At 38.1% G+C, this 72,089-nt stretch overlaps 1 long non-coding RNA gene across 1 annotated transcript; it reads right to left on the minus strand.

Moving 5' to 3' along the window:
- Positions 1-9,594: 9,594 nt before the first annotated feature.
- On the minus strand, positions 9,595-46,880 carry LOC112581545. The gene is made up of 5 exons (XR_006546811.2): positions 46,219-46,880; positions 45,489-45,551; positions 14,945-15,056; positions 12,043-12,191; positions 9,595-10,237 (listed from the first exon to the last, which is right to left on the minus strand). It is a non-coding gene; the product is annotated as an uncharacterized LOC112581545 (long non-coding RNA).
- Between the last annotated feature and the right edge of the window lie 25,209 nt (positions 46,881-72,089).

Below are 72,089 nucleotides of genomic sequence, written 5' to 3' on the forward strand. Positions count from 1 at the left end.
GGTGATAGGTGTGTTAATTAACTAAGTAGGAGGAATCTTTTTCATAACGTGCACATATATCAAATCCTCATGATATATTGTTTAAATATCTTACAATTTTGTCACTTATACCCCCAATAAAACTGGGGAAAGAGGATTGGATGCCATGTTTTTCAACAGAGTAACTGAAATTAAATAGTATTTGTAAAGAATGTAACACATTTGTAAAGAAAGTACCTGGGGCTGGTGCACTGGGAGGACCCAGAGGGATGGAATGGGGAGGGAGGAGGGAGGAGGGTTCAGGATGGGGAACACATGTATACCTGTGGCGGATTCATTTTGATATTTGGCAAAACTAATACAGTTAAGTAAAGTTTAAAAATAAAATAAAATTAAAAGAAAAAAAAAAGAACGTACCTGACAGATTGTAAGGACTTAATGAATGTTAGCAGTCAACATTTTTAGCTTGCCTAAGTTAAAGATTGTGAGCAAAGAAAGTCAAGTATGAATAATACCACAGAATTATCTACAAATAGTGTTAGAGAAGCTTAGCTTTATCTCTAGATATTAGCAGAGTTTTTGCTTTCTTTTTAACAAAGCTTTGTAGAAGAAAATGTCTATTATTAACTAACTCCTCCAAAAGATATTCACTGAGTGCCAGACCACATGCTACACATTGGGATATAATCTAATGGTAAATAAGATATCATTTCAACTCTCAATAATGAACTTGTGAGACTCACAAGTAAATATACAATAACAATAGAAGAGTCACCTACTCTAATAAACCTTCCACCAAAGACTTAAGAACAGAAGTCAAGAAAAAGTTTATTATGGAAAGTCTAAGTAAACCGAGGACCTGGTAGGAAATTATGAATATAGTTGGAAAGGCAGGGTGGGAAGATGGGAGGGAAGAACATTTTGTGCAAAAGGCAGCATTTGCTTGAGAACCCAGACACGAATGATGCCACAGTGCATCCCCAGCATTACTGCAGTGGAGGAAGGAAGAGGCCTGGAGCACCCAGAAAGACAGGTGAGGCCAGAGAGGCAAATAGGTTCCGGGTTAGACTGGGCTTGGGAAAGCAACCTAAGGATTTTAAACTTTATCCTTAAGATCATGAAAGTGAATGTGAAGGTCACTCAGCTGTGTCCGACTCTTTGTGACCCCATGGGCTATACAGTCAATGGAATTCTCCAGGCCAGAACACTGGAGTGGGTAGCCCTTCCCTTCTCTAGGGGATCTTCCCAACCTAGGGACTGAATCTAGGTCTCCTGCATTGCAGGTGGATTCTTTACCAGATGAGGCACAAGGGAAGCCTGACAGAGCGGTAATAATTAAGAATGATGCCCACATTTCTAACTTAGGTAATGATGCCAATTATTAGAGCTAGGAAATACTGGAGAGGGAGCATGATGGAAGGGAAGATGATGAACATATATATTTAGTCATAATATAAAAATGTTAAGTCATATAATATATTTGTTATATCTTGAACTATAATTCTTATAAAGTTAAAAACCTTTGCATTTTTCACTTTATGGATTATTTTCTATTGGCACATTTTTATTATCATAAATAGATATATAAAGAACAATGGAAACTAAAACTGCTTTTTGCAAAAATGATTAGTTAGTGACTCATTATTTTCCTTTTTGTGCTCAGGAAAGAAATCAAGCACATTTCTGAGCTTTAGGAGAAATTAAGTTTTACCTTCTTGTAAATTGCCCTTTTTCTTTCTTACCCAACTTTACCCAGGACTTTGTTTCCTTTCTGCATAGCTGTGTACTTACCTGTTTATATTATCTAATACTATGTCCTTCTATCTTGAGGACAGAGACTATGCTTAGTTATTTCAAAGTACCCAAGTATCTTGGAAAATTTTGGGAATTATTTGAGTACTTAATTGATGAATTTGCTGAATGACTAGAGAGTACGAATCCATTAGTCTGAGTGACTAAAGAATCCTAACTCGCTTATCTAATAATCTGACTTCAGAAGTCATTTCCTTTTCTCTATACTTTTTGTTAAATCCTTTAGCACCAATTTCTATTATTAGAACAGATGCTGAAGTCTTATTATAAAAATCAACCTTTATTTAATCTGTTTCACCTTATTCCTTTAATTTTCTTTCTAATTGCTTAACCTTAGTCCTTTTAAAACTTTATGAGAAAAGATAATTTATCCTTCAAACTGCTTACTCACTCAGCCGTTGAAACACTTAGGCTAGAGTTCGTCCAGGGTGTAAATAAATGGGTATCTTTTTTGAGTGATGAGACCACAATATATTTTAGCACTTGTAAAAGCCCCACCAAACACATAAACCATAAAAACCAAAGCATTTGACCTTCCTCAACCGTCACATATCCATCATAAACAGTTAATATGCTCGATGTAGCCACAGTCTGGTGTTACCAGAACAGTACAAGAATGTTGTAATCGGAACTTGAACTCTGTGTTGGCATTGGCAATGAAGTTGACTTGTGGTATAGTTCAAACTGGTTAATTTTAGACTCACTGCACCTGTATACTTTTCTGGTCCCTAAAAGATTCTTGTTTCTTTTCTTTTTTTTTTTAATAAAATTTTGCTATCTGATTAAGAAAGTTGTGCTTTGTAGTTTGGGTTCTAGTAAAGGATTTATTCTCTTAATATACATGCTATCTGAGAAAAATCCATATCCACTCTCTTTAAGGAAAGGTATAAAAAGCAAAAGGAAGGACACTGAAATGGAGTGTTCACCTTGAGTGACATGTGACACAGCACAGAAAAAGGTTGCAGAAGCAGCAAGAACATCAATGTTATCTGATCGGGTCTTACCTGGCAGCATGGCAGAGCTCTCTACTCATGGAGGATTTCATTATGTGCTTGGGGAGAAAAAAGGAAATACATTCTTGAACTTCTACCTATCAGTATTTGTTTTAGAAGGATAAGGTAGTCTAGGAATTAAGAACCTATGGGTAAAATTTGTTATAAAATGCCAATGAACATCTTCTTGTCTGGAAGCATCTCTTTTCAATATCACATAATTTTCTCTTATAACTTATTTGCCTCTGAATAGAAAGACATCAAGCATCACTTGACACTATAATAGCAGTTATGAATATGGTCAATTGGTATATGTGCTTTCTTCTCTAAAGTATGTACATGCATAAAGAGGAACCCTGAGAAAAGTCTAATTCATGCCTTGAATCTCAAATAATTAAAAATTTGGTCCTATATCAAGCCCTTTTCTTTTGTAAAAATTGAATGTCCTCCAAACATTTCGCATACTGGACTTCTTATACAATGAGATGTATCAACTAATAAATGTTTTCATATTTTATAAATTATATATTTTAAATATGTGATTTAAAAGCACTGGTCTCCATCTGCAGATAAATGGATAAGAAAGTTGTGGTACATATACACAATGGAATGTTACTCAGCTATTAAAAAGAATGCATTTGAGTCAGTTCTAATGAGGTGGATGAAACTGGAGCTTATTATACAGAGTGAAGTAAGTCAGAAAGAAAAACACCAATGTAGTATATTAATGCACATATATGGAATTTAGAAAGATGGTAACTACGACTATCTGCGAGACAGCAAAAGACACAAATGTAAGGAATAGACTTTCAGACTCTGGGGGAAAAAACAAGGGTAGGATGATTTGAGAGAATAGCATTGAAACATGTATGTTACCATAGGTGAAATAGATGACCAGTCCAAGTTCGATGCATGAAACAGGGCACTCAAAGCTGTGCACTGGGACAACCCAGAGGGATGGGATGGGGTGGGGGAGGGGGGTTTGGGATGGGGGACACATGCACACCCATGGCTGATTCATATTAACGTATGGCAAAAACCACCACAATATCGTAAAGTAATTGGCCTCCAATTAAAATAAACCAGTAATTTTAAAAAGCGCTGGTCAACAATTGACTCAGGAATAAATTCCTTCAGATTTAACAGATGGAGGAAGCCTCTGAAGTAGGCCAAGGAGAGACAAAGATCTGGGTGGGAACTGTGTTCTCCTCAATGGCAACACTCCCAACAAGAATAAGAAGGGCACAGGAGACATGCTCCTTTGTGAAATAAATTAGGTGTTTACCTACCTCTCACTTGGCTCTCTATGAAACAGAACGTATGTCTATTATTTTCCTGTATCATTAATTATCCTCTGATAAAAAATTCAGGTTTCTGAAAATATGAAGTTTTGAAATGGCTCTGTGCCTGGGAAAATGAAATCTTTAGCATTAAAGTGAGCATGGAATAGACAGAAATACTTTCCTGATGATTATATGGAATGTGGGGTAATTGACAGGGTACTTTGTAGAGTAAAAGAATTATTTGATCGTGATATCTAAATATGCTGGACAGGTAATGCAAAAAGCATGAACTTCTGGACTAGTTGGTATAAGTGTAAACAAGATGAGAAAGAGTAAAAACAAGGAGAAAATAAAAACCACAAATTATAGCAGTTGTGCAGTCTGAGGGACTCTGCCACTATTTGCATCAATACCAAGTCAGCAGCTCTTTAAGGTACAAAGAATCTCCACTGTGAGCGTGACTATGTGCTGACACAGAAGCCTATCCCATAGCCTACATATATATATAAGTGATAGCAAAGACAAAACAATTAAGACAAATGTTTCAGCACATCAAGGGTAATAAAGCATGGGGTCTCATAAAGGTCAGCCACTTATCCTAAAGAGCTCTCAAGATAGTCTATATTTAACTGTATTTTTACTTCACTTGGGCTTCCCTAGTAGCTCAATTGGTAAAGAATCTGCCTGCAGTGCAGGAGACCCCATTTCAATTCCTGGGTCAGGAAAATTCCCTGGAGAATGGATAGGCTACCCACTCTAGTCTTTTTGGGTTTCCCTGGTGGGTAAGCTGGTAAAGATTCCACCTGCAATGTGGGAGACATGGGTTCAATCCCTGAGTTGGGAAGATCCCCTGGAGAAGGGAATAACTACCCATTCCAGTATTCTGGCCTGGAGAACTCCATGGACTATCCATGGGGTCACAGAGTCGGACATGACTGAGCTCACGTCACTTTAACTGGATTCAAACATTGTATATATTTGAAATTCTGTTCAATTAAAATCATATGCAAAATATAACAACTAAAACTAGTAATAAAAGTGAGAGGTACGATTGGTGGCCCAAGGTCCCACCCACTAACATCCTGCCTTCCTTGGATGCTAGGTACCCAGGAAAGTTCTGTGGAATCTCTATGGTTCTGAGGAGTCATGTGACTGAAACACTTAAAAAGGCATTTCAATCATAAAGACTGGAAATATTTTCTGTGAAAATTAGACCTACTGTTTGTTGACTCCCAGATCCCTGACAAAAAGACAAGACTTGACAAATGTCAACACCTAGTTAGCATGGCAGCCTCAACAAATCTGTTATCCCGGCTCTACTCCTTCACGCTGCTAAAGGGATGGTCAATCACCAACATCATCACTATCCAAAAAGACCAAAAGAATAAAAATCCATGGCGTAACACTAATGTCAACACATTTTAAAGAAGAAAGTTGAAATCTGTAGGCTCCAGGAAAATGAATTGATTTGTGCCACAAAACCCCAGAAAGGCTAGGGAACTGGAGACACCAGGTTGGGAAGATACGAGTCAGAAGAGGGGCTATAAACAAGAAGATTTGAGTTAAGCAACTATTAACTTTCAATTATCTTTTTTTAAATTAACTTTCAATTACCCCTCAATTATCTTTCCAGGAAATAGAAGGTTTAATCTCTAGTAAGGCCTCTGATTCAAAGACAAATTTTGTAAGGAAAAGTAACAGAAAGTCGTATTTGGGGGCTGGGAGATAAAGTGGGAGATTAGGATTGACAGACATACACTACGGATACTAGAGGTGGGAGGGGGGTTCAGGATGGGGAGCACGTGTACACCCGTGGCGGACTCATGATGATGTATGCCAAAACCAATACAATATTGTAAAGTAATTAGCCTCCAATTAGAATAAATAAATTTATATTAAAAAATAAAAAATAAATAGATAACTAATGAGAACCAATTGTAGAGCACAGGGAACACCACTCAATGCTCTGCGGTGACCTAAATGAGAAGGAAATCCAAAAAAGAGGCGATATGTGTATACACATAGCTGATTCACTTTGCTGTACAGTAGAAGCCAACACAACACTGTAAAGAAGCTATATTCCAATGAAAGTTAATTTAATAAAAAAGAAAGCTGTACTTTCTTTTAGCCCTCTGTCTCTATTTAGTTTTCAGAACCCTGGAAGTGGGTGACTCCTCAGAGGCCAGAGGCAACAGGAAATGCTAAGGTGACAGTTCAGCACCACTCCTGGAGGGTAGGCACTCCTGGAGGGTAGGCACTCTAGAACGCGAGGCAGAGCAGAGGGCTACCGGAAAGGTTTCTCCAGGAAGCACGCTTCTCCTTATTAGCTTTACAGTACTTAAAACACTTGTGTATTGGTGTTAGCATGACAATAATAAATGAATAAAGAATAAATAAAGAATACTCAGTGCTTGATTACAATTCAAGTGGAGAGCAACAAACATAACTTGAAAAATAGATTTCTAAAAATAATTTCTTCTCAAATAGTTAATAGAAAAAATAGTTACCTTCTCAATTTGTATCCTGTTTAATATAAAAAAATCATTCTCTGTTTTTTAATGATTACTTTGGGAAGAGAGAAGTGATATGAAATCTTACAAGGAAAGTCAGGACTAGCAATAGACATTGCCTCTGTTACATATACTTTGTGCATACATATTCGGTCACTTAGTTGTCTCCCACTCTGCGAATGAAGGGACTGTAGCCTGCTAGACTCCTCTGTCCATGGGATTCTCCAGGCAAGAATACTGGAGTGGGTTGCCATGTCCTCCTCCAGGGGATCTTCCTGACCCAGGGACTGAACCCATGTCTCCTCCATCGCAGGTGGATTCTTTACTACTGTTCCACCAGGGAAGCCCTCAGAAATAATCCAGATCATCTTCACTATTCAAATATAATTCCTTTGATCATATATTGCCCAAATTGAATTTCTGGACCACATTACACCCTTTTAGAGTATACTGTTTTAAAAAAAGGAAAAAAGAAAGTCAAATTATTTTTCTTCATAAACAAAATCTGCCCTCTGTAAAGTCTAGAGGCATTACGAACTTTCTGGCATAACCTTCTGTAAAAATTTCCAACTGGAAATGTATTTTGCGTGATAACAGGTTGAAGTCATGAATCACTTGGTAACTCATTAGAGTGACGAGCATCAAAGCATCCCTCAGGAATTCAGGGGAAAGGTAGTTAAGCAATTAATGAAGTTATTTAAAATCCTGATATGGTTGAGGCTGCTTTGAAGACTGCTAGGGATTAATATTTATTTAATAGATTGTCAGTTTCCATGCCAAAGAAAGAAATGTGACAGAAGTCACCCTAGTCTAAATGCAAAAAAGGTACCCCATTTGAAGCATATTTTATGGCTGTGGTTGACACCATTATATCACCATACAAAAATCATCATTCTCAAGCTGAAATTAACATTGCTATTGTTTTCAATTAGAAGAATTGGCTCTAAATCCAGCAATTCTCTGCAGTGATTTATATTTTAGAAGCTGCTATTTTGCACCAGGAGGGAACATGTCAGAGTATAACTGCTCTCTGATGAGATATAAGGTATTAAAATTGATATGAGATGACAAAATGGGAGAATACCAATGTAGGGTAAAGTTTTCACTTGAGAACGGTCTCTGTTATGGCTTCATTCGTGAGACTCTCTGCTAATCTTTATGGTCGATTCAGAACCTAGTTTTTCCCATGAAAATGTATAGGATGTGAGCCTGATGTTATGTAATTAGCTCTTATCTCTTGCATAAAGTACTGAAAATACAATTGGTGCTAGAAAGATGTCGCATTTATAAATATATGATGACTGAGTTTATTGACAGAATAAAAAGCTCCCAAAGACATTTTAGGATTTTCTTAATTGTATCAAGACTTATTTTCATATGTGATAACCTCACTTACTTTTATCACTAACTTGTTTTAAAGAGTAGTTACAGATTTCAGCCTGAAGTCCAGAACTATGGCTTCATAAAAAATCATTATTTTTACCATATTATTTAATTTTTTAAACTACCTTTATCCCTGAAAACAGAGGCCTCTAAAATCTCTATTTTGGATTTCTTTTGCTCACCCATGAAGCACTTTGAAATAGGGCCACTATTAGGAGATAAAATTATATAAGTTTAAATTTTGGAGGGCAAGAACTGCTTGCTCTTCATTTTCATACCCTTTATACAATACTAGACACCTGAATTCATGAATAAAGTCCTATAAGTGTTTAAACTTAAGGTAACATTATTATTATTATTGGGGCTTTCCTAGCAGCTCAGACTGCAAAGAACCTGCCTGCAAGGCAGGAAACCTGAGTTCAATCCTTGGGACAGGAAGGTCCCCTGGAGAAGGGCATGGCAACCCACTCCAGTATTCTTGCCTGGAGAATCCCCATGGACAGAGGAGCCTGGTGGGCTACAGTCCATGGGGTTGCAAAGAGTTGGACATGACTGAACAACTAACACTATTAGAGCTCTTAGATTTGATTTCTATATCTAGGTCTTAAAACGTCTTGTAGGGCTGGGATGCTCTGTATACCCTACTTCCAGGATGCCTTTTTACTCAAAGTGTTCATGCTTGCTCTCAAGGACTGGTTTCCTCTTCTCTAGTCTCTGACAGAATGAAGTTGCAACCAAAGGATCATTAACTGTGTCATCCTACCTCCAGCTTGAACATCCCTTTTTTTCCAAGCAAAACAGGTTAAAAAATAAAAATGAAACCATCACCTTCTAACTTTGGAACAGTGGCATGGTGGCAGCCATGGTGAAGTAGAATGGTAAGGTTGGAGATAGGAGAATAGAATGCTTTTTTCATCAAAGACATTAGTCAAGTGATTGAGAAGGGGGTGAGACACAGAAACAAACCCTCTGGAAACAGAAGCTAAGCGTCAGTAAACCAGCTTGAATGCCTACATAAGGTCAGGATCTTGAAGTACATGGTTAACGCCCTGTGAAATGTCATATATAATAACTTAAGTTAGACAAATACAGCATGTGAGCAAGGGGTCTTAGTTAAAACTTAATCAAAAGAAAGCATTTCAGTCCATAGCATCAATTTATAGCTTGGCGTCTAGGAATAATCCAATGCCCAAATGCCAAAAGAATGCCACTGGTTAATAAGTTAACAACCTATTAGGTTCATCGCACAGCAATCACTTTTCTCACATGGAACATTAAAAACCACGAAGACGTGGGTAAGCCTGTGTATTCCATTCCCTTTCCCCTACTTCTCACCTCCTCCTTCCCAATCTGCTATTTAACAACAGATGAACCAAGAGCCTCATGCTATTGGGCTTGGAAGGTTGTTTTGTGCTAGAGTAAAAGTCACTATGTAAAAAAATTATAGTATTACTGTATTCAAGAGAGAAGTTCTGAGTAGGATCTTCACCACACAACAATTCAGAGACCCTCTTCACATGCCTAAAAGCTTGAAACTTCTCATCAGTGACTCTACAGGAAACATTTGAACCTTTCTCCCAAACATTTGAATGTCCAGGTCTTCTGGAGGTATATTTTCCTCTTGTTTATGGTTATTCCTCCCCTGATCATATCAGCAGTGATCTGCTATATAACTTAGTCTGCTTTGAAGACCACCTGATATGCTTTTCCCACTCTCATTAGCCATACCTAGTCTCTTTATACAAAGCCAGTGTTTCTACTCAACTTCTGTGTCAGCTTGGAATTTTATGTCTGTGACTTCTTTCCGACGTTAGACATAATGACTCTGACATTAGAAACGTCGGACATTTTTAATCATGGTTTCCAAACTATTCTTACATGATCTCTTTCCTTCTGTGATTCTAATACTCTTCTGAAGAGCATCTTGGATTCTAGTCTTTCTTCTGCTCCCAACCATCTCTATGAACTCTCAGTAGAATCTTTTCAAATTAATCTCTCATTTATTTTACTCTTTGCACACCATAGCAGATACAATACGTGATGCTGTTTGTCACACCAGTCATGGGGAAGGACCACAAGTCTCCAGTCACTAGATTGGAACCACATGGCTGTATTCCAGCACATGGGAATATGAGCTGATGCAACCATCATGTCTGGTGAAGGTACACGACAGCCACTATGCCTCAGCCATCTCTCTTTTCCCTTCCGTGGTGATTTGGGAAGCTGTGGTATCAGAGGGCAACACCATTGGATTAAGGGAGTCTGGATACCCAGCTGACTGCAAAGAAGAAAGACATAACTACTTCACAGCAGGTTTTTATGAGGAAGAAATAAATGCTCTTATACCTAGTCATTGACTTTTCAGGATCTGCCTGTTGCAGAACTTGTGTGATATTCTTAATATTCTCTGGAACCTTTTTTAATTTAATTTCCAGAAAACAACCTTTTACTTAGACAATTAAGGTTCTTCCTGATCTGCTTCTAACCAAGGCAAGCGTGGATCAGATGCCAGACCTTGAGTTTAGCATTATATTTTACATGCAACCTCATTCACCTTTATAACAACCTAATGAGGGAAACCTAATGAAAAAGTTGGCTTAAAGCTCAACATTCAGAAAACGAAGATCATGGCATCCGATCCCATCAGTTCATGGAAATAGATGAGGAAACAGTGTCAGACTTTATTTTGGGGGGCTCCAAAATCACTGCAGATGGTGACTGCAGCCATGAAATTAAAAGACACTTACTCCTTGGAAGGAAAGTTATGACCAACCTAGATAGCATATTCAAAAGCAGAGACATTACTTTGCCAACAAAGGTCTGTCTAGTCAAGGCTATGGTTTTTTCCAGTGGTCATGTATGGATGTGAGAGTTGGACTGTGAAGAAAGCTGAGTGTGGAAGAATTGATGCTTTTGAAGTGTGGTGTTGGAGAAGACTCTTGAGAGTCCCTTGGACTGCAAGGAGATCCAACCAGTCCATTCTGAAGGAGATCAGCCCTGGGATTTCTTTGGAGGGAATGATGCTGAAGCTGGAACTCCAGTACTTTGGCCACCTCATGCGAAGAGTTGACTCACTGGAAAAGACTCTGATGCTGGGAGGGATTGGGGGCAGGAGGAGAAGGGGACGACAGAGGATGAGATGGCTGGATGTCATCACTGACTCGAAGGACGTGAGTCTGAGTGAACTCCAGGAGTTGGTGATGGACAGGGAGGCCTGGCGTGCTGCGATTCATGGGGTCGCAAAGAGTCGGACATGACTGAGTGACTGAACTGAACTGAACTGAATGAGGGAAACTGAGCTTCTGAGAGGTTAAATAATGTACACCAACTCACAGAACTAACCCCAAAGCCTACACTCTTTGAACTACATCTAATGTTTCTATCTCTTTGCAAGTTTCTCTCCTGGAGATGTTTGAAAAACATGCCACCCAATACACTTGAGACTGCTGCACCACCATACATGCTGTCTTTAGCTGTGGGTCTAGTTAGGAATGAGGCCTGGGTTGCCTGGGAGTGATTGCAAGCACTGAAGAAGTTCTTTCCCATTGTAAGGGTAGCTATTTTGCCACACTAATTAAAGAACTGTAGTGCCTCATGGAAAGGGAGACAGGAGAATGCACCCATACTAGTCTGGACAGGAGGTTTTCTGCGACAGTTCCTGGGGCTATAGCACATCTGTAAGCAGCAAATTCTACTGCTCTGTGAAAGGCCATTGACAGTCAATGCGCGTGAAGGAGCCTTGACAAGTTAGGTAGCCCTATGGCTCCCCAGGTATCTCAGCAGTAAAGAATCCACCTGCAGCGCAAGAGCCGCAGAAGATGTGGGTTCAATCTCTGGGTCAGGATATCCCCTACTAGGAGGAAATGGCAACCCACTCCAGTACTCTTGCCTGGGAAACTCAATGGACAGAGGAGCCTGGCGGGATACAGTCCACGGGGTCACAGAGAGTCAGACACGACTGAGCACGCATGCAAACATGCGATCAAGCTGCATGTTTATGTTCTCCCTAAGTCTGCGAGTGACATCAACTGGCCACTCTGGCAACAAGCATTCGGAAGCTTCCATCCTGACTTTCAAACTCACCTCATAGTATTTCTATTAATTGCTGGCAGAGCTCGGCTGAGAGTTGTCATAATCCCAGGGGGCCGTGCGAGCCGTTCTGAAGAACAAGTTTTAGTTCAGAAACAAAGCAGAAGCGAAAGCTCATCAACAGTCCTGGGCAGACCGAGCTCCTAGGGCAGAAATGAGCTTTGTGTTCAAAGACTTCTATCAGGTTAAAACGTTCTATTTTACTTAAACAGAAAATCTCTGTTGGTAGCCACACAACTTTGACCAGACGAAGATTTTCTGTGTGTTACTCGGCATAAGGACATGCAAAAGTTTCCTATTACAATAGTCTTATAACTTGGAAAAATTAGTAACTCCCACCATGCAACCCTTGAAGGATCATGTGCTAATGAAGAAGATGCTCTAATAATTAGGCCTAGAGCCCACTGAATGTAACACCTTCCAATTAGCACTCCCCAGCATGAATACTGCCATTATCATTAAACAACAAAGACAAAAATGGGTATCAATCCACATAATAGAAAATAATTGATGAAGTTGGAGGGCGTGATTATTTGTGATTACTTTACAGTCATGCACAGAAAGTAGGAGAACCACAGCTAGTGGTTAATCTCTGGCTACCTCTTTGAAGATAATGAAATTGGCTTCCTACTGATGATTATTCATTAACAATTAATTCTTTCTCAGTGATCTGCCTCATTTTCAGCTTCTCACTACAAACATGCAATGGAATAATTACAAGTGGAAATGAAAAAGCAATTAGTGGCAGATAATGCCAACATCTGATTAAAAAACAGTAGAACAGATTAGCAGTTCCGTAACTGCAAGTCTGCTGCCTTCGGTGGGGAGGTGTAAGTCACCCAGTTATACTGCACTTCAAGCTGTGCTTTCTCTTTTATTGCTTCCCCTCCATCATGGTCTGCCACATTAAATGCTCCCTTTTATTCTAGGGGGCATTAGCTTGTTGTAAATACTTTCTACAGATTAAGTAGCTTTGGGGATGATTTGTGATCCTACATGCTGAAATTCTAAAAGGCTCTGTCTCATAATATGATGCTAAAATCCATATCTGTATACCATTCTTTGGGGATCACAGAAAATACCATATAATTCTTTACTTTTGTTTCAGCTTAACTCTTGTTAAATGTTTCCAGAAGAAGAGCATCACTAAATCAAAAACAAGCACCTTCTTTAAGCACCCATGGATGCCTTGGTCTTACAGGTTGGTTTCTCTCCTTGTAATAATGTGGGCCACAAACTGATGGTGGATTTTCACTTATCATTTACTAAGGAGTAAGATAGTTCTGGCTGCTGTAGAAATAATCCCTCAATAAAAGGCTTATAATTTCACTGTTCTCAGTGATCCAACTGGTGTGTCAGTGCTTCATATGATGTAGAACTATATAGGGAGTGTCAAAACCAACAATTCATAAGGCAGACAAAATGCAGTTCTCTTAAATAACTTGGCAGATGCTTTAATATGAAGATCTAATAAGATCCTGTGACTGAATTTGACACAGTAGGAGTGTAGACCATAGCTGTTGTAGGAAAACAGATTTTTTGGGGGGGGGAAAAAAAGCTATGTACTTAGCTATAGAATTATTGGCTGTATATTATCTTACCAGATCCATAAAGATCAAAATAATAATGAAGAAGGTGTGAAATGGAAATAAAGCAAAATTTGATGAGCTGATATTTAGCTGATATGCACCAATATTATAACTTAAATATCTGTTAAGATTGGTCATTTCTCATTCAGTACGGCTGCTGAAGATTCTGGATATCATCTTTGCATATAATAAAATGCTACTAAGCATCTTCTATTACATTGAACAGTGTAGGGACATTGATATTAATTAGACACACCAGCTCAAAATCTAGTGTGAGAGAAGGACATGTAAAGAAAAAAGTGGAGTAAAAATGATGATTGTTATGTTAGGGGCATTTACAGGGTATGAAAGGGAGTTTGACAGGGTACAATGAGGAGCAATAGTGATTGGAAAGACTTCCTAAGCAGATGATGTTTGGATTAAATTTTGGAAGGTGTTGTTCTTGCAGGGACCAACAGAGCAAAGAGCATTACAAGTGGGGAACATATGAATCGAGGCACAGAGGTAGGAGACAGTCTGGCATGTTAGGAGAACGCTGCTGATTAAGTACACAGCCAGACAGCAGGGTGTGAGGATGAGACCTGCAAAGAGAGAAGCTGGAGAGACAGGTAGCCTGCTCATGGAAGGTGTATATGCTGTGCTAATGAATTCAACCGTATGAAGTGAAAAACCCTTCAGTTCCTCAGGCAGGTATTTATCAAGATAAAATGTTTATGTCTCTATAGAATTCAAAATTCAAAAGTAACATACATTCATGATGGAAAGTTCTCTACAAAGCCTAAATGTCTTGACTTGAAACATGGCTGTGAATTTCTTAGAGTAACATAAATTAATTCATAAAGACAACAACAATACCTTGGTACTATCTCTTTAGTATCTTTATCCAGAAAACTAAAATTCTGTCACATCAACAGAAAAATATCTGAAGAGTAGGGATAGAACTATTATGCTTTTTATAAATTAATCACACACTTTGATTTTGTAGCATGCCAAGTCTAACAAGGTCTCACTCACTGGCTATGTGATCTTAAAGAAAGTTGTTTACCATCTAATGCCTCGGTTTTCTTACAAGTGGGATGTATCTGTTAAGGAGTTTAACTAGAAAACAGATTAATAAACCACAACCCTCATCCGCTTATGAAGTCTCTTCAAAATTAATGTGTCACAAACCTCCCTTTAGGAATCATATTTAAATATAGCAAAGACAGAAACAAACAGAATAAAACATCAATGCTCTTCCTAACAGAATGAGGGATTGTGGGTGGAAAGAAAGAAATACATTTTCATGAACTCTACTAAGTACTCACAGACATGCCTTGATTTGGAGGGGTGAGAGGTGAGGTGAGGGCAGGCCATGGGAGAGATAGGGGCCGACAACACTGAAGAAACTTGCTCTCATTCTTAAATACCCCATCGGAGCTGGAAGGAGAGAAATGCATAGCCTTATCAAACTCCAAGTCAGGAGTGTCATGTACTGGGAAGGGTGCAGTTGACACTAGGAAGCTCTTTATGAATCATAAAGTAGCCTCTAATCTGGAGTACTAGCGACTATCAAGAAAGACAGGCTCTGAAAGAAACGATGACCAAACTCTACTTAAAGATGAGTTTTCTGTCACAATACCAATATCAATCATAGCTGGCTGCCACACACACACACACACACACACACACACATTCCTTCCCACCCTCACACACACGCACACACACACAAGCAGTCCAATTTTCTTTCTTTCTTTCTTTATACCAATTTTCTTTGCGCAGAGCTTGCACTTCTCATCGGTAATTTACACTGGTCCCTCAAGTGGTTTTAAAGCTCATACCTATGCTGATGACTTTCAAATTTGTATCTGCAGTTCTGACCTCTACCCTGAACTTGATTTGTGAATCCCCTTGCCAACTCAAGTAGCTGATGTCTAATATGCATCTCATAGCATCACGTTTTAAACTCAACTCCTGATTCCAGTTGCTCTGCACCTTTGCCCTTCTGCAGGTTTTCTTCATCAGAAAATGACAACAAAAACACAGAACTTGTACTGGATTCTTCTCTTTATCTTATTTTCTAAATCTAATCCATCAACACGTGCATGCATGCTTCAGTCACATCCAACCCTTTGTGACCCTATGGACCGTAGCCTGCCAGACTCTTCTGTCTGTGGGATTTCCCAGGCAAGAATACTGGAGCCCATTGCCATGCCCTCCTCCAAGAGATCTTCCTGACCCAGGGATCAAACCTGCTTCTCTTGGGTCTCCTGCATCAGCAGGTGTGTTCTTTACCACTAGCACCACCTGGGAAGCCAACATATTGTTTAATTTACCTTGAAAGAGTATCAGAAATCCGACCACATTTGGTCTCTTCCACTGCTACCTCCTCTTACGGGCCTCTGCCTATCACCCAAACCTCTGCAACAGGCTTCTACCTGGTCTTCCTATTCTGCTCTTGCCAACCTCCTCCATTGACAGAGCAATCCTTAAAAATACAAATGTTAATACTTCCCTATTTAAAACTGTCAGATGGCTTTGCATCTCAAAGTAAAATCCAAACACTGTGACCTCCAAGCCTGCTGGTGATTGGGCCCCAGACACAATCTCATTTCTTCCCATTCATTCTTGGTTCTCTCAAGGCTCTCTTTGTTGAGGGGATGAGAGCCTAAGTGGGTTCAGGGAGGACAGTCAAGAGTTCAGTTGTAGAGATACTGATTTTAATGTACTTGTGACATGTCCTAGAGACATGAAGAAGGCAGTTTCATCATGGATCTGGAGTCCAAGCAGGAATGTCTGGAACTAGAGAGATATATCTGCAAGTCATCTGCGCATGTGTCATTTGGAACTCTTGGCGTGGATGTCCTAGAAAGAGGAGATAAGGAACCTAGAACCCACAGGAATATAACTTTATAAAAAAAGACAAATAAGCAGCCACCAAGAGGAAAGAGGAGAATTGGGAGAGTAATTTGGTAGAAGCCCAGGAGGTGAGACGGAGAAGGCAATGGCACCCCACTCCAGTACTCTTGCCTGGAAAATCCCATGGATGGAGGGGCCTGGTAGGCTGCAGTCCATGGGGACACTAGGAGTCAGACACGACTGGGAGACTTCACTTTCACTGTCACTTTTCACTTTCATGCCTTGGAGAAGGAAATGACAACCCACTCCAGTGTTCTTCCCTGGAGAATCCCAGGGATAGGGGAGCCTGGTGGGCTGCCGTCTATGGGGTCGCACAGAGTCGGACACGACTGAAGCGACTTAGCAGCAGCAGCAGCAGCAGGAGGTGAGAAATGGGAGTTGGTATCAACAATTATCTTTTAAGAAGTTTGATAGTGAGGAAAGGAAAGGATGCAGTTGCAGGGAGAGATGTGCAGTCATGGAAAAAAGATTCCTTTTTATAGGTGAGATATGAACTTGCTTAAAAGCAGATAAGAATTGTACATTTGAAGGGAGAATGATAATAAGTAAAACTTTTTTAAAGGGGGAAGGAAATAAAAGCATCACAAGTCTGAGAAGGTGGGATGCCATGATATCAGAAACACAGCTGATTAATTTTTGAAGTCAGTAACTTAGAAAATAAACATTTACAGAGTTTTTCAAAAAGTATTTAACAGATGTCTAAATGCAAATCTTATACATTAAAATTACAAGAGAGAAATAAATGAAAGAAATCTTAGATAATACAGCTAAAGGAAAATAAACAAAAAACACTGAGAAGCAAAAAATTAAAAGATGAAACTAAAGTAAAAGAGAAAGAAGGAGTGGGAAGGAGAGTCAGCCTAAAAAATGACAAGATGAATAGGATAAATATATTACTGAAATAAAGAGATTTCCAACATTTGGTCAAAAAAATGAAAATCTATATGCTACATACAAAATATCTATAAGCGATACACATAATGAAACTCAGTGAATAAAAGGAAAATGTTGGATAATCTTACTATTTATTTATGTAGCAGTTCAACTTGCTTTAAAGACAACCAAAGCCTAATATGACAGTATAATTGCTGTAATCATAAAATGCTGAATAATTTAGTATCAAAGTATTTATGAAGTAAAACTAAAGAAAAAACACAGAAAAGTAATGGGAAACTTTAACTCACAGTTTTTTTTTAAAGAACATCAGATAAAAATGATTAAGGTTATAGAGGACATGAATGATACCATTCCTAAAGTTTATTTAACAGTTATATCAAGAGTTCTATACCTTATAAGGAGGGAGTCTCCATTTTTCAACTGTCTTTGAAAAATTTACCAAAAAATGATCATATATACTAACCTCAAAACAACCAATACAAGTATAACCGACCAATATAAGCCATTTTCATAGATCATAGTGCAATAAAATTTCATAAGTAACTTTAGGTCAGCACGCTTTTAGAAAGAACCATTTGCAGAATGTATGTTAACAGAATATGTCATGGTTGTGAAACTGTGGGTTTACTTACTTACCAGTCATTTTCCATGGACAAGTGTTTATGGAGATATTTATCAAAAGACTATTTCATAATTTTCAAAATATTTTCAGTGACTTCTTTTAATGAATGTTTACAAGGTTATTCAGATTAATATAATAATTTAGCTTACTCCAACTAGTCGTTATGTACAGATGTGAGAGTTAAACCAGAAAGAAGGCTGAGTACCAAAGAATTGATGCTTCTGAACTGTGGTGCTGGAGAATACTCTTAAGAGTCCTGGGACTGCAAGGAGATCAAAATAGTACATCCTAAAGGAAATCAACCTTGAATATTCATTGGAAGGACTGATGCTGAAGCTGAAGCTCCAATACTTTGGCCACCTATGCAAACAGCCAACACATTGGAAAAGACCCTCATTCTGAGAAAGATTGAAGGCAAAGGGAGAAAGGGCAGCAGAAGATGAGATGGTTGGATGGCATCACTGACTCAACAGATATGAATTTGAGCAAATTCTGGGAAAATGTGAAAGACAAAGGATCCTGGTGTGCTGCAGTCCATGGGGTCACAAAGAGGTGGGCACGACTTAGCAACTGAGCAACAGCGGCAACTCCAACCAAGGCATGTGTCCCAGATCCAGACCTGCAACTGTCACATTCAGTACTGATTTCATGTGCAATAATAATACATTTTGTTTACCTTGAAAGAACAAATTTAGTCTATTCAAAGGAGAGAAAATATATCACTGACGTGCTGATCTGCAAAGTCAATCTAAATTATGCATATGTTCCTACTCACTGTGTAGATCTTATCATGAAAGACATGAAGTTTTTCTCCAAATTATCACAGAAAATAGTAATTGTTTGTAATCATTGCTAATACTTTCTCAAAGCTGAGACAAAAATAGAGCATTCAATTTGTCTGTCCTTAGTATAATTGACAATTATTTATATAAAATGGCAACCCACTCCAGTGTTCTTGCCTGGAGAATCCCAGGGACAGGGGAGCCTCATGGGCTTCCGTCTATGGGGTCCCACAGAGCCGGACACGACTGAAGCGACTTAGCAGCATAGCTTCATTTGGTTCTTTCCCTTAAATTTTAAAAACATCTCTGGTAGGGAGAGCTTTGGGATGCATGACATAGCTAGTGGATCTTATTTTCAGAACAGCACCTTAAACATACGGAACAAGTTGTTCTCATTAGGTACCACTGCCTTAGCACCATCTATGCATAACCCAGTACATCACTTGTGTGCTATTGTTCACCTTGAAGTTATCAATAATTTTAAAATTTCTTTCCCAGTTCTAAGAGTTAATAAAGAATGGCCAAACAATATTTCTTCTTGGACTGCTTTATCCAAATCACATCTCACAAACACCAAAAGATCAGCTGAGTGGCTATATCAGAGAATTCATCTTAGAGACTCCGGGGAGTATTATGGACTCTTTTGTAATCAACACAACAAATGGAGCCCCATATTTGGACTACCTCTGTCATTGTTTGATAAATTATTACATTTGACAGAGTTGCTCCACAGGATTTTTTTTTTCCTTTGCTTTGTTCCGGAGAGCATTATTTGCACTGTTTGGCAGCCAAACAGTAATGGGTGTGTCATCAATAACTCGAATAACTCTAACTTTGACGTTGAACACACTGTAAACAAGACTTCCGCAACTTCTGCAGTTTCATCTACCACCTGCATTGATGTTTCTGTCTATCCAATGCCTTCCTGCTTTGTTTTAAAAAGCTCAACATTTCCCATAGTAGTCCTTGTACATTTCAAAATTGATGTTTCAGATAGAATGCTTCCTTGCCACCACTGTGAATGTCCCTAAACATGCTTATTCTAATGGAAGAATTTATGTTCATTTCCAATCCACTAAAATCCAAATATAAAACAATTTTCACTATATGTCCATATTTTTTGTTTACAGCTGGTGGTTTTACAATAGTAACAGGTGGTATCAGATGGCTCATCAATTTGACCTTCCTACTATTCTGAAAGCATATGACTCATTTCATTACAAACACCATTGCACCCATATTTCCATCAGCCTCTTCAGGTATAATGCTTTAAAAGACTTATATATAAAGCCCAGAACTGTGTGTGATAGGTTCAAGGAAAAAAAGGAAATCAAAGAATGCACAATCCCAAATACAGTTAATATTTACTTTTTAAAATGATAGGTAGGTGCCGTCAATGAAAGAATGCCATAAAAACACAAAAATTCAGTATATGAGGATCCATTTTAGTGATCAAGCAAGCTATTTCATACTAACATCCTAGGAGTTTCACTTCAAAGGGTCTTAATAGGTGTGCCTGAACACCATCACAAGACACACGAGGCCTAGGTACACAGTCGCCCCTTGGGCTAACTACATTAGCCACAATCCCATGTGAAAATATTTCGAGAACACTGATTTAAGTCAAAATCTTAAAATACATATTTAAATAACTATGTAAATTATTTTAAATCCTGTAACATACATATTATACATTTAGAAATACTGTATGTTTACACTATAATGTAATGTATGATTTTCTGTGATTAACTTTCAGTTCTAATTAGTATTTCATACTGGTAAACTTCAGGCCTCGGGGCAAGTATATATAACTTCTCTAGTCTTCAGATCTTTGACCCATAAAAGGAAAAATAATAGTATACTTCTATCATTGAGTTATTGTGAAGATTAAATGAAATTACCCATATGGAGTGTCTAGAAGAGAGTAAATTTTTATAAATCTTGACTACTGTGATGATATAAACACTAGATTCATACAGATGCTTTTGTTGTTAACTAAGAATATTAGGCTTTGCATTTGTATATCAGCCCATTAACTCTATGCCCTCAGTGATTAAGCAGCAATCACTTCAGAGAACAAAAAACAAGTTAGCCCTGCTGTACTAATGTGATTTTTTAGCTGAAGAAATTAATGACTAAAGCTGGACTTTCTACTATTGTGAAGGGTAGTGCACAGTTCTGCTTGCACAAACAGTTATATAACTTCACATGGTCATGTAACCAATAATATTGATAGTGAACATTATATTAAATTGAATATTGACTATATAAGTTCAGTTCAGTTGCTCAGTCATGTCCAACTCTTTGCGATACCATGGACTGACTGCAGCACGCCAGGCCTCCCTGTCCATCACCAGCTCCTGGAATTTACCCAAACCCATGTCCATTGTGTCAGTGATGCCATTCAACCATCTCATCCTCTGTCGTCCCCTTCTCCTCCAGCCTTCAACCTTTCCCAGCATCAGGGTCTTTTCTAAGGAGACAGCTCTTCGCATCAGGTGGCCAAAGTATTGGAATTTCAGCTTCAGCATCAGTCCTTTCAATGAATATTCAGGACTGATCTCCTTTAGGATGGACTGGTTGGATCTCCTTGCAATCCAAAAGACTCTCAAGAGTCTTCTCCAACATCACAGTTCAAAAGCATCAATTCTTCGGTGCTCAGCTTTCTTTATAGTCCAACTCTCACATCCATGCATGACCACTGGAAAAACCATAGCCTTGACTAGATGGACCTTTGTTGGCAAAGTAATGTCTCTGCTTTTTAATAGGCTGTCTAGGTTGGTCATAATTTTTCTTCTAAGGAGTAAGCATCTTTTAATTTTCGCCATGAAGTGATGGGACTGGATGCCATGATCTTTGTTTTCTGAATGTTGAGTTTTAAGCCAACTTTTTCACTCTCCTCTTTCACTTTCATCAAGGCTATATAGGAACTGCTTTATAGCTGTTACCTAAGTTATTTCTTACCACATCCCTACAATACTGTGTATCATTACTTTTCCTATTTTAATAAGGGAGGGTCTGAGATGCAGAGAAGTTATGTAACCATATAGCCATACAGCTAGTAATTATTAGGTTGATGAAAAAGTAATTGTGGTTTAAGATCATAAATTTTCAATCATTATAACTAGGCTCAAAGATATCTTTATTAATCAAAATAGGAACCATTACAATCAACACATTTTTGCCAATGAGAAATAAGGTTATTCCTGTAGCATAAAAATACATGCTTTGGGATTCCATGAACTCTTGGAAAGCATTTTCTGTCTTCTGCTGTTTGCGGAAGCATTTTCCATGCAAAAAGTTGTCGAGATGCTTGAAGTAGTGGTGGTCAGTTGGTGAGAGGTCAGGTAAATATGATGGATGAGGCAAAACTTCTCAGCCCAATTTGTTCAACTCCTGAAGTGCTGGCTGTGTGAGGTGTGCTTGGGTGTTGTCATGATGAAGAATTGGGCCCTTTCTGTTGGCCAGTACCGGCTGCACACACTGTAGTTTTCGGCGCGTGTCATCGATTTGCTGAGCATACTTCTCAGATGTAATGCTTTCGCTGGGATTCAGAAAGCTCTAGTGGATAAGATGGGCAGCACACCACCAGTGACCATGACCTTTTATGGTGCAAGGTTGGCTTTGGAAAGTGCTTTGGAGCTTCTCCTCGGTCCAACCACTGAGCTGGTCATTGCTGGTTGCTGTATAAAATCCACTTTTCATGGCATGTCACAATCTGAAGGAGAAATGGTTCATTGTTTTTGTATACAGTAAGAGAAGATGACATGTCAGAATGACCAGCTTCTTGATTTTCAGTCACCTCATGAGGCACTCACTTATCAAGATTTTTCACTTTTCCAATTTGCTTCAAATGCCAAAGGATCATAGAATGTTCGACAAGTTCTTTCGTAACTTCTCACATAGTTGTAAGAGGATTAGCTTCCATGATTGCTCTCGATTGATTGTTGTCAACGTCTGATGGCCGGCCACTGAGCTCCTCATTTTCAAGGCTCTTGTCTCCTTTGCAAAACTTCTTGAGCCACTACTCCCCTGTATGTTCGTTAGCAATTCCTGGGCCAAATGCGTTGTTGATGTTGCAAGTTGTCTGCTGCTTTACAGCTCATTTTGAACTCGAATAAAAAAATCATATGAATATACTTTTTGCCTACCATCATTTCTATAGTCTAAAATAAACATAAAATAAGCATAAAGGAATAAGTTATTAACAAAAAACATAAAGTGAGAAGTGCACCTTAAAATGATATATAGCATAATCACATTTAAGAATGTATTCTAACATCAAACAGCATAGTTCAACAATGCAAAATGGCTATTACTTTTGCCCCAACCTAACAGAACAACCAGGATTCAAAGAGAGTTCATTTAGAATCCTGGCAAATGAGTTTATGACTTTTATATTTTGTTGCCATTTAACAGGATGCTGCATAACACAATCCTATTATGCAGAACTTGTCTGCATAACAATATTTCCTAGGGATAATCTAGTAGAATCATATTTCCAGAATATTTGGGCTCTTGAAAAATTAAATATCCCACAATTGATAGAGATTAATTTTAGATTGTTTTAAAGTTAATACATGTACGAATTTTTCTTTGCTGGTAGTTTTATTTACTTTTAAGCACATCTTTAAAATATATTAATGACAGATTAGAGAGAGGCCTGAAAAATTCTCAGAATCATTAGGATCATTTTGCTAAGGGTTTTATACTTCTGGTAGGAGTTCTCTCTACAACATTTAACAAGGTTTCAGAAATGGTGAAGGTGCAAAATTCAGTGATTAAATTACAACTTTACTCCATCCTTGAAAAATTTTATCATAATGGGGTTATATTGTACCTTGAAATACTCCATCACAAATTTTTCATTTTTCTTTTATTTAAAAATGCATGTGATAGTTATTCTTACTGGACACTGGGGAGATGCACTGAACAAGGTAGATAGATAGGTGCCTGGCATCAAGGAATTTATATTCTAGCTTGTCAATATAGCCAATTCGAAAAAGAATTTCAGTAATTTGGGAAAAAATAATCATACTGACAATTTCTCCAGTGGCTCAGCTGGGAAAGAACCCAGCTGCAAGAGACACAGTTTTGATCCCTGGGTCAGGAAGATCCCCTGGTGTAGGAAATGGCAAACCACTCCAGTATTCTTGCCTCGACAATCCGGTAGACAGAGGAGTCTGGCAGGCTACAGTTCATGGAGTTGCAAAGAGTCAGGCACAACTGAGTGCATACACACACGCACATGTGCACACACACAATCATACTGAAGGTACTTTCGAACAGCTTGAATACTAATAAAACTTTGAGTCTTAGTTCTAGTACAAAGGTTCAGGTTCTGGTATATTACAAACAGAAAACAATTATGTAGCTAATACCAAAGAGGCCAGGAAAAAAATCTAAGATCTTGTAAGTAATTTCTCTCTCCCTGAAAATAGATTTTTTAAAAAGTCACAATTTAATTTTCCTTCAGTTTCTTTTTTCAATCAGCAGGGTTTCATCACCACAACCCAATAAGCAGTGGGAGTCAAAATATAGAGCAGAACACCGTGGCAGGAAAGGCAATCAACTGTGAGAATGGTATAAAAACTGAGAGGCTGAATACTGGTCCCACTGATGCATGATAAAGAATCGTCTTTCAGTGGCACTTATAAAACTCGGGTTTATCCAGAGGGTACAAAAAATTCTATTTAGTATGTTTACCACAGTCTGTTTATATGACACTGAGAATGTTAGGGGACAGAAAACTCTGTTATGTGATTTGTAAAGACATAATCTTTGACCCTGGAGAAGGAAATGGCAACCCACTCCAGTGTTCTTGCCTGGAGAATCCCAGGGACACGGGAGCCTGGTGGGCTGCCGTCTATGGGGTCACACAGAGTCGGACACGACTGAAGTGACTTAGCAGCAGCAGCAGCAATCTTTGACCCAACACTGTTGGCCACATTTCATTTTCGTGGTCATAATACAAACAGGTTTGTAACTTTTATTTGCTCTGTTCAAAGTGCTTTACCCTCCTGCACTGTTGGTGGGAATGTAAATTTGTATAATCACTTTGGACAACAGCATGGAAGTTCCTTAAAAATCTAAAAATAGAGCTATCATATGATCCTGCAATCCCATTCCTGGGCATACAGTGAAAGAAAGTAAAAGTGTTAGTTGCTCAGTTGTGTCTGACTCTTTGCAACCCCATGGACTGTATCCCACCAGGCTCCTCTGTCCATGAATTCTTCAGGCAAGAATACTGGTATGGGTAGCCATTCCCTTCTCCAGGGAATCTTCCCAACCAGGGATCGAATCCAGGTCTCCTACACTGAAGGCAGATTCTTTACAGTGTGAGTCACCAGGGAAGCCCTCCTGGGCATATACCTGGAGAAAAGCATAGTCTGAAAGGACACATATATGCCAATGTTCATTGAAGCACTATTTAGAATAGCAAGAGATGGAAGAAACCTAAATATCTATTGACAAAGAAATGTATAAACAGGTGTGGTACATATGTACAATAAAATATTACTCATCCATTAAAAAGAATTAAATAATGTCATTTGCAGCAACACAGATAGACCTAGAGATTGTCATACTGAGTGAAGTAAGTAAGAGAGAGAGAGACCAATATTATAGGATATCACTTATATGTGCAATCTAAAAAATTAATATTAATGAACTTATTTACAGAACAAACAGGCTCACAAACTTATGGTTACCAGAGGGGAAGGATGGGGGAAGTGACAGTTAAGGAGTCTGGTATTGACATGTACACACTGCTATATTTAAAATGGATAACCAACAAGGATCTACTGTATAGCACAGAGAACTCTGCTCAATATTGTGTAACAACATAAATGGGAAAATAAAAAAGGATAAACACATGTGTATGTATAACTGAATCACTTTGCTGTATTTCAGTATGTTTCATTATATTTCAACTATACTTCAGTATAAAATAAAAGTTAAACTATGCACATTAAAAAAAAATGAAGGGCTTTAAAAACATTTAGTTTTCCTTAGGAAAGTTTGTAGAACAAACAGCAATATGGATCAGGCCTCTTTGTTTTACCAATGATTAAACAAATTTAATTAACCAAGACTCAAGAACATTTCTGAATATTTCTTTACTTGAAAATCTCCTATACTTTGACATGTTCAAAAAAAAAAAAAATCCCTACCTAGTTAAGAAAATGCAAACTTAAACTTTTCAAGCATTACTTGAAAAAAATTAAGTCCCTTGTATACTCTATAGGCACAGAGGGTTAAAGCAGTAGTTCCTTACCTTGGTTTCATATTAGAATGCAAATCTTAAAAAAGGTGGGGATGCTGGCACCCCAGCCCAGAAGAGCTAATCCTGAACCCCCACGGGGGGGCCCAGGTGCGTTTTAAAGTTTCTCAGGTGATTCTAATGTACAAGAGTTGATCATCATTGTGCTAGAGAAATAATGCTGGAGGGGAAGTAAGTGAAGTACAATAAAACTTGATTGTATTTGATTACTGGTATTTAATAGAAATATAACTCAGTTCAGTTCAGCTCAGTCACTCAGTCGTGTTTGACTCTTTGTGACCCCATGAATCGCAGCACACCAGGCCTCCCTGTCCATCACCAACTCCCGGAGTTCACCCAAACTCATGTGCATTGAGTCGGTGATGCCATCTAGCTATCTCATCCTCTGTTGTCCACTTCTTCTCTTGCGCCAAATCCCTCCCAGCATCAGGGTCTTTTCCAATGAGTCAACTCTTCACGTGAGGTGGCCAAAGTATTGGAGTTTCAGCCTCGGCATCAGTGCTTCCAATGAGCACCCAGGACTGGTTTCCTTTAGGATGGACTGGTTGGATCTCCTTGCTTTCCAAGGGACTCTCAAGTCTTCTCCAACACCACAGTTCAAAAGCATCAATTCTTTGGCACTCAGCTTTGTTTACAGTCCAACTCTCACATCTATACATGACCACTGGAAAAACCATAGCCTTGACTAGATGGACCTTTGCTGGCAAAGCAATGTCTCTGCTTTTTAATATGCTGTCTGAAAGTGAAAGTGAAGTCGCTCAGTCGTATCCAGCTCTTTGCAACCCCATGGACTGTAGCCTACCAGGCTCCTCCCTCCATGGGATTCTCCAGGCAAGAGTACTGGAGTGGGTTGCCATTTCCTTCTCCAGGGGATCTTCCCAACCCAGGGATCAAACCCGGGTCTCCTGCATTCCAGGCAGACGCTATAACCTCTGAGCCACCAGGGAAGTTCTTTGGCTGTCTAGGTTGGTCATAACTTTTCTTCCAAGGAGTAAGCATCTTTTAATTTCATGGCTGCAGTCACTATCTGCAGTGACTTTGGAGCCCCCAAAAATAAAGTCTGACACTGTTTCCACTGTTTCCCCATCTATTTCCCATGAAGTGATGGGACCAGATGCCATGATCTTCGTTTTCTGAATGTTGAGCTTTAAGCCAACTTTTTCACTCTCCTCTTTCACTTTCATCAAGAGGCTTTTTATTCCTCTTCACTTTCTGCCATAAGGGTGGTGTCATCTGCATATCTGAGGTTATTGATATTTCTCCCAGAAATCTTGATTCCAGCTTGTGCTTCTTACAGCCCAGCGTTTCTCATGATGTACTCTGCATATAAGTTAAATAAGCAGGGTGACAATATACAGCCTTGACATACTGTTTTTCCTATTTGGAACCAGTCTGTTGTTTCATGTCCAGTTCTAACTATTGCTTCCTGATCTGCAAATAGGTTTCTCAAGAGGCAGGTTGGGTGGTCTGGTATTCCCATCTCTTTCAGAATTTCCCACATTTTATTGTGATCCACACAGTCAAAGGCTTTGGCATAGTCAATAAAGCAGAAAAAGATGTTTTTCTGGAACTCTCTTGCTTTTTTGATGATCCAGCAGATGTTGGCAATTTGATCTCTGGTTCCTCTGCCTTTTCTAAAACCAGCTTGAACATCAGGAAGTTCACAATTCATGTATTGCAGAAGCCTGGCTTGGAGAATTTTGAGCATTACTTTACTAGTGTGTGAGATGAGTGCAACTGTGCGGTAGTTTGAGCATTCTTTGGCATTGCCTTTCTTTGGGATTGGAATGAAAACTGCCCTTTTCCAGTCCTGTGGCCACTGCTGAGTTTTCCAAATTTGCTGGCATATTGAGTGCAGCACTTTCACAGCATCATCTTTCAGGATTTGAAATAGCTCAGCTGGAATTCCATCATCTCCACGAGCTTTGTTCGCAGTGATGCTTTCTAAGGACCACTTGACTTCACATTCCGGGATGTCTGGCTCTAGGTGAATGACCTACAGTAACAAAATTATCTAATGGTTATATTATAAAGTTTTTAAAAGGTAAATTTTATTTTAAGAATATATTTTAGTTAACCCAGTTTAATTAAAATATTACTTCATAACATAATCAATGAAGTTATTAATAAGATATTTTATATTTTTTGGTACTAAATCTTCAAAATCTGATGAATATTTCATATTTATAGCATATTTCAATTTGGAATAGCCATATATCAAATATTCGAGAGCTACATGTTGCTAAAGCTGTCTATTACATACTGCAACACATACACTGCAATGTATGATGTATAAAACCTTTACCTTCATTGAAAAATATTTATTTTCTAATATATAACAAATTATTATGTGCATTAACAAATAATATAATATTATAAAAAAGTATTTGTAAAGAATCATATTCTTTAGATAAATTAAGGCTGTAGATTCTCTCCTTTCCCTTCTTTCTTTCCTTTCTAAATATGTATTTCTCTTACAAAAGGGTGCACACTCTATATACTTTTATGATTGTTTATGTAGTATAACAGTATAGAATTGGCTGGGTTTGTATAGTAGTCACACTACATTGTATCTTGGTCATTAAAGGAAACTTTTCCACACTCCAGTTGTTTTTTTTTTTTAATCTGTAAATAACAGTATAAACATCATAGGGATATTATAAGGATTAAATGAATTCGTACAAATTAACTGTTCAACAAATGATAAGCATTATTATGACTTTAATGGCTTCTTCATTTTATTTCATGTACTATTTTAATACTTCTTTGTCATCCCACGCAATGAATGTAGCAAAACCTTTTTACCAGTTTTCTATTAAAGACATGGCTTGTTTCTAATCATCATTATTGTACAAATGCTCCAGTGCATATCATGGTAGAAGTGTTAGTCACTCAGTCATGTCCGACTTTTGCAAACCCATGGACTGTAGCCCTCTGGGCTCCTCTGTCCATAGGATTCTCCAGGCAAGAATCTTAGAGAGGGTTGTCATTCCCTTCTCCAGGGGATTTTCCCCGCCCAGAGACTGAACTGGGTCTTCTTCACTGCAGGCAGATTCTTTGTCATCATTCTTTGTCGTTCTTTGAGCCATCAGCAAAGCCGTATCATGGTACATGCAGCATTTTGCACATGAATCTGTATGTACAGAGGATAAATATCTAGAAATGGAACTTATAGATCAAATATTACACACTTTAAAAATTTTAATGTATGTTGCCAAATTGTTCCTCACAGAGACTCTACCAATTTACTACCTAATAATAATATACAACAATGTCCATTTTTCCTTTTATAGGATGTTAAGAATTTAAGGTATTTTTTAAATGACACCTCAAATGCAACCTAAGATATATATTTTGTGCTTTCTTTAACATGTTTAACTGACACAACACATGTAAACCTGTGGCGGATTCATTTTGATATTTGGCAAAACTAATAACAATTATGTAAAGTTTAAAAATAAAATAAAATTTAAAAACAAAAAAAAAGAAAGAAAGAAAACATGTTTAACTGATTTGAATGAAAAATCAAAGTTTATTTCAGAAATTTTAAATATATATCTTAGAACTCTTAGAGAATTCAGAAGAGATGTAATATAGGAGAAAAATAAGAAGAGATATAATCACTTAATTTCTCCCATATTTTTCCTATCTGATTGGAGAGTACTAATATTTCAATGTCTTACAATAATTAACAAGTTAATTTCACTAATTTATCACTTTTAAAAGTTTAATTATTTCTATATATCATTTTGGATCACTTTACATTCAATTAGGAAATAAAAGTAGTGAACTGTGTTATTATAATTTAATTTATACAACATTATGGCTTTATAACTAACTCATATTATTAAAATGACGTCTCAAGATTGGACTTTTTGATTGCTGATCTGTAAATTCCTACAGACTATGATTATAAAGTACTAATGATGAAGGTCCTGGGAAGCACTTCTGTCCTTATTCTGGTTAGGCCCATCACCCCTGAGTCAGGGCATGAGCTGTGTCAAAGCAGTGTCCCGTATGGGGCTCCTGTCTCATTAGCAAGAACAAGAAAAATTAGGATGTCCCAGAAATTTTATGGCAAGGCTATAGCATGCAGTCACAAGTTAAGCAAATTGAATAAATCTGACAATATTATATTTAGGAAGGCAAATTGCAATATATATATGTGTATATGCTTTAGATAGACTGAGGACAAATATATATTTTTTCAATTTCCCTACTTGTGGTCACTGAAGCTTTTTGAAAACTGGCTTTCTCTCCTGGATTTGTTACTCTCGGTAAAGAAAGAGGTTCTTGTTGAAACTGAGTGAGAGGTTAAGTGCCCAGAAATAATGCACCAAACACGATATTGCAAAGGGAGAATCTGCAACAACACAGGTGACTTTGAGGGTATTACGCTAAATGAAATAAGTCAGACAAAGACAAATACTGTATGATCTCACCTCTATGTGGAATTAAAAAAGCAGTAACAAAAACAGATCCTCATAGGAATGGAGTTCAGCCCTGTGGTTTCTAGAGGCAGAGGGTGGGGAAAGGCGGAATTGGAGAAAGGTGGTCAAATGGTACAAACTCCCAGCTACCAGATAAAGGAGGACTGTGGATGTAATGTACAACAGGATGATTGTAGTTAACACTGCTGTAAGTTATTAAGAGACTAAATAAATCCTAAGAGCTCTCATCACAAGAATATCTTTTGAGTTCTTTTTATTTTATCTATATGGGAAGATGGATGTTAGCTGAACCTATTGTGATAATTATTTTACAATATATGTAAATCAAACTGCCATGCTGTATGCCTTAAACTTATACAGTAATTATTTCAATTATTTCTCAAAAAAAAAAAAAAACTGGGGAGAGGGGGAGAAAATGAAGTATAAAATAGCTTCACTTTAGGAAGCAACAGTTTAGAAGAGATTTCATTCTGTACGTTTTCTAAATATTGTCTTTAATGGAAAAATAAAGAGGCAAAGATTCAACAATGTGGCTGGAAGCCTTCTTTCAGAATCCTCTTTATTATGATTAATATTAGCCTTATCATCTTATGAGTCCTTCCTGAATAAGATAGATAAATAAGAATAGATAGGTGGGATATATATTTTTAAAATACATATAAATATGGAAATATAAATATGTGTGAATGAGAGGGGAGAGGGTGCCAAAAATAAAAGACAAGGAGTTTCCTGGTGGTCCAGTAGCTAGGACTCCATGCTCCCAATGCAGGGGCCCAGGTTTGATCCCTAGTCAGGGAACTAGATCATCCCACATGCCACAATTAAAAAAAAGATCCTGCATGCCACAACTGAGACAGGCACAGCCAAACAAATAAGTTTATAATAACTAAAAATAAAAGAGAAGCTGTGGCAACAAGATATGAAGAGAAAGACAGGGAAATCTTCTGTGTGTTCATCTACAGAGTGATACCACTGAACAATATTCTATTTTCTGGGGAAAATGTTAATAGACAAACAAAGAAAGGGATATACACGACCGAGAATATGTACCATGACAAACTCCATTCAAAAGAAATAACATCTATTAGACTTCTCAGTCGCTCAGTCGTGTTGCACTCTTTATGACCTCAAGGACTGTAGCCTGCCAGACTCTTTTCTTCATGGGGAGAATACTGGTGTGGGTTGCCACGCCCATATACAGGTATCTTCCCAACCCAGGGATTGAACCCAGGTCTCCCACATTGCAGGCGGATTCTCTACTGTCTAAGCCACCAGGGAAGACATAGAACACTTGAGTGGGTAGCCTATTCCTTCTCCAGAGGAACTTCTCAACCCAGGAATCAAACTGGGGTCTCCTGCATCTCAGGCAGATTCTTTACCATCTGAGCTACCTGGGAAGCCAGATATTTTTATATTTTACACTTTAGTCTTAATATGAGTATCCATATTCTCTAAGCCTATATTCATTTCTATAAGAATAGGAAAACATACTCTTGTTATGTTCTAAAATTGGATAAAATATGTTATGTATTATTTTATTCATCATATATGTTGTTATTGTTCAGTTGCTCAGTCATATCTGACTCTTTGTGAACCCATGAACTGCAGCACACCAGGCTTTCCTGTCCTTCACTATTTCCTGGAGTTTGCTCAAACTCTCATGTGCACTGAGTCGATAATGCCATCAAATCATTTCCACTCCCTTTTCCTCCTTGCCTCAATCTTCCCCAGCATCAGGGTCTTTTCTAACAAGTCAGCTCTTTGCATCAGGTGGCCAAACTATTGGAGCTTCAGCATCAGTCCTTTCAATGAGTATTCAGGGTTGATTTCCTTTAGGATTGACTGATTTGATCTCCTTGCAGTCCAAGGGACTCTCAAGAGTCTTCTCCAGCACCACAGTTCAAAAGCATCGATTCTTCGGTGCTCAGCTTTCTTTATGGTCCAACTCTCACATCCATACAGGACTACTGGAAAAACCATAGCCTTGACTAGACAGAACTTTGTTGGCAAAGAGATGTCTTTGCTTTTGAATGCAGTCTAGGTTTGTCATAGCTTTTCTTCCAAAGAACAGTTGTCTTAATTTCATGATTGCAGTCATCATCTGCAGTAATTTTGGAGCCTAGAAAATAAAGTCTGTCACTGTTTCCATTTTTTTCCCCATCATGAAGTGATAAGACTGGATGCCATGATCTTAGTTTTTTGATTGCTGAGTTTTAAGCCAGCTTTTTCACTCTCCTCTTTCACTTTCATCAAGAGGCTTTTTAGTTCCTCTTCACTTTCTGCCATTAGGGTGGTATCAACTGCATATATGAGGTTACTGATATTTCTCCCAGCAATCTTGATTATAGCTTGTTATTTATTCAGCTTGTCATTTCACACAATGTACTCTGCATATAAGTTAAATAAGCAGGGTGACAATATACAGCCTTGAATACTCCTTTCCCAATTATGAACCAGTCCATTGTTCCATTTGTGGTTCTATCTATGCTTCTTGTCCTGCATACAGGTTTCTCAGGACACAGGTAAGTTGGTCTGGTATTCCCATCTCTTTAGGAACTGTCCACAGTTTGTTGTGATCCACACAGTCAAAGGCTTTTTCAATGGAGCAGAAGTAGATGTTTTTTATGGAATTCTTTTGCTTTTTCTATCATCCAGCAGATGTTGGCAATTCAATCTCTGGTTCCTCTGCCTTTTCTAAATCCAGCTTGTATATCTGGAAGTTCTCAGTTCATGTATTGTTGAAGCCTAGCATGAAGGATTTTGAGCATTACCTTGCTAGCATGTGAAATGAACACAATTGTGCAGTAGTTTGAATATTCTTTGGCATTGCCCTTATTTGGGTTTGGAATGAAATTGTAGTTAAGGTAAAAAATTCTATATGAGAAAATCAACTAACACAAAAAAGTTTTGTATGTGTTTACCTATGTAAAACTAAATACCTAAATTAGGAAACATGGAAAATGTGTTTTATAGTTTCTGTAAACCAAAAGCATAGTCAATGCTGAAAAATACAAATTCCCCCACTCTGCTACTTTCAGGAATTTTCCTACAAGCAAATACCTGATCTGTGCATTGATACTGCACGACACACTGTGCTGTCAAATACCAGTTCTCATAACTGGCATCGCTGAAGTGTTCTTTGTTTATTATGTGTAATTTCACTGGTCCTTTATCACAATTAGACATTTCCCTGCCCTGTCTTATAGTCACCAAAAGATAAGACAATGAAGCCAGAGTTTTTTTTTTTTTTAAGTGAAAAGTGTGCATTAAAATTCAGGAGACGCCAAAGCACATTAGAAGGGAGAAAAGTGTAGACGAATTTGACCACTTTTAGCAAAGAACTTGCCCTCCTACTAGATAAAATAATGTTGAGGCAGTTATTTCGTATTTTTGTTTGTTTTGTTTATACATGTATATTTATTTAATTATATTGTGATGGGTTCTGCCATACATCAACAGGAATCAGCATTAGGTATACATGTTTCCTTTTGTATTTTGTATTTAATGTGGCTGTAACCAAAGGCTCAAATAGAGAAACTTAATGGAGGAGGGCATGGCAATGTGCTCCAGTATTCTTGCCTGGAGAATCTCACGGACAGAGGATCCTGGTGGGCTACAGTCCATAGGGTCAAAAAGAGTCAGATGTGACTGAAGAGACTTTAGCACAGCACAACTGCTCTGGTAATACTTTTAATAAAGTAAAGAAAAAAGCAAACATTGAAAATCAGTGTGAGAAAGAACTTAAAACATGCAGCACATGTTTGCGTCTCTGAATTTTCAGCAGTGAGTACTGATTGCAAAGGTGTGGCGCAGAGCATGGAGCAGGTGTGATGCTGGGGACATCTGCCATCTCCTCTTTTAGAGTCTGCAGCTGGTATAACTTTTGCTTTCCCATAACCCATATTCAATTTCCAGATTTATAAAGAGAAGGTATTTGATTGGGTATTTCCTAGAATCTTCTCCAGCTCTCACCCTCTTAACTCAACACAACAACATTTTGAAGGTAGTGTCAGTGTGTGGGAGGAGAGTTGAGTAGAGGAAAATATACCTCTGATGAGCATTTACTTAGATTAGTTCATTCCATACCCCAAACCACATTTGCACAATACAATCCTTCTTCTCTTTTTGCCAGATAAAGAATTGGTACTGAGAAGCTGAATAGATGTCATCACACAGCTAAAGGGAACAGGAAAGCTGAAAGTCAAATGAATGATGAGTGACCTTAAGCCCTAGCTCTTTCCTCACCAGCATGCTACTTAACACTTTATTTTACTTTGCCCCAAATTGTCTGTGAATATCTGATTTGAACAATCTTTAGGTTAACAGAAACTCCTTTTCAAAATTCTAATCTTCCCCTTCTGTTGCTGTTGAGCCCTCCATCTGATGTTTTGCTCTTCTGAGACCAGTGTTTATGTAAACCGTTGACTGCATGTGTTTCCTCAAAGACAAATTTCTCTATGAGCAGAGCTGAAAATATTACTTTAAGGAAGCTGTAGTTTCCTTAAAGCAGGTGAATAAATATACTTACATCTGCTTTTGTTTTTCATTCACTATCACATAAAAACAAGACTCTGAGTTTCCTGCAAATTAAAGTGAATCTTTCAAGCCTGTATGTTTAAGGATAAGCTAGTTTCTGATCAGCAAAGAGAAAAAACACTCAAGAAGCACCTATTACAGCTGAAGATTTCCCCCCTGACTGTGTACCATCATGGAGCCGAACATCAGGATGCACCCAGATCTCCTGTCAAATATTTGTCATGGAATTAATATCGATTGGAAAAATAAAATCCAGTCAGCCCTCAGGAACCATGTTATACACTAGTGTGAACTAAACAGATGTGAATCTGTCCTCAAAGAGCTTAGAATCTAAAGCGTGATCATTCAGTAGAGTTTACACTAACCTCATGTAGCCCCATTCAAATATAAATTAAAATTAAATAGAATTTTAAAGTAAGTCGGTTGCACTAGCCATATTTCAAGAGTTCAATAGCCAACTTATTGGACAGTCCAGATTTTACACCATTTCTATCAATACAGAAAGATACACAGTCCTGGTGTAGAAAGAAATCAACATCTAGAAGTGTGGAGTGCAATCAAAATACATCTGCCAGGATGGTAACCCCACGCAGTGCCAGAGCGGAGTCAGAGAAATGGCAGATTTTCAGGTTGGGCAGAAGACTTGGAAATAGATATAAATATATAGATATGCACATAAACAGTGAAGTTCTATTTGTACCTGGGACTATTTTTGCTTCATCCAATCATTCCACTGGTCCATCTCTCTATGGTGCACCAGTACCATACTTTTCAATTATAGACAACTTACGGTAGGTTTTAACATCCATTAGAGATAGTTCCCATTTAATGTTTCCTTTTTGCCTGTGTCTTTGTTTTTTTGCTTATTTCTTTTTTAAATTGAAATTTAATTGACAGAAAATATTGTATTAGTTTTAGGTGTATAGCATAATAATTTGACGTATGTATACATTGCAAAACTATTACTTCAACAAGTTTAGTTAAGATCCATCACCACTTGCAGTTACATTTTTTTCTTGTGATGAAGACTTTTAAAATCTACTCTCTTAGCAACTTTTAAACATGCAGTACAATATTAATTAGTATAGTTAACAACTATAGTCACTGTGTTGTTTACTACATTGCCAGATTTACTTACCTTACCTTGTACTCACCAATATGTTCTCTGTATCTATGAGTTCAGGTTTTTTTTTTCTTTCATATTTCATATACAAATGAAGTCATATGGTATTTGTCACTGTCTGATTTATTTCACGCAACATAATGCTGTCAAGCTCTACCCATGTTTTATATATGTAACATACATGTAAACATACAATCATATACTTTACCTATTCATCTATTACACTTGGGTTGTTTCCATATTCTGGCTACTGTAAACCATGCTGCATTATTATAATGTTGTTGTTCAGTTGCCAAGTCGTGTCCAACTCTTTGCAATCCCATGGACTGCAGCACACCAGGCCTCCCTGTTGCTCACCATCTCCTGGAGTTTGCCTAAATTCATGTCCATTGAAGCGGTGATGTCATCCAACCATCTCATCCTCTGTCACCCCTTTCTTCTGCCTTCAATCTTTCCCAGCATCAGGGTCTTCTCCAGGCTCTTCACATCAGGTGGCCAAAGTATTAGAGCTTCAACATCAGTCCTTCCAATGAGTATGCAGGGTTTATTTCCTTTAGGATTGACTGATTTGACCTCCTTCTGTCCAAGGGACTCTTGAGATTCTTCTCCAGCACCACAGTTCAAAAGCATCAATTCTTCAGTGCTCTGCCTTCTTGATGGTCCAACTCTCACATCCATACATGGCTACTGGAAAGACCATAGCCTTTACTATATGGACCTTTGTTGGCAAAGTGTTATGTCTTTGCTTTTTAATACATTGTCTAGGTTTGCCATAGCTTTCCTGCCAAGCAGCAGTCATCTCCTAATTTCATGGCTATAGTCACCATCTGCAGTGATTTTAGAGCCCAAGAAGAGGAAATCTGTTACTACTTCCACCTTTTCCCCTCTATTTGCCATGAAGTGATGGGACCAGATGCATGATCTTAGTTTTTTTAATATTGTGTTTTAAGCTGTTTTTTTCATGCTCCTCTTTCACCCTCATCTGGAGAAGAGCATGGGAACCCACTCCAATATTCTTGCTTGGAGAACCCCATGGACAGAGGAGCCTGGCAGGCTGCAGTCCATACAGTTGCAAAGAGTCAGGCACAACTGAAGTGACTTAGCATCTGCCCTCATCAAGAAGCTCTTTAGTTACTCTTTGCTTTCTGCCATTAGAGTGATATATCATCCAGATATCTGAGGTTGTTGATATTTCTTCCAGCAATCTTGATTCCAGCTTGTAACTCATCCAGCCCAGCATTTTGCATGATGTGCTCATGTATAAGTTAAACAGGATGGCAATAAACAGCCTTGTTGTACTCCTTTCTAAATCCTGAACCAGTCAGTTGTTCCATAAAGGGTTCTGACTGCTGCTTCTTGACCAGCATACAGGTTTCTCAGGAGACAGGTAAGGTGGTCTGGTATCACCATTTCTTTAAAGAGTTTTCCACAGTTTGTTGTGATCTACACAGTCAAAGGCTTTAGCATAGTCAATGAAACAGAAGTATATGTTTTTCTAGAATTGCTTTGATTTCTCTATGATTCACAGAATCTTGGCAATTTGATTTCTGGTTCTGCCTTTTTCCAAACCTAGGTTGACCATCTGGAAGTTCTTGATTCATGAACTGCTGAAGCCGAGCTTGAAGAATTTTCAGCATAACCTTATTAGCATGGGAGATAAGTGCAATTGTCCAGTAGTTTGAACATTCTTTAGTACTGCCCTTCTTGGGAATTGGGATGAAGATTGACTTTTTCAGTCCTGTGGCCACTGTTGGGTTTTCCAAATTTGCTGACATATTGAGTGCAGCACTTTGATAGCATCATCTTTTAGGAGTTTAAATAGCTCTGCTGGAATTCCATCACATCCACTAGCTTTACTGGCAGCAGTGTTTCTAAAGGTCCACTTAACTTCATGCTGCAGAATGTCTGGCTCTCGGTGAGTGACCATCATGTTTATCTGGGTCATTAAAACCTTTTTTGTACAGTTCTATGTATTCTTGCTATCTCTTCTTGATCTCTTCTGCTTCTTTTAGGTCTTTACCATTTCTGTCCTTTACTGTGCTCATCTTTGGCTGACATGTTTCTTTGATATTTTCAGTTTTCTTGAAGAGATCGCTGATCTTTCACCTTCTGTACTATTTCTTTGCATCATTCATTGAAGAAGGCCTTCTTGTCCCTCTTTGCTATTATCTGGAACTCTGCATTCAGTTGGGCATACCTTTCCCTTTCTTCCTTGTTTTTGCTTCTCTTATTTCCTGCGCTATGCTTAAAGACTCCTCAGACAACCCTTAATGTGATTTTGTTTCTTTGGGATAAATGCTCACAGTGGGAAAGCTGGATCATATGGTAGTTCTAGTTTTAATTTTTTGAGGAACTTCCATACTATTTCCTGTAGTAGCTGCATCAGTTTACAGCAACTACAGGAACCCAAAAGGATGCAGGTTCCTTTTTCTCCACGTCCTCATCATCAGTTTTTTTTTTTGATAACAGCCATTCTGACAGGTATGTGGTGATATCTCACTATGGCTTTAATTTCTATTTCACCTAATGACTAGTGATGTTGAGCACCTTTCTGTGTACCTGCTGGGCCATTTGTATGTTTTCTTTGGGAAAATGTCTACAGAGGTCTGCTAATTTGTAAATCAGACTGTTTTTGCTATTGAGTTAATCAGTGCTTTATATATTTGGGATACTATCCCTTATCAGAATCATGATTTTAAAATATTTTCTCCCATTCAGGAGGTTGCCTTTTCATTTTGTTGATGGTTTCCTTTGGTATGCAGAAACTTTTTAGTTTGATGTAATCCCACTTGTTTATTTTTGTTTTTGCTGCCTCTTGGGGTCAAATTCAAAAAAACCATTGCCAAGACTAATGGTCAAGGAGCTTACCCACTATGTTTTCTTCTAGGAGTTCTATAGTTTCAGGTCTTATGTTCAAGTTTTAAATCCATGAGTTGATTTTTTTGTTTGGTGTAAGATAGCAGTCTATTTCATTCTTTTGCATATGGCTGTCCACGTAGCCTTTCTTTCTAGTGTTCTCTTTGCTATTCCTCTATGTGTATTTTTAGCATGATTTGGTGGCTCAGATAGTAAACCATCTGCCTGCAATGTGGGAGACCCAGGTTCGATCCTTGGGTTGGGAAGATCCCCGGAGAAGGAAATAGAAAACCACTCTAGTACTCTTGCCTAGAAAATTCCATGGACAGAGGAGCCTTGTAGGCTACAGTCCATGGGGTCGCAAAGAGTCGGACATGACTGAGTGACTTTCACTTTCACCTAGCTTTATAAAAATGTCTTTTGATACTTTTATCATACCTTTCATATTTATGTATTTTAAAAATATTTTACATATTTTAACCTGAATTCTTTTTCAAAATATCTTCAATTTTAACAGAGATCATGGTTTCTTTAAAAAGTACAATTTTTGTAATAAATAATAAATTAATGAAACCTACTTATACCTTTATGAAACAGTTATTTCAACTTCAGAATTATGTAAATAGCCTGTATTAAGCCTACTGTGTGTTAAGAATATTACATGCATTCTTACTTGATAAGATTCTTATACATATAAAGTACAAATTATTATCTAGTTTACACATGAGAAGTCTGAGGCATATAGAGATTATGAAAATTCTTCTAGGATTTTAAGCTGGGTCTACCTAAAATCAAAGCCTGCTGAAAATCATACTGAAAATATGAAACATTGCTTCCTTTAAAAACTAACATTAGTCAGAGTCCAAGTAATACGTAATTTGAAAAAGTGAATACACTTGCTTTCATTTGTGTTATATCAGGCTGACTAGAGTTTGTGATTTTAAAAGGTCAGTAACCACTGGAATGAATATGTTAGTATAAAATGAGATGTCACACAGAAACTCAAGAAATTGTGTTCTAGCCTGGTCATTATGATTGCTTACTGAGGCACATTTTATTGAGAAGCCCCTCTTTGAAACTTGCCTTCTTCTATGTACAGTGGGATACCATATCCATCTCTCAGAGTCTGTATGGCAACAAAGTAAGCAAACACGAATAATAACACTTGGAGATAACAGAAATATTTAGGCCAATGATAACTAGAAGACATTTCAAAAGTCCATATGGAAAACTAATACAATAGCTTCAGATTAAAAAGACAATTTAAATACAGGTCAACTCTTCTCTAGATCACTCTGCCTCATTTAATACATTTGTTCTTTTTAAACAAAAATTATGGTCATGCAATATGTTTCTAGGCAATCACATTTCTTTAATTTAGAAATAGCAGTATTAATATGTGCCTCCACATAGATATTATTCATCAGAAGGTCTAACAATTTCAATTACTTTATGTAGAAAAAAATCTACAGAAAGAATATGGAAGGTCAAATTCTTACAAAATGTATGTGGCTTTCATTTTCAATACTTCCTATTTTCATTTAGCGTTTTCTCACGGGACTTAAATACTTCTGCTTCTAATGTGAACATTTGAAACAGTAAGTAAACTTTCAGGAGGGTTATTTCTTATTTTGCCCAACCTACTGTGCACAGCTCTAGTTTCATTTCTAAGTTGGTATAACTAGTTTTGAGAGGGAATTTATAGTGAGCAGCTATGAGGAGGGAATTTACTTTGTTCCATAAAACAGAGATTTTCTGATCCACCATATATTTTATTTGGAGAGTTTTGGAAAGACAAATTTCTCTAGCTATGAAGTCTTACAAACTCAAGAAGTGTGTGACCTGTTTTTGTTCCCTTTTGGCCCCTTCCATTTTCCTGCCTGGCCATGACACACCATTTTCCCAGTAATTTAATTTACTTAACTTGGTTCTTCCTTTCACTACATCCTTTCCATCTGCGCAGGGGATTTAAGTTGGGCCAGAAGTCAAAGTCCATGCATATGAGAAAGTCACATATCTGTCACTTCTATCTCGTCCATCCCAAAGAAGGATGCTGTTACCTTAAAACTAAGCTAGTCTAGCCTCAGTGTAACTCCCTTCTGCGTCACTGCACATCTTTTCACAGTCCTACACACAAATGCCCCCACACTACCATCTCTCTCCACGTCAGGCCTGCCCAAATGATATTTTCTGTGTTTTTGATCATTTATACCAGTGAGTTCCACCTTGACTGAATATTAGAATCATCTAGTAGATTTTTTTTTGAAAAATATTTGCTAACTGTATATATTGATATCAGATGCCTTCATATCAGATGGCTCAGTAGCTTTTAAACCATATAAATGCCTGGGCTTCACATAAGTCAAATAAGATTTTCTTGGGGTGGCTATGGATATTCACTATTTCAGTGTGCAACTAAGGTTGAAAAAGTGAAAAATGAAAGTGTTAGTCACTCAGTTGTGTCTGACTCTTTGTGACTCCATGGACTGTGGCCTACTAGGCTTCTCTGTCCTTGGGATTCTCCAGGCAAGAATACTAGAGTATACCTCCAGGGGATCCTCCCATTGAACCTAGGTCCCCTGCATTGCAGGCAGATTCTTTACCATCTGAGGCCACCAGGGAAACCCCAGGCTTGAAAATGACAAGCTTAAAATACACATTCTTTAAATACTTGCCTGAATCCTACTTTCAGAACTACATCAACTCATTTGGGTCTTATGATTGCCAGACTACCTATGTTATAATTCCTTACATTTTTGTTATCATTTAGAATTATTTCATATTTTCCCATTCATTCATTGAGTGAGTTCTTGAGTACTTACTGAGTGCTTACTACTTGCAAAGGCTTATCTTAGGTCTGTCATACATATATGTAATCTCTCTGCAACCAGCTGAAACAACCTTGAAGATATAAGTTATATCATATTTTCCCACTAACTAAAGCAGATCCAATATAGTTATAAGTGTGTATGAGATCTCAATAAATACTTCTGATGAGTACCTCCAGTTTCACACTTTATTCTCTTAACCACTTATCTTTTCAGTACATATTTATTAAACTGCTAACTATGTGGAAGATACTTTGATAGATTTTTTTTTTAAAGAATAATAGTCACCTTGAGTGACTACCAAACATATTTACTTCTTTTGTGGTTTTCTGTTTATATGTTGATGTGATTTTTTTTTCTTTTCTATTGAGCAACGCATCCTGATACCTTAAATTTATTGGATACTTCTTATATGTCAGACATTCTTCTGAGTTATTTGCACTTAATGATCCAATAGCCCAGCCTCATGAGACAGCACCTGTACCTTCTGAGAGGAGAAATGACTGTTCCAAGTTACCCGGACAGTAAGAGACAAAGCTGGGTCTACAGCCCAGACAGCCTGGGCTCAGAGCCTACCACTGTGTCTTCAGCAAAGAGTTTTCTAAAGAGAGTTTTTAAGATGATGTCTCTTAAATTCAAGGAACATAGTCACAGTTTCCTAACAGCTATTGGGTTATGTGTGTTTACTGACTTAATAGAAAAATTCTAAAATAATTGTATAGCAAAAATAGCCATTTGTTGTTGTTGCTCAGCCGCTATGTCATGTCCCATGGACTGTAGCACGCCAGGCTCCTCTGTCCTCCACTGTCCTGGAGTTTGCTCAAATGCTTGTCCACTGAATCAGTGCAAAACGGCCATTACTGGTACTTAAATTGATTCTCAGGCAATGCCACTGATATCACTATAATATTTTGCAGAAAAAAAAGTTCTAAGAACTTCAATAACCAATAGAAATAGCCTGATCATTTTAACAGTTTATCACTTTTATTCTTAAAGAATATTTTCACTCTTTACAACTGCCCTTAGATGAGGTTTCCATTTCTAAGTGATTGGGAACAAACTTCTCCCTCTAACTTCATGATTTTTTTTTTTTTTGAAGAGAAAAAAAGCAAAGGTTCCAGTTACTAAGTAAACAATCTATAAATGTACATCCTGTGTAAAGAAGCAGAGACTATGAAACCAGAGGATTTTCAAGACTGAAGAGCAGAGGACTCACAGCTATTTTATAAATACCTTTGTTCTTCAAGACATTTTCTTTCACCATCTGTGTATCATTTTTCTCTCTCCCATTCCCCCCCTTTCCCATTTTTCAATCCCTTTTCTATGTTTCATTTCTGAATCTCTTTTGCAGCTGTGAACAACATTCTCTTAAATATTATCTTAAGTAAAGATATCACAGAAATTTTTCGAAATGTTCTTTACCTTTCCTCATTTATCTGCCTTCTTCATCAGTCACTGTCTGCCCATCAACTCTCTTTTGTCCATCTTTGTGCCTTGTTAAATTCTCCACATCTCACTCTCCAAGTATGTGAGATCACAAAACAACTTTTTGCAATAAAAAAACAACTCTTTATTAGAAACACCCAGTTTAGGAGTTAGGAATTAGGTGCTCCTTCCTTGGTTAGTTGTAAATACTTTTCAAAACTCAAAAATTATATACTGAATAATTTCAGTATCAAGCTTCTAACCATATTTAAGCACAAATTAAGAACAGTTTTTGAAGTATGATATTTAGGCAGAACTGAGAATTAAATCAACAGTGAAAGGGAAAAAGACAAATAATATGAAAACTCTCCGATATGTTTACAAACTATGTATTAAACAAGCAGGAACATTTTGACTGAATTTTCAGTAAGGGACTAGATATATCTTCCAGGTCTAATTAATCCTGCTCAGAAAATACTAAAATAGTTGATACTGGCAAAGAAAATTCAGGGTAGCTTCTTCTTGGACTCTATGAACTCGGCGTTTAGGACAACCCTTTCAAAAGGTGGCTTGCTTATGGAAACTCAAACTATCCAGAAACACCACTGACGGTTTGTTCATCAGGCTCAGTAGTGAACATCCATGGTAAACAAGACTTTTCCTACTTTTGTGGTCAAAGGCAGAAGATGTTGATTTCTAAGTCACAGGAAAAACAAGTATTCTTACCTTCCCAAATATGCAAGAAGTTCCTGGTTAGTGCCTGTGTGTGTGTGTGTGTGTGTGTGTGTGTGTGTGTGTGTGTTGTAACTGGTATAACAAACAGTATGGTCACTTTGTCTGAAGTACTCAAGATCCTTGAAAGACAAACCTAAAACTGTCAGAGATAAATACGTCCACTTCACACAGAGAAATGGAGATACAACTGAGAAGTGAGAACTCTCAGCAAGAATTATATTTATGTATACTTACTTTTGGGGGGGCCCTTAATATATGATTTGAAACACACCCTTAGGATCTAAAATCATGTTATCTTGAGTTTCTCTATTCAGTACTATGAACTGTTAAATTAATAAGATTAGCAAGTTTTTGCAACATTAGCTTAATAATCTCTTTTCAGGGTGAAATTATATTTGTATTTTCTTTGTCCAGGGAAGCAATAAACTTGCTATACTATAATGGAACTTTAGAATAGCCTTGCTCACAGCTGCCAAGAGATAGAGAAAAACAGAAATAGTCCTATCCATAATTGATCATCTTTTAACTGATAGCTTCACATCTCCAACAGGCACTAATGCTGTCCTTTATCTATACTCACACTACCAACTGAACACTAACTATGAAGTGAGGAAATATCAAGACTTGATCTTTCCTTACAGACCCCATTTTGTCAACATACATCAACTGTTGTAACACATGCTCCTCAAGATAAGAAAGCATACCGCACTGCAGACGTATATATATATATACACACACTCTGAATTGGTGAAACAGCTTCAACTGTCACCATGCTTTCCAAACCACAAACAGTGCCTCCACTCTGCAGGGAGAGCAACGGACATGTTTTAAGCAATTCTCTTGTACAATAGCTTCTTTTCTATTGACAGTTACTCTGAGCCTCTGCCCTGGACTGACGGTAAAGGACACTGTTAGCAGTCACCTTTCATGCTTCTTACCTGCTGACTCCCCTGTAATCCCTCTGAGCAATTGGTAAGAGGACTCTGAGGAGCACACAAGTACAACAAACGTGCATTGGGTCCACAAGGAATCTTTTGTTTCCAAAGAGGTATTTAACTAAGTCCACTAGTATCTGTCAATTTAAACCAGGGAACTTACCAAGGTAAATCATACTTCATATTCAGCATGATTTCTACCCCCAATGATAACAGTAAAGAGCTCACACTTTTTCTAGAAATGCACTCCTTCTTTAAGGTACACTGTTGATACTGATGATTAATTTAAAGGTGAAAATAACCAGTATTTTTTAAATTCCCAATTCAAAGTAAATTGTAATGAACAAAGAACAATTTCTGAGGTCATGATAACTCCAGTTTGTATTCCATGGAAGACCCATTGTGGCCTTAGACTATTCATCTAATATCTCTGAGATTCATTCTTTCAATAAAAACGGGGAGAAAGATACCCACTTCATACCTTTGGTGTGGGGTTTAAGTGAGGTCAAGCGTCGGCCGTAAGTGAGGTCAAGCGTCTGCCATACTGTGAACACACAGTAAATGTTAGCCCTCCTCCCTCATGTGGAAAAACAATACTAAGTTTACAAGCTGTATTTACCTTAGAACAACTTTTTTTTTAATTATTGAGGAAAACTACCAAGTTTAAATTATAAGGAAATAAAATTTCTGAGGCAGTTTTGAGGGCTTTTTACTTTCTGAAATAAGACATATGATGATTTTACTGTGTTTGAACTATAATTTAAGACATAGTAATAATTTAAATCCAAACAACTACTTAAGTTCTATTATTCAAGGTTCAGTGGTAAAATGGGGAAAAGTTACATGTTAAGTATAGTCGTCACTTAAAACCTTATTTTCTTTTCTAGTATAATGAACCTGCATTTAAAGTCAGAAAAATCTAATGTTCTCCCCAAGCTCGTGAAAAAGAATCTAAAACTCATCATCACTACCCAAACAGAAAACAGATTTTTTAAACTTTTAATTAAATTCTAGAAGACAGTGAAAAACATCCTGTAGTAATCAAGAGCAGTCCTCAATATCTTGTCGAAGGAGCAAGCTTAAGCTGCAATATACAAAGATCTATAGCTAGATAAACTCACAAATTTATGTCACTAACAAGGGGAATGATATAAAGACTCAAATCTCTAGTTCTAGCAAAGGCTTCAAAGAATTACAAAAGTCAAACTTACCACAAAACCCAATTCGTAACCATGGCTAACCGAATGCTATAGCAGCTGTGGAGTCAGTAAAAGATAACAAGAGGTCATTTTTGTGTCACCTAAAGAGAAGGGCTACTACAGATGCCAGCTTTCCCTTTTTGCTGCCAGGGTGCTCTGCAGAGGAAGGCAGGTAAGACGTGGCTCTAACTCTTGGGTAACACACAGGCTGGCAACAGAAAGCTGAGACTCCAGGTACCTGGATGTCTTGCCACCAAGCTACCAAGGGTTGGGTAGTATTGTCTGTGCCTTTGGTGTCAAATCAATATCTGAGCACATAATGCTCAGATACAACTGTCAATCCTTTTCAAACTGACAGGTGGACTCTGGAGTCATTTTGTTGTTGTTGTTTTAATTTTTACTGTTGTACAGTTGATTTATAATGTTGTGTTAGTTTCCACTTCCACAACTTTTTAAGATTCTTTTCCCATATAGGCCATTACAGAGTAGTGAGCAGAATGTAATAGGTTCTTATTAATTATCTATTTCATAAATAGCAGTGTCTATATATTAGTCCCAATTTACCCCTCCCCCTTTTATTCGCTGGTAACCATGTTTGTTTTCTACATCTGTGACTCTCTTCTGTTTTATGACTAAGTTCATTTGTATCCTTTTTTTTTTTTTTTTTTTTCTTTCGGTTCCACATAGAAGCAATATCACAAGGACTCTGAAGTAATTTTAAATTTTGGTTCTGCCAATTAGCTGTCTGGCCTATAGTAAGTTACTTAACTTTCTTATCTACAAACTGGGCATTATAGTAGTTCCTGCTGCTGTTCCCAGCATTGTCAGGAGGGTGAACTGAATTAGTATCTGTAGAGTGGCTGGAACGCTGGTGGCTTCAGGAGGCTCTTTGATAGAGTTTCTTAAATAAAAATAGTCTACCCCCCTCACGGACAGCACCAAGATATTCAGAAAAACAACATAAGATTTAGATCAAAATCTCAAGTTCAACTAGGTAAGAAGTCAGAAAGTTTTTTAATGATTGAAATATTATGTCACTTATATTAATAAAGCATTAATTAAATATTTACATGTATATAAATAGTATATATTTTAATATTTAAATATATAAACCACATTCAATACACTGTTTATTTTACTTAATATGTTAATGTACAGGGTTCTGCTTTTAAATGTGATCAATTTCAAGATCAGATTAAAGTACTTACTGTGAATATATATGTACACTATATAAACAATGCTTTTGTATAGTTCATAACATTTTTATCCTATAATGTATCAGTTAAGGTTATAATTGGCTCTTATCAACATGCCATGCATTATTGTTAAGTAGTAAAAAAAATCAGATCTCAGAAAGTTGGCTGTGCAAAGTACAGTCATTGACTATACAAACTCTATATACAGAAATAAAATTATGATCCAGTTATAACTTGAAATAATGATATTTGTCATCTTCAATTTTTTTTTTTTTTTTTACATTTTGTTTTTATGACAAAGCTCAGTGGTAAAGAATCCGCTTGCCAATGCATAAAACATGGGTTCAATCCCTTGGTTGGGAAGATCCACTGGAGAAGGGAATGGCAACCCACTCCAGTATTCTTGCCTGGGAAATCCCATCGGCAGAGGAGCCTCACTGACTGCAGTCCTTAGGGTCACAAAAGAGTCAGACACGATTCAATGACTAGACAGAAGCAATAATAGCTCTCTTATTCATTAAGAATATCATAAGAGTATGAATTATAATTAAACACAGGATATAATCACTCTCATAATTTATACTAGAATTTGTAGCATGTCTTGCACATGTAAATTTCAAAATTCTTCACTCTTGTTTGCAATTAGCAGTAGTGAAGAGCTGACAAGTGGATCCACTATTTCTCCTCTGTGAATGAGCATCATGTTTCTGTTGATGGACCTATGCTGGTGAATAGTGAAATATATATATGTAAACCATCATGGGTAATATTTTATGTTTTTTAATATTATATTTGCATTTAGACTATGCCTAGAAAGAGAAAAATATATAGCCATAATCTAACAACCAATTGAACAAAAAGAATATAAAGTCAATGATTATTTTACTCAAAACTATTACCAACTAACCAGCTTAAATGATTTTTCATGCTTTATTCACTGAATTTATTACACAGTTGATCAAACAGACCAAACAAACATAAGATGTTTATAATTTATAAAGCTATATGCTTCAAAAGCAATAGTTTTTCCTATGGCTTATGGTAATATTTACAGAAGTGAAAAGCACTGAAGAGCTGTGTTCTCATGTTGGTACTGAATGAAATCAACCAACCCAGAGGTTTGATTTCCTTTGCATTAGAGGGCACATACTGCTAACTTACTCTTATTTGAAATCAATTTTTAGTTTTTTCCAGAGTAGGAGCCAAGTTTGGTTCATCTTCGATCTCTCCAGAGTGTTTATCATACATTGCATGTAAGAAAAGTAACTCAAATGGGTCAAGCTGAGAGGTCACACACGCCACTCACAACAGGACGAACTGAACAGCACGGACGTGCTTAAGTTCTGATCCCGTTATTTGAGATGCAGGTGCATGATACTGAACATCTTTTTTTAATTACTGGAAATGAACAACTACATTAAGAAAAGTAATGTTTTCTAATGTGGGGATACAAATTCTACTCTTACAAAATTATAGTGTTATTTTTCTATCTTCTCCAATAAGAAGTAGTTTTTTAAAATTATTATGACCCTTAGCTTGAGTAGACCCTTAGTAGCTCTTCACTACTTCACTACTCCTAATTGCAAACGAGAGTGAAGAATTTTGAAATTTACACTTGAGCATGTTCCTTAAAACATGCTCACACAATGTGTTTCCTATCCATTTCCCTCTTGGTCTGGCATTCCTAGCATAAGCTGAAATGATTCTCCAGCTATCAAAGCAGTCTTAATACTGAAGTTAAAATCAAAACTCTCAAATGGCGTATCTTGGGAACCATCAATAAGCTGACCTCACAGTTCAGATGAGGGAATCACTGAAGGGTAATAAGTACAAATTACACATACACAGGTTTAGTCATATGCAGGGATAAGATCTTTATGCCCAAATTAGTCATTCACACTAAAGCCCAATGCCAAACTTTTGTTAATAACCAGCGCGTAGAATGGGCTTCCCTGGTGGCTAAGTGGTAAAGAATTTGCCTGCCAATGCAGGAGATGCAGGTTCAATCTCTGGGTCAGAAGATCCCCTGGAAAAGGAGTGGCAACCCACTCCAGTATTCTAGCCTGAAAAATCCCATGGATAGAGGAACCTGGTGGGCTACAGTCCATGAGATTGCAAAGGCATCAGACATGCTGCTGCTGCTGCTAAGTCACTTCAGTCGTGTCCGACTCTGTGTGACCCCATAGATGGCAGCCTACTAGGCTCCGCCATCTCTGGGATTCTCCAGGCAAGAACACTGGAGTGGGTTGCCATTTCCATGACTTAGCAACTAAACAACAACAAAGACATAGGATACAATCTGCTTAAGTATAATAAATATTATAATAATACCTGCTTCATTATAAGGACATCCTGAAGAAATTATGCATAAGTGGTATTTTCAATAATTAGAAAACTGCTGCAGTAATCTAGAAGAAATTGAATGAGAGCCCGAACTACTATAATAGTACTGAGATTAGAGAGAAGAGGATAGTCTTTAGATACAGGTCATAGAATTGACAGGCCTTGGTGGTTCATTAGGTGTAGGAAAAAGATAAGAATCAGGATAATGATGAAGTTTCATGTGCGATAGCATTTGTAGTTAGTGGTACTATTTACTGAGATCAGAGCACAGAAGGAGAAACAGATTTGTAGCTTGAAAGGAAGGAGAAGACTGAGAAGATAAGTGTACTTTGAGATGTGTTTGAGGTTTGCATGGGCCATCCAACTGAGGATATTCAGTAAGAAGGATGTCATGGATATGATAAAGGAACTAGACCAGGGCAATCACTGAAGCCCTGATTGTATAAGATCAATCCAAGAGATACGGTAGAGTAATGCTAAAGCTGGAAACTCCAGTACTTTGGCCACCTCATGCGAAGAGTTGACTCATTGGAAAAGACTCTGATGCTGGGAGGGATTGGGGGCAGGAGGAGACGGGGACGACAGAGGATGAGATGGCTGGATGGCATCACTGACTCGATGGACATGAGTCTGAGTGAACTCCGGGAGTTGGTGATGGACAGGGAGGCCTGGTGTGCTGCGATTCATAGGGTCGCAAAGAGTCAGACATGACTGAGCGACTGAACTGAACTGAACTGAACTGAAGAAGAGGGAAGAGCAGAGGAACATGGATCTCCAGACCATTAAACTGGTCACTGACAGATGTTGCCTTACTGAAAAACTGAAATATTGAAAATACGTGATTTGATGGCATGAAGTGATGTTGTTTAACAACAGTGTAATAGTGGCAAGGATGTAAATTGATTTTGCTTTCTAACTTTTTCAACATCCTTTTGTTTCACAGTGTGGTTTCCTCAAGTTACCACACACTACTCTCTGGGCCAGTCAGTTTCACTTTATGCCATGCAAACAGCATGAGATATGAGGTTAAATCCTAACCACACATTTTGTTATTTACTTGTGATTCGAAAAAACAGATCTGCAGAACCAAGTTATTCAACTGAAATTATAAAAATCTAATTTTTTACAGATAAAATTACCTGTCAAGATGACTATGATTATTCATTTCACAATGGCCCATTTTTCAAGTTCCTCACCAAACAGTTTTTCTACATCAGCCAATAAAAAAAGAGATAACTGACTTGAGCTTTTGGTTTGTTTCTAACCTTTGGCAAGACCTTTAAGGGCAAACAAGACCTCAATAACTGCAGTATGTCTGATCTTTGTATGGCTGTAACAGTTACAAAGGACATTCTGCAATCTTTAGACTCTGAATTGAACCTTACCAAAAAAATAAGATTCCATGCATGTTTTGTGAATTAAATGTTAAACTAAAATAATATACCACAAAGAAAATAATCCCAGGCCATATATATTATTATACACAATTCTTCAAGTATTTTCTGAAACATGAGCCCTGTCACAGTTGCTATATAACATTATGAAATTGGCCAACTTAATTGTGGTAAAATTTTCTAATAGTTCAAGAAATATGAGTTGCTTATTCATGTCTAATTTATCAACCATTCCTATCGCTTTTCACTGACGCCAGGATTCCAAGTTAACTTTATAAATTAACTTTTAAACCTGGTGTCCTTATGAAAATATCTAATCCCCATCAGCTTTGCACACACAGAATTAATCTTCATTTATGTTGGAATACCACTGAATCCAAAACTTCCTCAGACAAAATATCATTTACTTCTATGATGTAAAATATGTCTATTATAAAGTCAGATTGTTTCTGCAGAAAGTCTACGAGGGCATAATACTCATTATGACACGATGGACATAACGCACTTCTGTCATCTTTCGTGTCTTAAGATATTTTTTACTTTCCCTGATGTAAAAAGGAACAAAAATGACATGCCCTTTCAGAATATTCAAGGCGGGAACAGACTCTGAAAGTCTTAGGTTACTCTAGAGTTAAGAAACCACATAAAGTTGGATCATTTGAAATTTACTCCTGGCTATATTACCAATAAAGGGTAAAGCTAGTGGGAAATTTTCAGGAATTGTCTTTTTTTTTTTAATATAGTAATATTCAGTCTCAGAAAAATGATAGAGAAATTAATACCTTTGTTGATCTCAATTTAAAAAAAAAAAAGTGTCAAATTGATCCTACAAGAGAAATAGTTTGCTTGAATAAAAAGAACAGAAAAGCACATTAGCTATGTCCCATGCGCCCCAATTGGTTTGACTTGTCTTCATTAGTCACTTTTCTGTACTGGAATGAGATGTGACCAAATAAACAATGATGATGGGCTAACGTGTCATAAATATTCAACCTCTAGGTTACTGCAGGACTGTTTGTACCGCACTTGCTATACTGTAATTTAATAGTTTACTTGTCTACTTTCCTTTGAACTAGGAGTTCTTCAAGGATTAGAATGTATGCAGAGACCATGTCTTATTCATCTGTATAAACTCAACATCTAGAAAAGTACCTCACTCATAAAAAGCAATAACAGTAAGTGCTTCCAGATAAATGTACTGGACAGTCAAACTAAATGGATAATGATATGATACTAATTTAGAAAGAGAATAGAGCAGTATGTAGAGTTATTAGAATATACTTTCCAGCACAATCATCTATAGGTTTAGCTTTCAAATCTGTTACTTACTAGCTGTATTAATTGGACAAATTATCTGGCTTTCCTAACTTCAGTTTCCCTTCTTTAAGAGGGAAATGGTCATGCCTGTTTTTGAAGATTAGTGAAAGTGAAGTCGCTCAGTCATGTCCGACTCTTTGTGACCCCATGGACTGTAGCCTACCAGGCTCCTCCGTCCATGGGATTTTCCAGGCAATAGTACTGGAGTGGGGTGCCATGAGAATGTATATAAAACATCTATCAATGAGTAGAGTTCACAGTAAAGCTTTCAAAATGACAAAAAAAAAAACCTAAATAAACAAATATTTCTGAAAGAACTGTTTCTTTTCTCGTACTCCCTGTTGTTAAAAAGAAAGTAGAGATGACAAGATGGTGGAGGAGTAGGTGGATGTGGAGTACATCTCTCTCCACGGATACATCAGGAAGATACCTTCAGAAACAGAAATGTATGCAGAACACCAGCTGAAACTGGACAGAAGTACCTGACCAGTGGAGAAGAATATACAGAACCAAGCAAAACTCAGTAGGACAAAGGAACTAGGGGGAAAAAAAGGAGTCTTAGTAGGGCTAGACCTGCCCTTGGCCGATGGGGGAAATGAAGCAAGGGTCCGATCCCCACATCAGGGCAATTGTCTGAGTCAGAGGAGAAACATTTAAGGTTGAGAGTGAAAGAGCTGATCTGTGGCAGCCTAAATGGGATGAATATCAGACAGTCCTTGCCACAGCCATACACACGCCAGACAGGAAAGCTGGTCCCCTGGAAGGCACAGCAGCTGGGAGCTGAAGTTTAGGGATTGTGGAGCAATCCCAGGGTGAGGACTCCTGTTAACTGTGGAGAGATGGATTGAGGGGATGTGAGGGAGGAGATAGTGGTGAGAAATGCCAATGGAGGAAAGCCAGGCAGCCATGGTAGCACAGCGATTCTGCTGAGTCACGCAGAGGGTGGAGCCATCGCCATAGCCTCTCTCCCGCAACATGCCAGCATCCGCAGCTGAACAGTAGAGAGGCCGACCCATCAAACACCTGACGCACTGAACGAAGGGGGCCCCTCTATGTGCCTGACACGCCGAACAACGGAGAAGGACCCCAAGCAAGGCAGCCCTCTAAGTGCCCGAACGAGTGGAGCTACAGAGAAAGACGGGCCCAAAAGACCTTCTGGTTGCCAGCTATAAGAGGCTTGAAAAAAGACTCTGATAGGGCTGTAACTCCTGTGGCATAGACAGTCCGTGTCCCTGCACACCTGGTGCCACCAGGGTCCCTGCAAGCCAAGCAGCTGTGCCACCTTCATGCTCAACTCTCATTGGGGCGGAGCTGCCACAGGCAAAAGAAGTCTTGCATCTATGCGCACAGAATCACTTTGGTCGTGTCCAACTCTTTGTGACCCTGTAGGTTGTGGCCTTCCAGGCTTGTCTGTCAGGGAGGAGAGTTCTCCAAGCAAGAATACTGGAGCATATTGACCAATGCTGGTTGCCATACCCTTTAGAGCGCTATATTTCCTGCTGCCCTGGCCACCAACTCCCCTGAGTACCTGGTGCTGCCAGAACCCCTATGACCCAAGCAGCTGCACCACCTCCACACCTGGCCCTCACAGGGGCAAACCCAAGTCCTCCAGGGCAGCCTCAGGAGCAAACCCCAGAGGATAACCCACAAGTAGAGGTGGAAGTAAAACCACAATTGAAACCCAGGGGCAGTGTGGCTAAGGAAGAAGACCCAAAACCTTCCCACCAGCTGTGCAAGCTGTAGATTAAATCCACATGATCAATGAGGCAGACTCTGTGTCTATGGAATACATAAAATGTCATTGAGAGCTCCCACAAAAGAAAACGCACTAATTCTGATAGCTGTGGACATTGGAGGCAAGAACACATAGGAGCAGGACCAGATTAGAATCTGAGCTGCCCCTGTAGCAGGTCCAGAGATCAGCACAGTGTTGGAGGGCACCCTAGAGAGGTGAGGTGGGGTATGACTCCCAGCAAGGGAAAGGACCCTGACAACAATGACTCAAGAAAAACATTTATTATTCTTATTTTTGACTTGTTCTGTAGATTCTTTTGGATTTTTTTTTTTTTTTAATCCCTCTCTGTTGTAGTTGTTGACTTTATTGGCACTGTGAAATCCAATTAAGCTTTGGAGCTTTTTTTTCTCTCACACACATTTTTTTTTGTTGTTGTTGTTGCTGTTATAAACCTCTGCCTCTACGCTGGGCTTCTGCAGTTCTGTGGAGTTTTCTTTTTTATTCCCCCTCTCTCTCTCTTTCTAATTTTAATTTTTAAATCTATTATTATTTTTTCTACATTTATTCCTTTGTTTGCTTTTTCTACTCTTTTTTTCCCATTGCAGTTAATCTTTGACATATATAAATCTTCTTTATCTACCTCTATCTAACTTTGCATATCTATTTGTTCTTTCTTTTCTTTCTCCCCTTTCCTCTCAAAGTATTTGTTAATTTTATTTTCATTGCTTTATTCCTCAATTGGCACCTTGCTTTAGTTTTGTTTTCCAGTTTGTGTGTTAGTTAGTTTTGTTCTGGTAGATATAATTTTTTGTTTCCTTTGTTTGCTGGGTAAATCTATTGTACTTTATTTTTGTTGGATTGTTTTGATTTTGCTTATAGGTGTACATGTATATATTTAGTCACATTTTTTATTGTTGTTATAAATGTCTGCCTCTCCGTTGGGCTTTTGCAGTTCTGTGGAGCTTTCCTATTTTTTCCTTTTTTCTTCTGTTTTGTTTTTTCTCTTTTTTATAATTTTAATTTTTAATTTTTTTAAACCTACCATATTTTTTCTATATTTATTCCTTGTTTGCCTTTCCTACTGTTTTTTTCCCCTTGCAGATAATCTTTAATGTATATAAATCTTTACCTACCTCTATTTAAATTTGCATATCTATTTTCCTTTCTTTTCTTTCTTTCCTTTCCTCTCAACGTATTTGTTAGTTTTGTTTCCATTGCTTTATTCCCCACTTGGCACCCTGCTTTAGTTTTGTTTTCCAGTGTGTGTTTTACTTAGTTTTGTTCTTAACTGGTAAATATAAGTTTTTATTTCCTTTGTTCATCAGGTCAATCTACTTACTTTATTTTTGTTGCACTGCTTTGACTTTGCTCATGGGTGTATATGTATATGTGTATATTCCATTATTTTAATTATTATTTGCCTGATGTTGTAACTGCCATTTGTCTAGGGTTCACCTTTCATTTCTCAGTTTTGGATATTTGCTTTAATCTCTCTTAATGCCATAACAAACCACTTGTGAAATCTTCATTCTTGACCAGAGATCAAACTCTGAGCCTTTGGAGTGGGAGCACGGACGCCAAGACCCTAGACTACCAGAGAACTAACCCTCAGTTCAGTTCAGTTTAGTCGCTCAGTCGTGTCCAACTCTTTGCAACCCCATGAATCGCAGCATACCAGGCCTCCCTGTCCATCACCAACTCCCAGAGTTCACTCAAACTCACATCCATCGAGTCGGTGATGCCATCCAGCCATCTCATCCTCTGTCATCCCCCTCTCCTCCTACCCCCTATCCCTCCCAGCATCAGAGTCTTTTCCAATGAGTCAACTCTTCACATGATGTGGCCAAAGTACTGGAGTTTCAGCTTTAGCATCATTCTTTCCAAAGAACACCCAGGGCTGATCTCCTTTAGAATGGACTGGTTGGATCTCCTTGCAGTCCAAGGGAGTCTCAGGAGTCTTCTCCAACACCACAGTTCAAAAGCATCAATTCTTCGGCGCTCAGCTTTCTTCACAGTCCAACTCTCACATCCATACATAACTACTGGAAAAACCAAAGCCTTGACTAGACGGAACTTTGTTGGCAAAGTAATGTCTCTGCTTTTGAATATGCTATCTAGGTTGGTCATAACTTTCCTTCCAAGGAGCAAGCATATTTTAATTTCATGGCTGCAATCACCATCTGCAGTGATTTTGGAGCCCCAGAAAATAAAGTCTGACACTGTTTCCACTGTTTCCCCATCTATTTCCCATGAAGTGATGGGACCAGATGCCATGATCTTAGTTTTCCGAATGTTGAACTTTAAGCCAACTTTTTCACTTTCCTCTTTCACTTTCATCAAGAGGCGTTTTAGTTCTGCTTCACTTTCTGCCATTCAGCCATAAAAAAGAAGGAAACTTGCTATGTGCAGCAACATGGACAGACCTTGAGGTCATTAGGCTAAGTGAAATAGGAAAGACAAATACTAAAGGGTATCACTTATATGTGGAATCTAGAAAACAAAACAAAGAACAAAATAAGCTCATAGATAGAGAAAAGATGAGTGGTTGACAGAGGTTCAATGTGGGGGTGGGCTAAATGAGTGAAAAAGGTCAAATGGTACAAACTTATGGTTATAAGTGAACTGTGGGGAGGTAATCACAGCATGGCAACTATAGTTAACAGTACCATATTGCATATATGAAAGTTGTTAAAAGAGTGGATCGTAAATTTACCATCACAAGGAAAAAATATTCTGTAACTATGTATGGTGACAGATGTTAACTAGACTTACTATGGTAATTGTGTTATAATATATGGACTATAAAGAAAGCTGAGCACCAGAGAATTGATGCTTTTGAACTGTGGTGTTGGAGAAGACTCTTGAGAGTCCCTTGGACTGCAAGGAGATCCAACCAGTCCATCCTAAAGGAAATCAGTCCTGAATATTCATTGGAAGGACTGATGCTGAAGCTGAAACTCCAATACCCTGGCCACCTGATAGAAAGAACTGACTCATTTGAAAAGACCCTAATGATGGGAAAGATTGAAGGTGGGAGGAGAAGGGGACAACAAAGGATGAGATGGTTGGATGGCATCACCAACTCTATGGACATGAGTTTGAGTCAACTCCAGGAGTTGGACAGGGAGGTCTGGTGTGTTGCAGTCCATGGGGTTACAAAGAGTTGGACATGACTGAGCGACTGAACTGAACTGATATCTAAAAATCAAATCATTATATTGTACACATGAATTAATACAATGTTTGTCAGTTATCCCTCAATAAAAAAGGGACTTGATTAATGAATTAATATACAACAATAAGATGAATGCTAAATATTCATTAAAACTTATAAGAGAAATCTATGCCAATATAAACTGTATAAGAAACTACTGCTACGTTATAGGGTTAAATACATAAACTACAAATAAAACTTATAAAACCAAATATGCAATTATAATTTAGCTCACATCTATCATGTGCTTACCACATTACACACCAAATGCTACAGGTTCCAGTACACACTCATGTAAATACATATTCACAAATACCTGTGAACATATGCCTCAATCTTTTATTATCCTGGTGGAGTGGGAGTACTGGAAAAGAATGGGCAGAATAGAAGGAGGAGGTTTACAGGTGGGGGAGTTCAAGAAGGATAAGATACTCTTTCTACTCCACAAAACAGTATTTGTTTGACTTGTTTTTATTATGGATGCTTTTTGCTTTATTATCAGGAAAATAACAATAATAAAGCAAAAAAAGTCCATAAGATGATACAGAACTGTACAAAAGGTCTTAATGACCCAGGTAACCACGATGATGTGATTACTCACCTAGAGCCAGACATTCTGGAGTGTGAAGTCAAGTGGACCTTAGGAAGCATTACATGAATAAAGCTAGTGGAGGTGATGGAATTCCAGCTGAGCTATTTAAAATCCTAGAAGATATTGCTATTAAAGTGCTGCACTCAGTATGTCAGCAAGTTTGGAAAATTCAGCAGTGGCCACAGGACTGAAAAAGGTCAGTTTTCATTACAATTCCAAAGAAGGGCAATGCCAAAGAATGTTCTAACTACAATACAATTATGCCTATTACTCTCAAAATCCTTCAAGCTAGGCTTAAGTGGTATGTGAACCAAGAACTTCCAGATGTACAAGCTGGGTTTTGAAGAAGCAGAGGCACTAGAGATCAAATTGCAATGTTTGTTGGTTCATGGAGACAAGAGGGGAGTTCCAGAAAAACATTTACTTCTGCTTCACTGGCTATATTAAAGCCTTTGACTGTGTGGATCACAATAAACTGTGAAAAATTCTTCAAAAGATGGGAATACCAGACCACCTTAAATTTACCTGTCTCCTGAGAAACCTGTATGTGGGTCAAGAAGCAACAGTTAGACCTAGGCATGGAACAACTGATTGGTTCAAAATTGGGAAAAGAGTATGATACAGCTGTATATTTTCACCCCAATTATTTAATTTATATGCAGAGTACGTCAAGCTAAATGCCAGGCTTGATAAATCACAAGTAGGAATCAAGATTGCCAGGAGAAATATCCATAACCCCAGATACACAGATGACACCACTCATGGTAGAAAGTGAAGAGGACCTAAAGAGCCTCTTGATGAAGGTGACAGAGGAGAGTGAAAAAGCTGGCTTAAAACTCTACATTCAAAAAACAAAGATCATGGCATCCAGTCTCATCATGGCAAATAGATGGGGAAAAATGGAAACAGTGACAGATTTTATTTTCTTGGACTCCAATATCATTGTGGATGGTTACTGCAGCCATGAAATTAAAAGACTCTTGCTCCTTGGAAGCAAAGCTATGACCAATTTAGACAGCATATTAAAAAGCAGAGCTAGAACAAATAATTTCACAATTTGTATGGAAATACAAAAAACCTCGAATAGCCAAAGCAATCTTGAGAAAGAAGAATGGAACTGGAGGAATCAACCTACCTGACTTCAGGCTCTACTACAAAGCCACAGTTATCAAGACAGTATGGTACTGGCACAAAGACAGAAATATAGATCAGTGGAACAAAATAGAAAGCCCAGAGATAAATCCACGCACATATGGACACCTTATCTTTGAAAAAGGAGGCAAGAATATATGATGGATTAAAGACAATCTCTTTAACAAGTGGTGCTGGGAAAACTGGTCAACCACTTGTAAAAGAATGAAACTATAGAACACTTTCTAACACCATACATAAAAATAAACTCAAAATGGATTAAAGATCTAAACGTAAGACCAGAAACTATAAAACTCCTAGAGGAGAACATAGGCAAAACACTCTCTGACATACATCACAGCAGGATCCTCTATGACCCACCTCCCAGAATATTGGAAATAAAAGCAAAAATAAACAAATGGGACCTAATTAACCTTAAAAGCTTCTGCACATCAAAGGAAACTATTAGCAAGGTGAAAAGACAGCCTTCAGAATGGGAGAAGATAATAGCAAATGAAGCAACTGACAAACAAATAATCTCAAAAATATACAAGCAACTCCTACAGCTCAACTCTAGAAAAATAAATGACCCAATCAAAAAATGGGCCAAAGAACTAAACAGACATTTCTCCAAAGAAGACATACAGATGGCTAACAAACACATGAAAAGATGCTCAACATCACTCATTATCAGAGAAATGCAAATCAAAACCACTATGAGGTACCATTTCACACCAGTCAGAATGGCTGCGATCCAAAAGTCTACAAGCAATAAATGCTGGAGAGGGTGTGGAGAAAAGGGAACCCTCTTACACTGTTGGTGGGAATGCAAACTAGTACAGCCACTATGGAGAACAGTGTGGAGATTCCTTACAAAACTGGAAATAGAACTGCCTTATGATCCAGCAATCCCACTGCTGGGCATACACACTGAGGAAACCAGAAGGGAAAGAGACACGAGTACCCCAATGTTCATCGCAGCACTGTTTATAATAGCCAGGACATGGAAGCAACCTAGATGTCCATCAGCAGATGAATGGATAAGAAAGCAGTGGTACATATACACAATGGAGTATTACTCAGCCATTAAAAAGAATACATTGGAATCAGTTCTAATGAGGTGGATGAAACTGGAGCCTGTTATACAGAGTGAAGTAAGCCAGAAAGAAAAACACCAATACAGTATACTAATGCATATATATGGAATTTAGAAAGATGGTAACAATAACCCTGTGTACGAGACAGCAAAAGAGACACTGATGTATAGAACAGTCTTATGGACTCTGAGAGAGAGGGAGAGGGTGGGAAGATTTGGGAGAATGGCATTGAAACGTGTAAAATATCATGTATGAAATGAGTTGCCAGTCCAGGTTCGATGCATGATACTGGATGCTTGGGGCTAGTGCACTGGGACGACCCAGAGGGATGGTATGGGGAGGGAGGAGGGAGGAGGGTTCAGGATGGGGAACACATGTATACCTGTGGCGGATTCATTTTGATATTTGGCAAAACTAATACAATTATGTAAAGTTTAAAAAATAAAATTAAATTAAAAAAAATTAAAAAAAATAAGATCATGTAAGAAAAAATCATTTGTTTTATAAGAATGCCTCCAGCAAATGTTATACCATCACTTGTTTCTCCTATTTTAGGATATACGTAGGCTCACAAACACTATTAAAATGCTTGTCAAATAAAATATTTTGGCCCTCAGGGCAGAGTTATTCACCAAGATTGAAAATACAGAAAATGACCAAAAAAGGGGGGTCTTAAATTCAACTTTAAACTTCGAAAAGAGTCACAGCCACAAGAAACACTTATAACTGAAGATTTGACTTTCTGATTTTGGGTATTGCTACCTTTTGTACCAGTTATGCTGTAAAATATGACCACACCAACTCTGAGGTAGATTATCCCATTCAAACAAAATCAAACAACCTGAAAAGTTCTCACTCCTGTGGAGTGGAGAATTGTCCCCAAACTGTCAAGTGGCTATGTTTCAAGGATCCTCTTGATTAGGGCCTCCAGCAGCATCTGAAAAGAAATGTCAAAAGCGAATAGCACTGCACTACTACCACATAGAGAAATATGTGGATTTGAAAATCACAAATACAGCAGACTCAAGTTTCCATTATCCAACACCAAGTTAACCTTCTCAAAACAGTGGCCTTGCTGTGGAAGTATGTGTTAAATAATAAATAGCAAAGTTTCCTTTGCAAATCCGTGCATTCTTTCCCAGGAATATGCTGCTAAAATGATTCGGACTGAGCATTCAAGGATCTTAGGAGTCTGGTTTATAACAGGACTTTTATAAGAGCTTATTGTACTCCTAGGCTACAAGACAATTTCTAAAAGAGTCCTCAAAAACTGCCATTCTGACTCAGAATTCACGTCTTCAGTAAATATATCAATGGAAAATTACATGAAATATAATCTTTCATCAATAAAAACTATTATATCACAAGGTAAGAAGATATTGAGTAACTATTTAGCTATGTCCATCTTACTTAATATTAAATACAAGTATTCAAAAAAAGAATGAGTTCGGAGGCTTTCAGTTCAAGATGGTGGACTAGAAGGATGTGTACTCATCTCCTCCTTCAAGAGACCAAAATTGCAACTAGCTATTGAGCAACCATCAAGAAGAGGATGTGGGATAGGTGTTAGCTCTTCTCTAAATTTTTGGTAGAATTCAGCTGTGAAGCCGTCTTGACCTGGTCTTTTGTTTGCTGGAAAATTTCTGATTACAGTTTCAATTTCCATGCTTGTGGTGGGTCTGTTAAGATTTTCTATTTCTTCCGCGTCCAGTTTTGGAAAGTTGTACTTTTCTAAGAATTTGTCCATTTCTTCCACGTTGTCCATTTTATTGGCATATAATTGCTGATGGTAGTCTCTTATGCGCCTTTGTATATGAAATGAGTTGCCAGTCCAGGTTTGATGCACGATACTGGATGCTTGGGGCCAGTGCACAGGGACGACCCAGAGAGATGGTACGGGGAGGGAGGAGGGAGGAGGGTTCAGGATGGGAAACATGTGTATACCTGTGGCGGATTCATGTTGATATATGGCAAAACCAATACAATATTGTAAAGTTAAAAAATAAAATAAAAAGAAGAGGATGTGGGAACCCACCAAATAAAGATACCCCACGTCGAAAGACAAAGAGGCAACTGCAGTGAGTCGGTAGGAGGGGTGCAATCACAATTATATCAAATCCCAGAAATGCCAGGTGGGTGACCCACAGATGGGAAAACAACAATACCAAAGAAATTTTTGCACTATTGTGAAGGCTCTGAACCCCATGTCAGGCTTCCCAGCCTGGGGATCCAACAAAGAGACTGGGAATACCCAGGGAATCTGGCCTTAAGGGCAGCAGGATTTGATCATTGGCCTTCCCTAGGACTAAGGTAACCAGAGACTCCAGTCTTAGAGGGCACAAACAAAATTCTGCATCCACCAAGACCCAGAGGAGAGAAGCCGTGACCCCACAGGAAGCTGATCCAAAACTACCCGCTAGTGTTGGAGGATCTCCTGTGGAGGCGTGGCTTGGGCAGGGGCTCACCACAGGAATGGGGGCACTGGAAGGTCCCCCTTGGTGTAAACCCTCCAGTTCACCATTAACCCTACATAGAACCTGTAGACCCCTCAGGCCAAACAACTACCAGGGAGGGAGTGCAGTCCCACCCATCAGCAGATAATTGGATTAAAGCGGTACTAAGCAAGGCCCTGCCCACCAGAGCAAGACCCAGTTTTTTCCATTACTGGTCCTTCCCATCAAGAAGTTTACACAGGCCTCTTAGCTTCATCTAGAAGGCAGAGAGCAGACAGAAGAAGCAAGAAGCACAGTCTCACAGCAGCTAAAACAAAAACCATATTATAGAAAGTTAATCACCATGAAAAAGAAGAAAGTTATGTCCCAGATGAAGGGACAAGATAAAATCCCAGGAAAACAACTAAAGGAAGTGGAGATAGGCAACCTTCCAGAAAAAGAATTTAGAATAATGATAGTGAAGATGGTCCAGAATCTTGGGAAAAGAATGGAGGCAAAGATTGGGAAGATGCAAGAAATGTTTACCAAAGAACTAAAGAACAAACAGAGATGAATAATACACTAGAAGGTGTCAATAACAGAATAACTGAGGCAGAAGACAGATATATGACCTGGAGGACAGAATGGTGGAAATCACTGTCCCAGAACAAAGAATGAAAAGACATGAAGACAGACTCAGAGACCTCTGGGACATTAAATGCACCAACATTTGCATTAAAAGGGTCCCAGAAGGAGAAGAGAGAAAGGACATGAGAAAATATTTGAAAAGATAATAGATGAAAAATTCCAGAACATGAGAAAGGAAATAGTCAACCAAGTCCAAGAAGCACAGAGAGTTCCAGGAAGGATAAACTCAAGGAGGAACACATAGTAATCAAGCAGACAAAAATTAAAGACAGAGGTAAAATATTAAAAGCAACAAGGGAAAAAGGACAAATAACATACAAGGGAAGTCCCATCAAGATATCAACTGATTTATCAACAGAAACTCTACAAGCCTGAAGGGAATGGCATGACATATTTAAAGTGATCAAAGGGAAGAACCTACAACCAAGAGTACTCTACCCAGCAACACTCTCCTTAGATTTGATGGAGAAATCAAAACCTTTCCAGACAAGCAAAAGTTGAGAGAATTCAGCACAACCAAACTAGCTTTATAACAAATGCTAAAGGAACTTCTCTAGGTGGGAAACACACAAGAAGGGAAAGACCTACAGAAAAAAACCAAGACAATTTAGAAAATGGTAATAGGATCATGCTGCTGCTGCTGCTGCTGCTAAGTCGCTTCAGTTGTGTCCGACTCTGTGCGACCCCATAGATGGCAGCCCACCAGGCTTCCCCATCCCTGGCATTCTCCAGGCAAGAACACTGGAGTGGGTTGCCATTTCCTTCTCCAGTGCATGAAAGTGAAAAGTGAAAGTGAAATCGCTCAGTCATGTCTGACTCTAGCGACCCCATGGACTGCAGCTTACCAGGCTCCTCCGTCCATGGGATTTTCTAGGCAAAAGTACTGGAGTGGGGTGCCATTGCCTTAAATGTAAATGGATTAAATGCACCAACCAAAAGACATAGACTGACTGGGTGGATGAAAACATGTGCATGTATGCATTTCCTCTTACCACATCACTCTGCTTGATCCCCTCCAAATTGTATGTGATTATTTTATATTGTTACGTTAATCATGTTCCCATTATGGCTTGCAATTGTAATTATTTTTATCTTTTATTTTTCATCTGGCTATCGAGTATGAAAACTGATAAACATCTTTTACTATTGTGATTATGCAACTATTACTCACTTAATACCACTGTATCATGATTGGTCAACAGAAAAAAATAATAGAACTCTATATCACCAAAACTGGGACCTAATAGAAAAACCTGTAATTACTTTTAAAATCCAGATGCATATCAGAATTATCTTGAAATGTTTTGAAAAATACAAATGCTCAAGTATTGCTTTTTTCTCTAGAGCTCCAGATGTTTCTAATGAGCAGTCTTGTTTAAAAGCAATTGGACTACAGGACGATCTTTTACTTTTATCTAGTTTTTTCACTGGAGAAGGCAATGACACCCCACTCCAGTACTCTTGCCTGGAAAATCCCATGGATGGAGGAGCCTGGTGGGCTGCCGTCTATGGGGTCGCACAGAGTCGGACAGGACTGAAGCGACTTAGCAGCAGCAGTTTGTTTCACTTTTTCTATTTCATAATCAGTGCTCCCATTTCTTTTAGTTTATGTTCTCCAATGTCTCCAACTCTTTTTTTTTTTCCCTTTGATGTTCTTTATCAAGCCTTTATCAAGTGTAGTGGTAAAGCTTTTGTATACATGTATAAAAATATATATCAGTTCAGTTCAGTCGCTCAGTCGTGTCCGACTCTTTGCGACCCCACGAATTGCAGCACGCCAGGCTTCCCTGTCCATCATCAACTCCCAAAGCTCACTCAAACTCATGTCCATCGAGTTGGTGATGCCATCCAGCCATCTCATCCTCTGTTGTCCCCTTCTCTTCCTGCCCCCAATCCCTCCCAGCATCAGGGTCTTTTCCAATGAGTCAACTCTTCACATGAAGTGGCCAAAGTATTGGAGTTTCAGCTTCAGCATCAGTCCCAGGACTGATCTCCTTTAGAATGGACTGGTTGGATATGTATAATATATATCTTTTTTAGAAAACTTATGAATTTTTGCCTAACTAAAAATCTATGACATTTTGATTCCACTTGTTGGACGTAGTATTAACAGAATGCTAGATTTTTAATTAAAAAATGGATATGCAACAAGCAAAAAGATTTACTGTGTAGCATAGGGAACCATAGTCAATATCTTATAATAACTTATGATGGAAAATAATTTCAAAAATAATATATGTGTATTTGTATGACTGAATCACCTTGCTGTGTACCTGAAACACTGTGAGTCACCTATACTTCAATAAAATATATATAAATATTATAAAAAAGAATGCATTCATCCTCATTATTAAACAGGAAAAATTAATAACTGAGCACATCTACATTAAAAGATGCTATGGGGTAGAGGTATGAAATAGGTCTTGTTCTCCTGATATTATTTTGCAAAGCATTTTACAAGAATTTGTAAAAATTAAATCTTGTTTTTTGTATGGTCAAAGATTACATAAGATTAAAGGCAGATCTTTAAAAGGAAACATCACTTTGAAAAAGAAAATGCTTCAGTGTTTATGCAAATACCTTGTTTGTGAATTTGAGTGATGAGACTTTACCATTTCTACATTGCTTGCTAACTGAGCCCACTGCAACATCATACTGGATTGGTAGTTGGTCTAAATGAAAGACCTAATAATTAATTTTACAATGTCATATTAAAATATTATCATATCTTTAAGAAACTTTAAAATGTGCAAGATTAACTAGAAGCCAAGAAGTAACTGTTTGATACTGGTAGTACTTAGAAAGATAAGAAAAAGAAGATAGATCAGATCAGATCTGATCAGTCGCTCAGTCGTGTCCGACTCTTTGCGACCCCATGAATCGCAGCACGCCAGGCCTCCCTGTCCATCACCAACTCCCTGTCCATCACCAACTCCGTGAGTCACTCAGACTCACGTCCATCGAGTCAGTGATGCCATCCAGCCATCTCATCCTCTGTCGTCCCCTTCTTCTCTTGCCCCCAATCCCTCCCAGCATCAGAGTCTTTTCCAATGAGTCAACTCTTCGCATGAGGTGGCCAAGGTACTGGAGTTTCAGCTTTAGCATCATTCCTTCCAAAGAAATCCCAGGGCTGATCTCCTTCAGAATGGACTGGTTGGATCTCCTTGCAGTCCAAGGGACTCTCAAGAGTCTTCTCCAACATCACAGTTCAAAGGCATCAATTCTTCGATGCTCAGCCTTCTTCACAGTCCAACTCTCACATCCATACATGACCAATGGAAAAACCATAGCCTTGACTAGACGAACCTTTGTTGGCAAAGTAATGTCTCTGCTTTTGAATATGCTATCTAGTTTGGTCATAACTTTCCTTCCAAGGAGTAAGCGTCTTTTAATTTCATGGCTGCAGTCACCATCTGTAGTGATTTTGGAGCCCAGAAAAATAAAGTCTGACACTGTTTCCACTGTTTCCCCATCTATTTCCTATGAAGTGATGGGACCGGATGCCATGATCTTCGTTTTCTGAATGTTGAGCTTTAAGCCAACTTTTTCACTCTACACTTTCACTTTCATCAAGAGGCTTTTGAGTTCCTCTTCACTTTCTGCCATAAGGGTGGTGCCATCTGCATATCTGAGGTTATTGATATTTCTCCCGGCAATCTTGATTCCAGCTTGTGTTTCTTTCAGTCCAGCATTTCTCATGATGTACTCTGCATATAAGTTAAATAAACAGAGTGACAATATACAGCCTTGCAGTTTGGGCAATTATTCTAATATCTTATGACCTGTATCCATTCTATTAAGGAGGAGAAATAATGGATATGCCTGAATGTAAAAAGTCAGTTAGCCAGATTTTAATTTTCTACATTTTCTTAAAGCTAAATGTAGAGTGTCAGCAACATGAATTCTAGACCATAGAAACTCTGAATGAAAAATGTCACAAAACCCTGCTGCTGCTGCTAAGTCGCTTCAGTCGTGTCCGACTCTGTGCGACCCCATAGACGGCAATCCACCAGGCTCTCCGTCCCTGGGATTCTCCAGGCAAGAACACTGGAGTGGGTTGCCATTTCCTTCTCCAAAAACCCTGCTGCTGCTACTGCTGCTAAGTTGTTTCAGTCGTGTCTGACTCTTCGCGACCCATTGGACTGCAGCCTACCAGGCTCCTCTGTCCATGGGATTTTCCAGGCAAGAGTACTGGAGTGGGGTGCCATTGCCTTCTCTAGTATGACCAAAAAATAGCAGTTCAGTTCAGTCGCTCAGTTGTATCTGACTCTTTGCAACCCCATGGACCACAGCACACCAGAATTCCCTGTCCCTCACCAGTTCCTGGAGCTTGCTCAAACTCATGTCCATTGAGTTGGTGATGCCACCCAGCCAGCTCATCCTCTGTCGTCCCCTTCTCCTCCTGCCTTCAATCTTTCCCAGCATCAGGGTATTTTCAAATGAGTCAGTTCTTCACATCAGGTAACCAAAGTATTGGAGTTTCAGCTTCAGCATCAGTCCTTCCAGTGAATATTTAGGACTGATTTCTTTGAGGATGGACTGGTTGGATCTCCTTGCAATCCAAGAGACTTTGAAGAGTCTTCTCCAACATCACAATTCAAAAGCATCAATTCTTTGGTGCTCAGCTTTCTTTATAGTACTACTCTCACATCCATACATGACTACTAGAATAACCACAGCTTTGACTAGATGAAGCTTTGTCAGCAAAGTAATGTCTCTGCTTTTTACTATGCTGTCTAGGTTGGTCATAGCTTTTCTTCCAAGGACCAAGCATTTTTAATTTCAAAAACAGCAGAGACTTACACATATTGTAATCTGATAAAATCTGTGAACAGAGAGAAAAGTAGCCCAGATGTTAGCAATGAGGTTTCAATGGAGAATATTTGGATTGTTTTGTGGTTCTGAAGGCTAAAGCAGTGGGGATGCAGAAAACAAATTTCTAAAGCAAAGTTCATCTCCAGAATGCTTCTGAGAAGGACTGGCTTCATCTGTTGTTTCAAGACTTGTCTGACATAAGAATCATGAAGTATATTTGTTGGGCTTCCCAGGTGGGGTAGTGGTAAAGAATCCATTGCCCGTGCAGGAGACTCAAGAGACACAAGTTCGATTCCTGGGTCAGGAAGATTCTCTGGAGTAGGAAATGGCAAACCACTCCAGTTTTCTTGCCTGGAAAATTCCATGGACAGAGGAGCTTGGAAGGCTACAGTCCATGGGGTCACAAAAGAGTTGGATATGACTGAGCATATACACACAGAAATCTTGTTGAAAATATAAATTCCCAACAAGGTACCCCATTTCCTAAACTCACCCTAATTCTTATCCAATAGGACTGGAATGATATCACAATCTGTATTTTTTTGAAGAGACCCCAGGTTAGCCTTGAAAGTGAAGTTGCTCAGTCATGTCTTACTCTTTGCAACCCCATGGACTGTAGTCTATCAGGGTCCTCTGTCCATGGGATTCACCAGGCAAGAATACTGGAGTGGGTTGCCATTTCCTTCTCCAGGGGATCTTCCCAACCCAGGGATCGAACCCGGGTCTCCCACATTGCGAGCGGACGCTTTACCATCCGACCAGGGAAGTCCCCAGTCTCTTTAATTGTTCAGCCTTAAACATTACCAACATGCTTGATTACTAATCATTCAGCACTGAATAGAGAAAACTACCCTCATTCAAGTAAATGAGATCTAAGAGAGAACAAATTTCACTTTACTTTAATAGGACTAGTCAAAAACTAGAATGTTTATGTCTTGCTCCCTCAATTATTATCATCATCATTTTGTTAATGATAATGCTAGTAAAAGTTGATTACTAAAGTCATGGCATGTTTTCATACAGTTGTTATTTGAGATGACTGTGTTTTCATTTAAATAAAAGAATTAAAGAAATACATTCGCTTATTCTCAGTCTTTATTCCATTTTCCAAAATTGTTGCCAAAACAGAAATTTTAATAATCCTCAACATGCAGTACTGCCATTTATGTAGTTTTTCATCATGTGACCCAGTTGTCTCATAATAAGATTATGAAGCCACATATTCAATTTAATAAAATATCCCATGCAGCAGAAAAAATTATAAAGCAGTATTTCATAATTTTAAACATTTTTTAAAGAAAAGCAACTTCCAATACAAGCAGCTATTCTTTAACATAATTATTAAAAGTATTTTGCACTGAGGATTTTGATTGACCTCCTTACATTATCACAAGGACACATGTCTATGTAATTTTTCCTTTCTTCCTTAAGTGCGTGAATCTATTCCTAGTTCAGAGGATGAGCTCAGATTTTCTGCTCCCATTAGAAAGCCAACTAAAAGAATTGTCTGAAATAAGATGGTTGCATCTATCTCTTCCGTTGCTCCAGGTTCTTCCTTGGATTAATAAACTAGACCACAGAAAGGCTACATAATTGAACTGTATGAATTGTATCCTTCATGTATTTGGCTTCATTTAATTGTCTTTTGGACTTCCCTGGTGGCTCAGACAGTTAAGCATCTGCCTACAATGAGGGCAACCCAGGGTTCGATCCCTGGGCTGGGAAGATCCCCTAGGAAGGAAATGGCAACCCACTCCAGTACTCTTGGCTGGAAAATCCCATGGATGGAGGAGCGTGGTAGGCTACAGGCCACAGGGTCGCAAAGAGTTGGACATGAGTGAGCGTGTCTTTTAATGATAAGATTTTGATTTTTGTCAAAAGATCAAACATGAGACAATACATTACTATTTTTGTGTCAGGCATAAATTTTTGAAAATATGACCTACCCTTATCCTGAAATGCCCTCTTATAAATCCTAACAGAAGAAATCCTTTGAACAAATAACTGTTCAAGAAAAACTTGGCTTGATCTGAATAGTTACTATGCTTTTTCCATATAGATTATGGAAAATTACATAGCTGGACATATTCCTCTTTCAAATGGCAGGTATCAATCTTAAAGCTGAATTTGAAGCTCAGATTAGAAAGATCAAGTGAAGTAATGTTAGTCTTAATGATATACAAAGACATAGCCCCCATATAAACCCACACAGATATATACACACCACACACATACTGACTTTGGCTTTCCTCTTTTTTCTTTTACATGTTAAAAATAAAGTCTGATTCTTCCCTTTTACTTATCATTTTTTAAAGCTTTTAAAATAATTAATCTCAAGTATTTTGTGGGACAAAAAAGGATACTCTACTTTTTGTTGTTCAGTTGCTCAGTCGTGTCTGACTCCTTGTGATCCCATGGACTGTGGCACACCAGGCTTTCCCATCCTTCACGATCTCCTGGAGTTTGCTCAAACTCGTGTCCATTAAGTCAGTGATTGCCATCCAACCATCTGTTCTCTGTCATCCCCTTCTTCTCCTCTTCAATCTTTCCCTTTATCAAGGTCTTTTGTAATGAATCTGCTCTTCACATCAAGTGGCCAAAGTATTGGAGCTTCAGCATCAATCCTTCCAATGAATATTTAGGGTTGATTTCTTTTAGGATAGACTGGTTTGATCTCCTTGCAGTTCAAGGGACTCTCAACACTTTACTTTTATTCTAATTCAAACAGTACTTCCACTACTCTTGGTTTGTTATTAACCAATAATGATTTACTGAGCATTTACCTTGCATTCAATTATTGGATGAGTTAGCTATGGTCATTTCTGTATTAACAATGAAGCAAAGGGAGTTTAGAGGGGTTAAATAATTGATCCACAGAATCACCACTAGGAGTTACCATCTGCAGGTTTTAAAGCTTGGTCCTAGGTCTAATTTAATCCTATATACAAACCACTGTGGTATGTTGTAAACCTCAAACATTGTAATATTAAAGAAGCTAGTAAATTCTATCAATGCTAACAGTATGATTATGTGATGTCATCAACAAATACTTGTTATAGGTCAGTCTTTACTTTCCATTTTCAGTCAGCGACATTTGTTTTGTATAAACACAGATTAATACTCATTGCACTGATTAGAGGCCATGCCCTTTTCTATGTTTTTACTTTATAACATAATAATTCAGGAGTTCAGTTCATAGTTGTGAGAAAGGAAATTGCTAAAATAACCATCAACCTTAAAAAAAATACACATTAAACAAAATATATTACTCACATATTACATACCTATTCTGAAACACAATACTCCAAGTCTCATTACTAACTAGGTCGCACTGCTTTAGACTCCAAAGTCAAATGGCTGAGGGAGACATTAGAAGATAGCTATAGTAAGTCTACCCTATGTGATTCCCCTCGGATCCTAACACCTAACTCCAAGCTCCCATGTATAAGGAGTGCACTCTATTATATTTGCCTTAATGTACAGTTAGTTTCGTTGTAATGCCCTCCTTTGAACAATGAAACTGTGAGTGGCAAGTAGAAGGTAGCCATCTACATTTCCTGCTAGTGTTAAGCATAAATTAGCCAGTGGATTCTTGGAATACTGCCATGGAGACAGGTGGTCCTCTACATTTTTATTCAGGGCTCATATTTCTAAGTGCTGAGAAACTACAATGATAGATGACATAAAATGCATGGTTAGATATTCAAGGAATTCGTTTCAGTCAAGTATTCATCAATTCTATCTTCTAACACTTGCTCTCTGGAATTAGACACCAAATTTTCAGATTTCCTGGTCTATCAAGTTATGTCATGTTAGACCTCAAGGCTTTCTGTGGAATTTTCTTTAAGGTCTGTTCTTCATTTTCATAGGGAATGTTCATTCATTTGTAAGCTCTGTTCTTACAAATATGAACTAGAAAGTCTGGCAATTTAGACCTGTTTTCTCATACTATTTATTTAGCAAAATTGA

This window comes from Bubalus bubalis, chromosome 2 (genome assembly GCF_019923935.1).
Source record: "Bubalus bubalis isolate 160015118507 breed Murrah chromosome 2, NDDB_SH_1, whole genome shotgun sequence".
Taxonomy (NCBI): Eukaryota; Metazoa; Chordata; class Mammalia; order Artiodactyla; family Bovidae; genus Bubalus; species Bubalus bubalis.